The sequence below is a fragment of the Notamacropus eugenii genome, chromosome 1 (assembly GCF_028372415.1).
Source record: "Notamacropus eugenii isolate mMacEug1 chromosome 1, mMacEug1.pri_v2, whole genome shotgun sequence".
NCBI lineage: Eukaryota > Metazoa > Chordata > Mammalia > Diprotodontia > Macropodidae > Notamacropus > Notamacropus eugenii.
This window is the reverse complement of record NC_092872.1, coordinates 707,240,886-707,312,974: the sequence shown is the minus strand read 5'-3', so window position 1 is coordinate 707,312,974 and position 72,089 is coordinate 707,240,886. Positions and strand designations below refer to the sequence as shown.

Sequence of the window (72,089 nt, the reverse complement as noted above, 5' to 3'; positions counted from 1 at the left end):
AGGGTCACACAGCTAACAAGTGTCTGAGACCAGATTTGAACTCGGGAAGATTAATATTTCTATCTGCACCACCTAGTTGCCCTTAGGCAAATGTGACCTTAGACCAAACATTGAATCTCTCTGGGCCTCAGTTTCCTTATCTGTAAAATGAGGGAGTTGGGACTAGGTGGCCTCTGAAGTCTAAATTGATGATGCTATGACCCCTCTCAGAGCCCTCTTTGCAGGTTGGGTGTCTTCACCCTTGACCCATGACTGATGACCCCAGGATCCCACCTATACAGCACAACACAGGCTAGAAGGACCACTATCGTCCATCCCTTGGCCCAGCTCCCAAGGAAAGCTGGGGAGGGAACCCAGCCAGGAAGTTCTGCCCAAAGAGTCCTTGTTATTGCCAAGATCAGCAGACTCTTGAACATCACTGAGTGAGTGAGTAATGTGGGGGTGGCAGGGAGGGAGCTGGTGAAAGAAGCCCATCAGTCTGTGCCAATTTAGCTGGGATCTGCTGAGTGGGGGCCAGGCAGCAATTATGATCGGCTAAGAGTTCCCCAGACTGGCTCCTTTCTTCTCTAGATACTGTGACAAAGCGAGATTAGAGTCATTATTTTGCTATCCATTTCAGAAACAGCTGCTCCCTTTAAAGACTTTCTTCAAAGTCCAGCCCGAAAAGAGAGCAGCATTGTTCCCTCCTCAAAAGGAGGCTTAGGATGTGCCTGTGGAAGGGCTGTCTACACAATTGCCCACTGGGTGCTGGCGGTTCCTGGGGCGGCCCCGCTTCTTTCTGTCTGGGGTTCTTCATTTTTTCTCTTCTTGGGCTCTCAGAGTGTCCTTGGGATGAATGGAGCTTGCTGCCCGAGTGGCTGGGCTCAGAAGAGGCCAGGCCCGGGAAGGAGGTGACCATCCTAGGCTCAGGTTTAGAGCAGAAGAGTTTGGAGCCAGTATTGATAACCAGAAGAGATTTATGCGCTCCTAGCCCATTGGGATGAGCAAAGCAAGAAAAAAATGAATGTACAGTTGGAGATAGTCACCTGCCCCCCAAATGAGAGAGGAGGGCAGGGGTTGTCAGAGATGTAACTAGGGTAGGGCAACTTGTGCTTTGTCCTTGAGGGGCTGACTTTAGAGGGCACTGACAACACCCTGTCTTTTGGCACCCTGGGATAAATTCCTCCCTCATCATGCCTTACCCATCATCTGCCTCATCCCTACATCCTATTCTGCCAACAGGGTGCTATCCTGCCCTTCCTGCACTCACCCCTCACCAATATGTGTACATATACAATTAAGGGAGCCTTTCATGCTGCTTGCCTTGGGCATGGTTTGTGGTATATGCCCCAGGCGCACAAATCCCAATTTATAACTCTGAGGCTGGATAACCTCCTTCTAAGAGGAAGTCTTTATTAAAATAAAATTAATTCACATTTTTTATAGTGTTTGCCAAAGTGCTTTGCAAACATTATCTTTTTTGAATCTCACAAACACCCTGAGAGGTAAGTGTTATTATTTATTTCAATAGAAGGTAAGCTCCTTCAGGACAAGGATTGTTTTTCCTTCTTTCCTTCCTTTCTTCCTTCCTTCCTTCTTTCCTTTCTTTTTTCTTTCTTTGCTCGTCCTTTCTCTCTTCCTTCCTCCCTCTCTTCCTTTTCCCTGCTCTTAGCACAGGGCCTACCAGGTAGTACGCCCTTAATGAATGTGTGTCAATTGGTTGATCTGCATTCTTAGGTGAGGAACCTAAGACTCAGAGAAGTGAGGTTATCTTGCACAGGCTCATTCAGCCAAAAAGCATCAGAGGCGGTATTTGAACCCAAACCTTCCTAAGTCCAACACTTGAACCCTCTACCCCAGGCTGCTTCTTAATCAGGAAGGAGGTGGGGGACTGATAGGCACGCGACTGAGGGGACTCTTGTTCAGGGTGGGCCAGATGGTTTCCAAGGCCCCTCCCACATCTGACAGTGTGTGGACTGCAGCCCTGGTGCGGAAGGTGAATTACCTCCTAGCTGCGACTCCCTACAAGACCATCTCCTGTCTCTGGCTGGGAGGAGAGAGGCTTGACTTTCCAGAGGCCACAGCCAGAGGGAAGGACATCTGTGGAAGAACAACAGTGGGTGCATAAGCCCAAATTGCCTGGGAACATGTTAGCACACAGACCCAGCTTGATTTTATACCACCCACCTCCCCTACCTGTCAGTCACCATCCTCGGGCTTCTTCTCTCTTATCCACTCACCCAGGCTCATCATCCCAGCATCCTCCTCCACCCCTCACTCACACTCACCACACATATCCCATCTGCTATCACAGCTTGGGGTTTCTACCTTTAGAGGTTCTGTCCTGTACATGCCCCCTGTCCACACATGCAGATCCTATCCTCATTTGGGAGCCTGTCACCTTTCATGTGGACCATGGCAAAAACTCCTAGTGGGGCTTCCTGCCTCCAATCTATGCAACCAACCAATCAATAAATATTTATTCAGTGCCTACTAGGTGCCAGGCACCGTGCTAAGCACTGGGATATAAACAGAGGCAAAAGACAGCCCCTGCCCTCAAGGACCTTACAGTCTAAGAGAGGAAACAACATGCAAACAAATCTATACAAAGCAAACTAGATGCAGGATAAATAGAAATTGACAGAGAGAAGACAATGGAATTAAGAGGGGGTAGGGAAGGCTTCCTGGAGAAGGTGGGATTTTAATCAGGACTTAAAGGAAGCCAGGGAGATCAGTAGTCAGAGTGGAGGAGAGAGAGCATTTTAGGCATGGAGGACAGCCAGGGAGAATGCCCAAAGCCAAGAGATGGAGCGTCTGCTTTGTAGAACAGCCAGGAGGTCAGTGTGACTGGATGGAAGAGTACATGTGGGGGAGTAAGGTGGAAGAAGACTAGAAAGAGGGTGTGCGAAGGACTAGGTTACAAAGGGAGCCAATGGAGTTTACTGAGTGAAGGTGGAGGAAGGGTGATGTAATGGAATCTGCACTTTAGGAAAATCATTGAATTTGAGGCAAGACTTGGGGCAGGGAGATTCCCCAGTAGTTGTTGCAAAAGTCCAGGAGTGAGGTGATAGTAGCCTGCACTGGAGCAATGGCAGCGTCGGAGGAGAGAAGGGAGCGTATTCGAGAGATGTTGCAAAGATGAAATCCATCCTCTGCTCAGATGCCAAAGGGATCTTCCTAAATCCCAAGTCTAACTCAGTCACCCATTTGCTCCATATATTCTAATGGCTCCTTAGTACTTTCAGAATCAAATATGAATTCCTTTGTATGACTTCTGAAACCCTTCATAACTTATCCAGTCTTTACTCACTACTCCCTTCTATGCATTTCTGTAATCCCACTACATTTGCCTTTCTCTTCCTCACATATGATGCTCCATCTCCCAATTCTGAACCTTTTCACTGGCTCTCCCCCATGCCTAGAATTCCCTTTCTCTGTTTCCCAGCTTACTTGGCTTCCTTCAAGACAGCTCAATTCTCACTTTCTATAGTAGCCTTTTCCTGGTCCCTTCCTCCCCTACAGATAGTGGGCAGAAAGAACACCTTACATTTACCCCTCATTCTTCCCCTGGTTCCAAGAAGTCCCAGAGCCCATGCAGGACTGCTCAAGGTGGGAAGGGCCACCAGAACCAGGAGGTGCCCTCCCCTCTTGGTTTTCCCCTCCAGCCCAGCTACTTGACTGCTCATAGGATTTAGAAGCCATGGGAGTCAACAGTTCTATTTCTTCTGATGAGATGGAGGATCACCAGGCCTTACCATCTACCCTGCTTCTGTCTCTTGAATTAATCTAGGCCTTATCATTTAACATGCCTTTATGTCCTGCAGTGCTATGGCACTATCTTCTTATCTAGTCATGTAATTTAAGGGTCTCCAAGTGGTATCTTCTATACCCATGAAGCACCTTTCCACCATGAGGCACCGTTCCACTATGAGGCACCCTTCCAACTTGCAAGACTTTCCATCATTGTTACAACTCAACTTTTTTAATGTGTGGTCTCCTCCAGGTTGAGCTCCTTGAGATCAGAGACAATCCCACTTTTCCTATTTGTATCCCCAGCACTTAGCACATTGCTTAATAAATTTACTATACATAGCTATCTGCATGTTGTTTTCTCCATTAGAATGTGACCTCCTTGAGGGCAGAGACCATGTTTTTACCTTTCTTCATATTCCCAGAACATTAGCAGAACACCTACTACCTAATCAAATTTTTATAAATGCTTAATAATTCACTGACTGACTTCTTCACTCTGGCATCCCTCTCCTTCAAAATAGGGTTGGCAGAGGCTACAGCTCTACCCAATCTTAGTCTTCAGCTGTTGAGTTGTGTTTCCCAATGGCCCTTTGGGTACAGAGACAAGTACAGGACAGCAGCTAAGGGATTCTTCTTAGGCATAGAGCCTGGGGGCTTAATCCTAAAGGCAATAAGACAACACCAATGCTATCTTTGAGATGACAGCAGAAAGACATGAGAAGCATTTGTGCAAATAGAAAAAAATTCCATCATCACTTTTTGTGGTAGCAAAAAAAAATAGAAGCAAAACAGGTACCTATCCCTTGGGGAATGGTTGAAAAGAAATATTGGGCCTTAAGAAATGATGACTCTGAGGAATTAGAGAAATTTAGGAAGACTTTTATGAACTGATGCAAAAGGAAGGAAGCAACAATCTGGTACTGGCAAAGAAATGGTGGTCGATCGGTGGCATAAATTATATACACAATACATAGTAGTAAATGACCATAGTAATTTAGTGTTTGATAAACCCAAAGATCCAAGCTTTTGGGACAAGAACTCCTTATTTGACAAAAGCCATGGGAAAACTGGAAAAAAAAGTGACAAAAACTAGGCATAGACCAACATCTCTAGGTACATGATTTAGAAATGAAAGTTCATACCATAAGTAAATTAGGGGAGCATAAATGAGTTTGCCTGGCAGATCTATGGGTGAGAGAAGAGTTTATGACAAAACAAGAAACAGAGAGCATTACAAAATGCAAAACGGATAACTTTGATTTTATCAAATTTAAAAGGGTTTGCCCAAACAAAACCAGTGCAACCAAGATTAGAAGGAAAGCAGAAAGCTGGGGAAAATTTTTTAGAAGTATCTCTGATAAAGGCCTTATTTCTCAAATATATAGAGAACTGAGTCAAAATTTTAAAAATAAGACCCATTCCCTAACTGATAAATAGTCGAAGGATATGAATAGGCAGTTTTCAGACAAAGAAACCAAAGCTATCTCTAGTCATATGAAAAAATACTCCAAATCACTATTGATTAGAGAAATGCAAATTAAAACAAGTTTGAGATACCACATTACACCTATCAAACTGACTACTATGACATAGAAGGAAAATGATAAATGTGGGAAAATTGGGACATTAACGTGTTGTTGGTAGAGTTGTGAACTGATCCAACCATTCTGGAGAACAATTTGGAGCTATACCCAAAGGGCTCTTGAACTGTGTGTACCTTTTGACTCAGTAATATCCTTACTAGGTCTATATCCCAAAGAGTTTTTTTAAAGGATAAAAGACCTACTTATACAAAAATATTTACAGCAGCTCTTCTTGTGGTGGCAAAGAATTGGAAAGTGAGGGGATACCCATAAATTGGGGTATGGCTGAACTAGTTCTGGTATATGAATGCAGTGGAATACTATTGTCCCATAAAAAATGATGAGCAGGCAGATTTAAGAAAAATCTGGAAAGACTTACATGAACTGATGCTGAGTGAAGTGAGCAGAACCAGGAGAACATTGTACACAGTAACAGCAACATTGTAACAGTAACAGCAACATTGTAACAGTAACAGCAACACTATGACCAACTCTGATAGACTTAGCTCTTCTCAGCAATACAATAATGTAAGACAATTCCAAATTCAAGATAGAATATGCTATCCACATCCAGAGAAAGAACTATGGAGGCTGAAGGCTGATCGAAGCATATTACTTTCTTTTTTTTCTTTCTCTTGCTTTTTCCCTTTTATTCTGATTTTTCTTTCACAACATGACTAATGTGAAAATACATTTAATATGATTATACATGTATAGCCTATATCAGATTGCATGCCATCTTGGGGAAGAGGGAGGGGAGAGAGAGAAAAAAATTGGGGAAGTAAAATCTTACAAAAGTGAATATTAAAATCTAAGAAAAGAAAAATTAAAATTAAAAAATGATGAGCAGGATGATTTCAGAAAAATCTGGAAAGATTTATATGAACTGATACAAAGTGAAGTGAGTAGACTGAGGAGAACATTGTATACAGTGATATAAGGATGATCAGCTGTGAATGAGTATGACTTAGCTATTCTCAGCCATACAATAATCCAAGACAATTACAAAGGACTCATGACAAAAAAAATGCTTTTACTTCCAGAGAAGGAACTGATGGAGTCTGAATGCAGATTGAAGCATACTATTTTTCACTTTCTTCCTTTGGGGGGTGGGGAGAATTTGAGTTTTCTCCCACAAAATGGCTAATATGGAAATATGTCTTACAAGACTGCACATGCATAATCCTATATCAGATTGTATACTGTCTCAGAGAGGGGGAAGGGATAGAATTTGGAACTCAAGTTTCTAAAAAATGAATTTAAAAAATATTTTTACATGTAATTAGGGAGGAAATAAAATATTATTTACAAAGAAGGGAAAAAATACAATTAGAACATTTTACACAACGTACAAAATAACGTCAAGGAAAACAACACCTAAAAACATCAAGTCCATGCAATGATGAGTTCTGATTCCAAAAACTGAGGGTGAAACACACTTCCCTTTGTGTAGAAGTGGTGGACCACAGGCATATCTTTGCAGGCATGACCAATGAGCTGACTGGTTTTACTTAAATATACTTTGTTAGAAGAGAGGGATCTGTAGGTGGGTGGATTAAAGTTATTAGGAAGTGAGGATGCAAAAAAAAAAAATTGACGATAAAGCACTTTTTTAAAAAAAGATCACAGGAAGGAAGTTGTTGTATATATGAAAAATTCACAGAAGGCCCAGGGGATGGGAATGGGAAGAATGTTGTAAAATCTGTATTCTGGGTAGACACCAAAGAGCCCCAAACTCTAGCAGAACTGCAGAGAAGTCTGAATATTTGGAAAGGAAATAAGCAGTAGCTAGTTTTGTTCAGAGTTAAACTGCAAAGGAAAACATTTAACCAATAACTACAGACTGTGGTCCCAGTGCTATATAAAGGGACTCCAGCCTAGGTTCCCATAGTCAGTGACACTGTCCCCCTGGGGGCGCTGGAACAATGGGGTGGTGGTAATAGCTTTGAGTACAATTGAGGGGGGCATTAAATAAAAATAAAGGTTAACCACCTACCTCTAGGGGAGTACTGACTGGTTTTTTTTTTTTAAAGGGGGCAGTAAGCCAAATAAGTTTGGGAATTTATGGGTCACTAGAGGGTCTGTGGGGAGGAAGCCATTGGGCAAAACAGCTTGACATAACCACCAGGACATGGGATTGCCAAAGATCGTGGTTAGGGAAATGGTCTTTGAGATGACTGATTCTATTTAGTCTTCCTTGGAGGAAATAGCAGCAGTAGCCAAATATGTGATGCTTCCTCTCCTCTTCTTGGGATCCAAAATTTCCAAGGTTCAGGTCAAATGCTACAGTGTGGGGGCTAGGGGGCATCTCCAGTCATCCCGATCTATATCTGGCCACTGAACCCAGATGGCTCTGGAGGAGAAAGTGAGGCTGGTGAACTTTGTACAGCCCTGCCTCACTTAAATCCAATTCACTTCCATGTCATGGCATCATCTCCCTGTCCTCTTCAAGAACAAAAGACAAATAGCAACGAATGCCATCTTACCTGCAGGCTTCTCCTGATGGCCCCTACAGTTGTGAGTGCCCTTCCCCCTGCCCCACGAAAAACCTGTGTATTCAGTTGTATGTCTCATGCGTTGACCTTTCCATATACACTGTGCTTTCCCACAATGGAATATAAGCCCCTCAAGAATTGGTTTTGTTTTTAGGTTAGTTTTTGTTTCTGTAGCCCCACAGACCTGTCCAGCACCTGGCACATAAAAGATGCTTAATAAATGCTTTGGGTGGACAAATGAATGAATGAGACCCTTCTTAAACCTCCAAAAATCTGGATTCTTTCACTCATTGCAGTGATGCCTACAGCAAAAGGAAAAGGCTGGCCTTGGGAAAACCTGGAACAAAGGTAAAACTTACCTAGGTGCTCTCCCACTTCCATTCATTCCCCTTCTTACCATCCAGATTCCTGGGGTTCTGGTTTATATCCCCATCCTTTGCCCTCTGCTAGTACCTCTACTTACTATCTATCTATGTATATGTATATATGCACACATACATATATACACATGTGTGTATATATGCATATGTGTATAGGTATGTTTATAGAGGTGTGTGCACACATATATACACTTTCATATATGTACGTATACATACATATATATATACAGAGAGAGAGGAAGGGAAGGAGGGAGAGAGAGAGAGAGAGAGAGAGAGAGAGAGAGAGAGAGAGAGAGAGAGAGAGATGAATAGGGACAAGAACTGGACCTGTAATTTTATTTGTATTGGAAACTTCCAGATGAGAAAACTTCCTCTACAGATGCAGGTCCACACAACTGCAGCTTATAGTCTTAAAATGCCTAGAGTACTGAAAAGTTAAATCAGTTGGTCCATTTTATCAGTAAGCATTTATTAAACACCTATTATGTGCCCTCAAGGAACTCACAATATAAAGAGGGAGATAATAAGCAAATATATATATATATATTTTAAAACAAGTTTATGGGGGATAAATAGGAAATAATTTACAGAGGGAAGGCGCTGGGGTCATACAGCTAATTTCAAGGCTGGTTCTCCATTTATTATTCCATACACATACACACACATGTATACATGCATATGTACGTAGCTAATACATATAATGTATATATGTACATAATATAACATGTAAGCATACACATATTTGAAAGGAGGGCTTATCTCTCTTCTCAAATCATACAGTATGGTTAATATGGACTTTAGAATTATCCAACCTACAATAAAAGAAACTGAGGCAGAGCTCTGAGCCAGTGGCACTTTACTGGAAGGTCCATGGTTCCCCCTAATGAAGTAGACCTCAGATCTTCCTCCTGGTGCCCAGGACCTTGTTTTCATAGGGTTGGATACCCAATATGTGAAAGAGGTATAGTAAACTTCAGAATCTCATTGGGTCATAGACCTTGCTCTTGAGGTTGTTGTCAAAAATGACAGATTAGCCCAGGAGTCACAGGCATCCCTGCTGATGAAGTGGTCATAAAGATGCCAGCAAGATGGTCCCCTCCTCATGTTGCACAAGAGAGAATGGTTTGGAGATACAGAAATAAGTTAGGTGTCTTTTGTTGGTTTTCTTTTCCCCAAAGAATCAAGGCATCCCAGCCACACTAGGCTTGGACGTGGAATTTGAGCAGAACAGGATGGAGATATTTTTGTCAGTATTCTTGCGGTTGTGCAAGCGAGCTTCATAGCTGGTAAAAAACAAAAAAAGTAATGAACATTATATTAAAGTTTGAGGCCCACATAAGAACCTGTCTTACCTAATTATCCCTACATGATTTTTGTAAAATATTAAACTGATTAATACTGATTGGAATAGCTAGGGGTCCAAATGAATAATTTCTCACGTTAAAGATCTACTTCATCTGCCCATAGAAGATAACGAAAAACTTCCCATCCCCATGGATACATCAGAGCCCAAAAAGCACCACCACTGGCAGCCCAAAGGTGAGCTGCTCATTTCTTCCCAACTCCTCCTTCGCTCTGTTCTCCAACCTTTCCCATCTTGTAATCACAAGTCATCAGGCAGCATTCATGTGTAAAGCTGAATTTGGGAATGACTCATCTCCGGGGAGGTGTGTTTGCCGCATGGAGGAAGGAGGTCTGTGGGTGACTCCAGACTCGTGCCTGAGAACTAGAAGACCTGTTGCAGAATGCAACCTGGTCAGACTGTCCCAGACTTAGGAATCCTCCCAGCTCCCCTGGGGCCCTAATAAGTAGACTTTCCCCCTGGCTCAGCTCCAGAAGGATGGGTTGTTTCTCAGGGAGAGGAGTGATGAGTGAGGTCAGAGAATTCGCTTTCTTTGCTGTCTCTCCTTGCAGTACCAAGGACAGGGCCATGCAGCCAGAAGATTCTCAATATGGGATTGTAATGGGTTGACTACAGCCAGGTTTCCTGAAAGTTAAAAACATACTGACTGGCATTCACAGAACTCCCTCCAGTACCTCATCTCTTCCCCTGCTGCCTGGGCTGCCCCACATCAGCTCCAAGCCCCCTTTGCCCGTTTTTTCAAAGCCTGCCTGTGTTCCATTAAATCACTTTCCTTTACTGGGGCACAGAGCTTTAGCCTCCCATGGGGATGAAGCTGGATCCAGTGTCACCCAAGTAAATGAGGAAGATACTGAATGAGCAAGGGGAAAACTTTTTTTTCAGAGGGAGGGGCCAAGACAGGTGACCCTAGATCAAGGTTTCAGGTCCCTCTGGAGATCCTTGAGAAGAGAGGAGAGGTAGGCATTAGAGCAATTCATCCCACTACAGAGGGATTATCAAGGCTAATGTCCCAAGAGGTTGGCAGTTTCCACCACTCTCTGAGGTTCAGGAGCGCAGTCTGAAGCCATTTCTTCCTGGGACCAGACACCCTTCACCCTCATGGAAGGCAAATGGAGATATCTGGTGCCCTAAGACTTTCTCCTGCTCCCTTCCAAGTCCTTGGCAAGGGATGGGATAGAGACTCTTCAGTAGTTGAAGGGATTCTTGGGTATGGACCATTTCTGGGTACTAAAACAAATGCGGCTTCACAGGTCCAAGTGTTAATTTTTTTAAAGCAATCAGGGTTAAGTGACTTGCCTAGGGTCATACAGCTAGTAAGAGTCTGAAGCTGAATTTGAGCTCAGGTCTACCTGACTCCAGGGCTAGCGCTCTTTCCACTGTATCATCTAGTGGCTCTACAACCCAGCTGTTATGAGGATGAATGTGAGCATGATGGGGACCAGAAAAAACTGCATGAGTGGGTGGGGAAATAGGAGAGGAGAAAAAAGGGAAAGAAAAGCATGAACTATGCATTCCCATATCCCTTTCTGGAACAATCATTTTCATAAGTTTATAATAAATTTTAGAGCTGAAAGGGACCTTAGAAGCCTGTAGTCCAGTGATTATCAAACTCAAATAGAAATACTTCCCTGAGAAAACCACAAATTAACATTATTTATGTTATATTGTATCTTTAGTTAAACATTTCTCAATTTCATTTTAATCTAATTAACCTTGGAAGTGTGGCCCTTAGCCTGTGGACTGCCCCTGAATCCAATACTCTTTTTTCTGTGCCAACTGGAAGCCAGAGGTAGAATCTCCGCCCCATACTCACTCACCCAGCAAAGGTTATTTTACCATTCTAGGGAGAGTCCTACTGCATCAAGTCCTGCTCTGCTGAGGAGATGCCTATTCAGAGACAACGTTTCCTCCCCATACCCCGCCTCGCCTCGTGTCTCTGTTCGAAAGACTCACAGCAGCCCCACACACCCCCCATCCCCTGCCAGCTGCCTCCAGGCACCTCCACACTCCCAACTTCCTTTCTTTTTCTCCAAGGGCTCTTGGTCAAAGCCCCCAATCTCACATATTTCCCTCATTTTTCAGCCTCAAACAAAATAATAACCATAGCTGGCATTTATGTAGCTCTCCAAGGTTTACAAAGCAGTTTATAAACATTATCTCGAAAATCTCATTTGCTGAAGGCTGGGTCTGGACCTAGGGCTTGGTATTGTAGTCTAACAGAAAGGGAAATCACTGGAGACTGAGGACCTGGGTTCAAATCCAGACACCATCATTTACTGGGCAAGCCCTGGAAATTCACTTCCCCTCTCTGGTGTTGGCCTCTAAGGTCCCTTCCAGTTCTGAATCCTTCAAGTCCAAAATGGGGCAAATCAGTGGGAGAGGCACTGACTGGCCTCTCCAGTCTGCCATGCATGTGGATGTGAGCTCCTTTGTATCTGGTGGGAAATGTGAATTTCCTTTTCCGTTGGTACATTCATGTCCTGTTTACTTCCTATGCTCCTCTTTCTTCTTCCAGCTCTCCTACCTCTGCCAAAGGCACTGTCAGCTTCTTGGTAAACATGTTGTAGATGGAAGGGATGGGTTTGCCACCTGCTGCTGAGAATGGTTTTCTGGGACTCAGTTACAGCTGGTGCAACAGGACCAACCACCTCCCAGTAAGCTATCCCCTATAAGAGGCATAACTAGGGTGAGGCAATTAGGGCTTCTCCCCAGGTTCTGAAATCTAGAGGGCACTGACAGTGTTTGTACAGGTAGAAATAACTGAACCTTCTTTTAAAAAAAATAACTGAATTTAAGTACTCATCAGCAATAGTCATAATAGGAAGCTACCAGATGGTGTGCTTCTTTATCATGATTAACAAACCTCAGTCAGGCTGCCTCCCTCATTCCCACCCCACCCTGTTTCCCTATCAGCAGCTTCATTGAATTTTCTGCCTCACTGCCAGAGGGAGGCAGGCTTCTTAAGGTCTCTTTCATACTACTTGCCCTGGGACATGCATTTCAGTTCTCTCCCTGAAAGCCAGAATTGCTAGTTATTTTTCTGACCTCTGGGAATATTAGTTATCACCATAGGCTCCTACTCAGATGGGGAAACTGAGGCTTGGTGGTTCAGCCTGCCTCAAGTCTCTCCCCACTCCAATCCATCCTCCATCCAGCAGCCAAAGTGATTTTACTGACACTCAGCTCTAACTATGTCACTTTCCTACTCAATAAACTCCAGTGGCTCCCTATGACCTCCAGGATCAAATGCAAAATGCTCTGCTTGGCATTCAAAACCCTTCACAACCTAGCCCCTCCTACCTTTCCAGTCTCGTTGTGCCTCACTTCCCTTTGCATATTCTTCTATCCAGTGACTCTGGTCTCCTGGCTGCTGCACAAACCAGACACCATCTCAGTTCTGGAATTTTCTGGATTCCCATTCCTGGAATGCTCTCCCTCCTCCTCCAGTCCCTACTAACCTCCTTGGCTTCCTTTAAGTCCTAACTAAAATTCCATTTTCTTTCTTTTTAAAAAAAATACTTAAAATTTATTTCACTAAATATATCCCAATTACATGTAAAAATTATTAACATTCTTTTTAAGACAATCGGGATTAAGTGACTTGTCCAGGGTCACACATCTAGCAAGTATGTAACACTAGATTTGAACTCAAATTCTCCCAACTCCGGGACCAATCCTCTATCCACTGGTGCCACCTAGCTATTTTTTAAAATTTCTCTTCTTCCCTCCCCCTTTCCCCTTGAGAAGGCAAGTAATATGTCACACAATCCTATTTTCTACAGGAAGCCTTTATCACCCCCTTTTAATTCTAGTGCATTGCCTCTTTTGTTTCCTCTTTAATCTGTATAGAGTTTGTGTGTGTGCATGTGTGTGTATGTGTGTGTGTGTGTGTGCCTGTTGTCTCCCTCATTCTATTGTAAGCTCCTAGAAAGTGGAGACTGATTTTGCCTCATTTTATATCCCGAGAGTTTAGCCCAAAGTAGGTACTTAATAAATGTGTGTTGATTGACTGACTGATTGACTCTTAGCACTGAGCATTTAGGATCCACTGAGGACTCTGGCCCATGAGGATATAAGCACCACAGAATAAGGCTGGGTTGCAGTTCATTGAGGAGAGCAGGAATGGGAGACCTGGGATATACATCAGTGTAGCAGGTCCCTAGCTCTCAGGGAACTGAGACCCTCTCAGAGCCTTAATTATATTATCTGCAAGAAGTTAGCCCCCTGGGGAGAGTACCTGTGTATATGGGAGAAGGGAAGAAAGTCACTACTGTTCCTTTCTTTTTATTTAAAGCAGAAATTCTCAAAGTGGGGCCCTTGAACTTTTTTTTATTAATACTTTGAGGACTGTATTTAGAAAGAATTTATCTTCTTTATAATCCAATGTATTTTACATTATGCATTTAAAAACATTCTGAGGAGGGAACTCTGGCCTTTGCCAGAATTCCCAAGGGCTCTAATGCACACAAAAAGGTCCAGACCCCAAGTGTAACAGGGATGCAGAGACCTGGGGAAGCCTGGGATCATAGAAGGATAATGTGCCTGGGCCAACACCGCCCGCCCCGCCGACTTCCAGTTCCTTCTGGGAGAAGGCAAAGCAGAGAAAGAACATTCATTTGGCACTGAGGAGGTTTAGTCCCCAGTCTGCCAACATCACTTTGTCTCTTGAGGCCTAGGCATTGTTCTTAGAGCTGCTGAAACGGCACCAACTCATGCCTGTGTGCTGTCTCTGGATTCAGAAGACCTGGGTTCAAATTCTGCCTTCAGGTGCCTAGAACTGTTACATTTTACATAATGGCAACTTCTAATTGTGCACATGTGGCCACATATAACCCCTAGGAAGGGATTGATTATTTCTACTAATCATTTCCTTAGGTCTCAGTCATCTGGCAGCTAGGTAGTATGATGGAAAGAGCACTGGGCTTGGAGTCAAGAAGAGTTCAAATCCTCCCTCACCCACTTATTAGTTGTGTGACCTCAGGCAAACGACATAATCTCTTTCTGCCTCAGTTATCTCAACTGTAAAATGGGGATAATAATATCACCTTCCTCACAGAGTTATTGTGAAGATCAAATGAAACCTTTGTGAAGCACTTAGCATGGTGCCTGGCACGTAGTAGGTACTATCTACATGCTTATTCCTTTTCCTTCCATCTGATATGTCAAATGTGGACACTTTTGTCTAATTTACCCCTATCTTTCCCTGCACTGTTTAATTCAATTCAACTTGAAAAAAAGATTTGGGCTTTTTAGTGAACTATAAGCTCAATTAAGAGTCAACAGTATAATGTGGAAGTCAAAAACTAATGGTCTGGGAGATCTTACTCTACTCTGCCCTCATCTGGAGCCTTCAGTTCAAGTCTGAGCTCCATGGCTTAAGAAGGACATTGAGAAGTTGGAGTGTGTCCAAAGGAAGGCAACTTGGATGGATGAATGGGTGGATGATGGATGGATGGATGGATGAATGGATGGATAGATGGAGTATTTATTAAGCACCTTCTATGTGTCAGGCACTGTGCAAAGTGCTTTACAGATATGATCTCATTTGAGATGGTGAAGGGCCCTGATTCATGTCATATAAGGATCATGAAGGAAATAGGCTTGTTTGGCTTGGAGATGACTCGGGGGAGATGCAATAACTGTCCTTAAGCATTCGAAGGGCCAGTGATGTGGAGGAGAGATCAGCTTTGTTCTGAATGACTCCAAAGGACAGAACCAGGAACCACTGGTGAAAGTTACAAAGGGGCTTAGACTCAGTATCAGGAAAAGCCTCCCAGCAGAGCTGTCCAAAGATGGAAGGTGCCGCCTCCAGAGGCAGTGAGCTACAAGTCTTTCGAGGTCTTCAGGCAGAGGATGGATGATCACTTGCAGGGCATGGCATCCAGGGGATTTTTCTTGAGTATGGTTGGACCAGATGGCCACTGAGGTCCCCCGAGCTCTAGGCCTAGGATCCTCATAAACCCTTGTTTCTTAGATTGGATAATAAGAGTAATAGCATTAATGATGACATTAATTAGCATATGTTGTAAGACAAACACAATTGGAGGCAGCAGGAAGAGAAACCTTGGGATACCAAAGGCTGATCTTTGTATGGGGTCAAGGGGGTCCAAGGCAGGGGCAGGCTAGGAGCTCACTGAGGGTATAGCTGCAAGAGGGGAAGAAGCTTCCTGTTTTAACTAATTATTCTTGTTTACTTGGTGCTAAGTTTACTTATTCCTGGGCTGTTGAGTTTAAGGAACTACTGTCAGTGTCCTCTAAATCTCAGTGCCTTTGAACAAAGCCCTGATCACCCTGCCCTAGTTATAACTGGCCTTCTCAAGGCCCTCTCCTACCCAGTGCATGCATGAGCACACGAGCCCACACTCACACACACACACACACATACACATACACACACACACACACACACACACACACACAGTCCTCAGTGCCAGTGCCAGTCTATCTCCCTCTTTACAGGGCATGAAAAAGGAGTTAGTCTAGTCCAGACAGGTCATCTGACATAGGAGGCACTGAGGTTCCAAGAGGCTAAAACACGTTCCCAAGGTCACACAGAGAACAAATGGAGGATTCAAATGCAATTCTTCTAACTCTATATTCAGGGCTCATACCACTGTACTATGTCCTCCAGAAGTCTTTGCTTTGGAGCCCAGGCCAAACCCCAAAACTAGATGGGTCACTGACTTGGACCTAGGAAAAGGTTTGTTCCTCACTTGGTCCCTTTCTCAGGTTGGAGGCTGAAGGCTTACCTAATTAACATTGTGTCCTTTCAGACCTAGGCTCAGCCAGGAAGATCTTATAGTGATCCCATCTGGCCCATCCTGATAATTCCCACAGATGTAGATGTGAGATGAAATTTGAATGATCCCCAGAAATTTCTTCCTGTCCTGCCTCCCACAGGGCCTGACATCTCATTAGTGTCCTTCCTTCTATGTAAGGCACCTGGGTCATTCAAAGACCCTTGTTAAAACTTAAACACCTCAGAAGGATTCATATAACAATAGCTTCTTTTCCCTTTTTGAGGCAGTCAGGGATAAGTGACTTTCCTAAGGTCACACAGCTAGTAAGTATCTAAGGCCCGATTTGAACGAAGGTCTTCCTGACTCCAGGACTGGTGCTGTATCCACAGCACCACCTACTTGACCCTAATAACAGCCTCTTGAAGAATCTAGGTACCATAGTGGATAGAATGCTGGTTTTGGAATCAGGGAAACCCAAGTTCAAATCCTGCCACAGACAGTTATTATAGGACAAGTCAAGCCAATAAACTGCAGGCTTCCTGTTGCCTCTAGGAGCAAATACAAAGTGCTGTGTTTGGCATTCAAACCCCTTCTTACCTTTCCAGTCTTCTTATACTTTACTTTTCAACAAGTAGTTTAAAAAAATATTTATTGATAGCATTTTTTAAAATTTTGAGTTCCAAATTCTCTCCCTCCCTCCATTTCCTCCCCATCCAACAAGAAGGCAAGTAATATATCAATTATACATGTGAAACCATGGAAAACATATTCTCATATTAGCTGTGGGGGTTTTTTGAACCAAAGTAAAGCAAAGTTTATTAAAGATTCGCCATATTGGGTTGACTCTTAAGAAGCCTAAGCATTTGTGGCACCTGTATTGACAGAGTCAGAGCTGGACTGAATCTCAGCATAGATTAATTTTGGCTGTATTGTCATTTTTATTTGCATAGCCTAGCCAGGAGCACTGAAGATTCCTCCAGGTATTTAAACTGTTCATGTGGTTTTTTGGCCAGGAAATTGGGATTAAGTGACTTGCCCAGAGTCACACAACTAGTAAGTGTCAAACGTCTGAGACTGGATTTTTTTGAACTCAGGTAAGCCTTTCGCCAGGGCCAGTGCTCTTTCTATTGCACCACATAGCTGCCCTAGCTGTGTTTTTTAAAAAGCAAGAAAAATAAAGAAAATGAGAAAATTTACTTCAGTTTGTACACAGAGTTCTTCAGTTCTCTCTCTGGGGGTGCATAATATTTTTGATCATGAGTCCTTAGGAACTGTCTTGGGTAATTGTATTAATCTGAGTAACTAAGTCTTTCATAATTCATCATCAATACATTGAGTGAAGGAGGGCTGTGAAGGTCACCAGCCTCACTTCTCCTCCAGAGTCATCTGAATCCAGTGACCAGATATTCATCAGGATGACTGGAGATGACCCAGGATAAGGCAGTTGGGGTTAAGTGACTTGCCCAAGGTCACACAACTAGTGAGTGTCAAGTGTCTGAGGTGAGATTTGAACTCAGATCCTCCTGACTCCTGCACTGGTGCTCCATCCACTGCACCACCTAGCTGCCCAAGTACAAGTCATGTCATTATTTCTCTGATGACATGATCTTCTTTGGCAGTGAAGGACGAACACACACACATTCCCTCGCTCCATTCCCTATATATTTGAGAAATGAAATCTTTATCAGAGAAACTTCCAGTAAAAATTCTTTCCTAATTTCCTGCTTTCCTTCTCATTTTTGGTTGCACTGGCTTTGTGCAAAAACTTTTAAACTTATATGGTCAAAACTATCCATTATACTTTTTGTGATCCTCTCTATCTCTTATATGATCATAAACTCTTCCCTTATCCATAGATCTGACAGGTAGAATATTTCATACTCCCCTTATTTGCTTATAATATCACCCTTTATGTGTAAATCACGTACCCATTTTGACCTTATCTCGGTGTACAGTGTGAGATACTGGGAGCAGCTAGGTGGCACAGTGAAGGGAGCACTGGCCCTGGAGTCAGGAGGGCCTAAATTCAAATCTGACCTCAGACACTTAACAGTTACTAACTATATGACTTTGGGTGAGTCACTTAACCCCAATTGCCTCACCATTCCCCCTCCAAAAAAAAAAAATAGAGAGAGAGATATACTGCTCTAAGCTTAGTTTCTGCCAAACTGCTTTCTAGTTTTCCCAGTAATTTTTGTTCAAGAGTGTGCTTTTACCCACCCCTCCCCAAAAAATTTATCAAACACTAGATTACCAAAATAATTTACAACTACGAATCTACTGTGTATGCTATTCTGTTCCACTGACCCACCATTTCTTTCTTAGTCAGTACCAGATTCCTTTGAAGATCGCCACTCCCAACATGTATATACTCTTGATCCAATGACCTTGGCCTCCTAGCTATTCCATGCATGAACCATGAACTTCATCTCTCATCTTCATTGAATGCTGAAATGCTGAAATGAATGCTCTCCCTCCTTCACTCCAACTATGGACCTTTCTGCCTTCCAAAACCCCACCTCCCACAGGAAACCTTCCCCAACCCCTCTTAATTCCATTACCTTCCTTCTGTAAATAACTTCTTGTTTATCTGGTATATAGCTTGCTTTGTATATATTTGCTTGCATGTTGTCTCTCCCTTTAGATTATAATCTCCCTGAGGTCAAGGACTGTCATTTGCCTCTTTTTTAATTTCCAAAGTTTAACACAGTGCTTGGCACATAGTAGGTGCTTAATAAATGCTTATTGAACTGAAAATGTAACCTAGCCTCGCTCAGCCCCAGTCTCCTCATCTGTAAAAAGAAAATAATGAATAATAGCACCTACTTGATGGAGCTGTTGTAAGGATCCAGTGAAATACCATATGTAAAGTGTGTTGTAAACCTTAAAGCTCTATTATTATTTTAATGGAAATCTGTTTATCTCAATAGGGTAAAAAGAGGATGGATCATGGACTATAGAATATATTGTTTTGTAATCAGAAAGAGATCTTTGAATTCATCTATAGAAGAGAAAATGTTGTGTTGTGTGTGTCCTTCCGACATCAAGATGATGACCTGACTTGCGGTTGACTTTGATTTGAGTGAGGCAGGGTGATTAACACCCACCAAACACTGCTGCTTCTCGAGCACACCAAAGAGAAAGTTTGTCTGAGAAGGAAGGCAGAGAAATAGGTTAAGGGATGAGACAAGAGCAAACCTGGAAGGGGGGTGGGGAGAGAGAGGGGATTGAGGTGGGGGTCGAGGCACAGAAAGACGAAGCCAGGGCTGAGAACAACAAACTTCCCCTGATCTCCGTTCTACCCACCCCCACGTCTGACAGCCCTCCCGCCCCCACACCAATTACACACACTTAGTCACCATTTTCTCCCTGATTTGCCTCTCAGAAGCTAACAAAATGAAAGCATCAGGACTGGCTCCCACAAGCTCCCTTGCTCCAGACTTCGCACACGGCCCCTCAGAAGAGGCTCTCTGATGGATTCCATGATGGGCTGTGGGCAGAAGGGGAGGGTCCCTATGGAGGCTGAGGCAGCAGCCGATCCTCCCCAGAGACAGAATGGAAACACAAGCTTGTGCCCTTTAAACACCACCCCCAGCAGCCCACGTTCAAGGCCAGTGGTCTGTTACTGGGGACTTTCAGGTGAGACCCTAGCATCACAATGGGTCATCCCCAGCTGGACACTTTTCGAGGGGTGTTAGCCCAGAAGGAGGCAGGGAAAAGGAGAGTGGGCCCAGTTCTGCAAACAATTCAAATGCTAATTTGTTTAGCCAACTCTTTTTGCAAGAGTTGACATTTCTCTCTCTCTCCCTCTCCTCCTCCTCCCTCACCTCCTCTCTTTTCCTCCCTTCCTCCCTCTTTCTCTGTCTCTCTGTCTCTGTGTGTCTCTCCCTCTATCTGTCTCTTTCTCTGTCTCTTCCTCTCCTCCTTCCCTCTCTCTCTCACCTCCCTCTCTCTTTTTCTCCTTCCCTGTCTCTGTCTCTCTCTCCCCCTCTCTCTTTCTCTCGTTCTTCCTTTCCCTCCACCCCTCTTCCTCCCAGCCCCTCAGTTTCCCCCCTCCACAGAGAGGCAGGAAAGGGCAAGCAGAACCAATCCATCATTGACCCTTTGCTCAAAGCGGGCATTGACCGTTGCACCATGTAGGCTGCATTCACATCATGCCGCACAGTGTGTGCATGTTTTCTCTCCCATTAGACTGTGAGTTACTTGAGGGCAAGCACTGTCTTTTGCCTTTCTTTTCCACCCCAGCACATAGCACAGAGCTTGGTACCTAGTAGGTACTTAATAAATGCTTCTTGACTTAACTTGCCATCAGTCCACTTTCCGTGAACTTTGGGTCAGGAAGACCTGAGTTCAAATTCTTCCTCAAACACTAGCTGTATGACCCTGGGCAAGTCACAGTAACCTCAACCAGCCAACAAATCTCTCCTCCCACCCATTGTGTGTCCCATACTGCACTCACTAGGCTCTGGCACGGGCATGAGGGGAAAAGAGCCTTGGTTCCTGTCTTCAGGGAGCTCATTATCTAGTCCAAGTGACAAATAACCAGAGTAACAAAATGGAGTATAAACCAAGCATTAAGTTGTGTGTTATCCCTCTCCTTCCCATTCCCGCTATCCATCCACCTCAGGACCAGGATTTGCTGCCACTGAGGAAACTCAAAAGAATGTAGCACAAAAGCAATTACTAACACAACTGAGCAATTAGCAGAAGCATTCCTGGAATAAGTGTATAGCCTCCCAAGGGACTATTTTTATATCTACCTGGACATACAATTTGTTGTGCTTATTAAAAACTGTCTTGATATGTTACAGTCTCATCTCATAGTATTACACTGCACAGAGCTTTTTACTCTAGGGAAGGAGAGACAGAGACAGAGAGAGGAGAAAGAGAAATAAAAGAAAGAAATGAAAGAAGAGGAAAGAAAGAAAAAAGGAAAGAGAAAGATATGTTGAGGAAATAGAAGTTGTCATTGACTTTCTAGGTATTTCTAGTCTAGTCATGATGTCCCCCAGAATTTGTTACAGAGCCACCTATTAAAGGAAATATCTATCTGTTGAACTCAATTCAATAAATATTTATTAAGCACCTACTATGTGCCAAGCACTGTGCTAAGGACTGGGGATACACATTTTTAAAAAGACAGTCACTGTTCTTAAAGACCTTACAGTGTAACGGCATGAGATAATTCACAAAAGGAAACTGAGGGACACGAAGGGGTACCTGGGGTGGAGGCATCTTGTTCTATGGAGCTGAGACCAGGCAGAGCTTGTTATGGAGGGTCCTTGTGATAACAGGCAAAGATAGGATTCCTTTGCTGAACAAAGTCCTGTGCAGAAGTGTCACACACGACCAAAAGTCATGAGTTCTGTGCTAAAATTCTTCATCACCTGGGAGAGGAGGCTGTTCAGAAAAAGAGTGTGAACACTACTAAATTGTACATGAATGTAAAGTACTCTGGCTGTGGTTTAAGAAATGACAAATAGGGGCAGCTAGATGGGGCTCAGGGCATAGATCACCAACCCTGGATTCAAGAGGATCTGAGCATAAATCTGGCCTTAGACACTTACTAATTGTGTGACCCTGGCAAGTCACTTCACCCTGATTGCCTCCCCAGCCCAAAAACAAGACGATCTTCCTAAAGCACAAATCTGGCCAAGTCATGCCCCTATTCAATTAACTGGTCCTAGAGTCAGGAGGATTCATCTTCCTGAATTCAAATCTGAACTCAGACACTGACTATTACCCTGGGCAAGTCACTTCACCCTATTTGCCTCAAAAATAAAACAAAAAAAAAGAAATGACAAATAGATAGACATAGAGGATTCACAGAAGCTTAAGAAAACCTATGAACTGATATAAAGCAAAGTGAATGAAACCAGAAAAACAATCTATGAATTGACTAACACAATGTCAATAGAGAGAAAAATAAGAAAAATGAAACTGTGTAATTTCAGCAAGCAGTCGTGGCCCCGTAGATGAGAAAATGCAGCGTACACCTTCAGCTCTACTGGTGATATGTCAGTTTCTTTTGGTGAGCTAACTTTTCCTCCCTCTCTTATCTTCTTTGATAGAAGGGGTGGCTTTCTGGATAGATGACATCAGAACAGAAAATACCAATAAAGTGTGTGTGTGTGTGTGTGTGTGTGAAAGAACTAGTTATTCTCCATGTGCAGAATAAGGCACAGAATCAGAAAGCTGGAAGTAATCTCAGAGATCATCCAGCCCAACCTGTGACAGAAGAAGGAAGATGGCATTTTTTTTGGAGGCAATAGGGATTAAGTGACTTGCCCAGGGTCACACAGCTAGTAATTGTCTGAGGTCAGCTTTGATTTCAGATCCTCCTGACTCCATGACCAGTGCTCTAACCACTACCTTGGAAGTCTTGACAAATAATCACCCAACCCAGTCCTAGCAAGGAACCCACTCTCCTCGGAGCCAGTGAATTCTATTTTGAGATGGTTCTGATTGTTAGGAAGTGTTTCTTTATACTGAACCTAGAACATCTTTGCAACTCCTACTCACTGCTCCCATCCATCTTCCATGTAGAGTCCTTCAAATCCTTCAAGAAAGTATCAGAGAATGTGAGCCCCTCCCCTTGAGAGTGGGAACTCCTTGAGGGAAAAATATTTTTTTTGTCATTGTATTCTTAGTACCTAGCATAGTACATTTAGTAAGAACATGACAAATGCTTATTGAATATAATGAATTTCCACCCCTTCTTTCCCTTCCCCCACCCCAGCTCTTCTCTTGTCCAAATTTCCCATTCCTTCAATCATTTCTGATAGGGAATGGTCCTGAGGCCCCCTATGATTTCTGTTGCCTTTGTTCATACACCCACCAACTTGTCAAGGACACTGGCGCGTATCTGAGCCTGGTATGACGGTCCACTTCAATTCACCCACTTGTACTTGACAATTTCAGTGCTCCACAGTTGGACCAGCATCACAGAGACCTGAGAGTTGCATGGCCTTCCTACAAATTGCCTTCATGAAGCTGTATTTTGGAACTATGTGATAGTAGTGTTAGTGCCAGAAGGGACCTCAGGGGTCATTTAGTCACCCCCTTCATTTTGCAGATGAGGAAACTGAGGCCCAAGGAAGTAAAGGGTCTTGACCAGGCTGTCACAGCCAGGAGATGTCAGGAAGGATTTGAATACAGTTCTTCAGTCTCTAAAGCTCTTCTCATTTGTTTTTGCTTCTGGGAAGGGCCCAGTGATTGTCAGACACATTTCACATCTAGAACAAGAGGGGTCAAATGAACTTCTCCATGGTCATACAGCAAATTGCAAAGAGGTCAGGATTTGAATTGAGCTCTCTCCAACTCCTGGCCCCAGAAGCTCTGCCCCTTCTAGGCTCTGAGGCTTCCCAGAGGAAGTCCTAACCCCTGAGGGCAACCTTAGGAGAGGGGCTACTCCATCCCAAAAGAGAGGGAATACTTCCATCAGGAATTCACCCAACACCCATGTTACCATGGTGATGTCTATTATCTCTGCTTAAGGGGAGATGAATCAGACGCTATAAATAATCTCTGAAGTTGATTGATGGGAGAGGTCTGGAGGCTGAGGTGAGGCTATTTATTTTTCCCAGTCAGGGTAATTAGGGGGGATTTCAATCAGGAAGTCCCCAGCAGCTGCCCTGCTTGGGGCTGAGGTATGAACAGCTGTGCTTGAGGATGCTACTTTAGGCAACATCCAGACGTTAGCCCTTGTTCCCCTTCCCAACAGAGGGGAGGGGTACCTCTAAAAAGAAAGAGAGAGAAAGGGACAAAGCCCCAGGTCACAGGGTCAGAGATATAGAGCTGCAAGGGGACACTTAGAGATCATCTGGTCCAACCACATCATTTTACAGATAAGGAAACCCCGGTCTAGACCAGGGGTGAGGAACCTGCAGCTTCGAGGCCACATGTGGCTTTCTAGGTCCTCAAGTGTGACCCTTTGACTGAATCCAAACGTCACAGAACAAATCTCCTTAATAAAAGGATTTGCTTTGTAAAACTTGGACTCAGTCGAAAGGTCACACCTGAGGATCTAGAAGGCCAAATGTGGCCTCAAGGCTGCAGGTTCCCCACCCGTGGTCTAGAAAGATGAAATTACTTGTCCAAGGTCATACAGGCAGTGCATGATAGAGGTAGGCTTAAACTCAGGTGCTCTGAGTTTCTATTCAGTGTAATTCCAGCACATCATCCTGCTAGCTAGAGTGCTATCAGTGGCAGTGGAGGACACCACGCATTGTTGATTAAGTATCTATATATCAGGCACGATACTAAGTTTTTTATCACTATTATCTCATTTAATCCTCACTACAACCTTGTTGTTTGGTCAATTAACCCATTTGGGGTGTTTTTGGCAAAGATGCTGGAGTGATTTGCCCTTTCCTTCTCCAGCTCATTTTACAGATGAGGAAACTGAGGCAAACAGGGTAAAGTGACTTGCCCAGGGTCACATAGCTAATAAGTGTCTAAGGTTAGATTGCACCAGGTCCTCCTGACTCCAGAGCAGGCACTCTATCCACTGCAGCTGGGTAGCTGATATTACAATCCCCATTTTACAGATGAAGAAACTGAAGCAGGCAGAGGTTAAGTGCCTTGCCCAGGGTTACACAGCTAGTCTGAACGCAGAGCCTTCAGCTACCTCAAACCTGAGCTAATGTTTTTTTCATGGATCTCCCCATGATTACATGTCACTCTGACCAACCCTCCATTCCCATCCCTTCCCTCCACTGCCAGTGAACAGAGCTGCCTCTAAGGTTAAAAAAAATGAGGTGTAATCTTGTAAGTCCCTGCTATTGAGGCTGAGGCTGGTAGATCACTTGAACTCAGCTCTGAGGCTCCTATAGGCAGTAGGGCTAAAGCCCTCAGGCATCTACAGTAAATGTGGCACCAATATGGTGAGCCCCAGGGATGGGTGGGGGGAGGTGAGGAACAAAGTAGGTCAAAATCTCTCATGCCAATCCGAAACGGGTAGAATTGGCCAATGAATAGATACTGCTCTTCTAGCCTGGGCAAGATAGAGAGTAAAAAAAAAAAAGGAAAATGTACTCCACCAGCCTGGGAATCCCATCGTTTGGGACTTGTCTCCACGCCCAGCCTCTACTCCCAGTCACTTAGGGCTTTTTACCATTATGATCCCCTCCTTAAAACATCCCTGATGGAGTTTCTTGCACTGATCAACTCATAGTTCTAAATCCAACATAAAAACTGACCCAAAAAAAGAAATGCAGAAGTGTACCACCCTCCTGGCACTGGAGAGGTGGGGAACCATGGCTGCAACATGCTGAATAAACGTCTGGGTGTCTATTATTGTTTTATTACAAGGGACAGCATGGGAGGTACGGAGGAGAGATGATTTAAAAAAAGAAAAGGCAGCACAAAACTTGCCAAATAAAACATCCCTGGCCTATACCTTACTTCCCAGTGCACAGAACTGGGGAAGAAAGACGGCAGGCTTCTCTGACCATAATTCTGCCCTTATCACCGACAGCCCCAGGCCCCCCAAACAGAACAGAGTTCAGCAGAGAAAAGATGCAGAAGGAAAAGAACCAGGCTGCAGCAGGGAAAGAAAACTGTTTATTGGGTTACTCTCTGCCTCTGCATCCTCCCCATCCCCACCTCCTGCATTCCTGCAGAGGACACCACTGAGAACAGATACAACCAGATGCCACAGGGAAGGGGCAGGAGGCAGCTCATAAGAACACAGAGATTTACTAGACTGAGAAGTAAACAAACAACAAACCTGGGGGGATTTCACCGTTTCTAGGAGTTGGGGTTTTTTTATCATGCATATTTCTGAGAGAGGGATCCTGAACCTCACTCCCTATCCACTGGCCTAACAGCCCTAAGGGTTTGGGGAACTGGAGAGGGTGGGAAGGGGGTTCTGCATGAATGAGTCTGCATGATGGGGCTGCACCTCTAGGTCTGCCCTGTTACATTCCACCCCACTGGACAGGCCCTTGGGCCCAAGTCAGTAGTGACAAGGGTCCTGATCTTGGTGGCCCCAGTCAAGAGAGAATCAGGTACCTGGATGAGGAGGGAACTTTACTACCAGTAGGGAAAGTAATAAGGGAGTAAAGGCAGGCACTGGAGCCATTTGCCCCCACCTGACCATTTTCACCATAAGATCGTTGGGGTTTGGGGAGTAGCCACAGCTAGAGAAACAATCCCATGAGCAGAAAGCTGAACAAAGAGAGAAAGAGCAGAGAACACAGACATAATCAGGAAGGGGAAACCCCTAGGCTTTGCCACCAGAGAAGGAAATTTAGAAGGTACCAACTGTACCGTTGCAGAGTAAACTTTTCCCCACCCCTGGTGCTACCAGCACCAGAGTCTACTTCTGTCCTCCCTGCTCCGAGCAATCATGAGCTTTGCAAAGTGGAGGAGGGGATGAAGGGAGAGCTGGAAGAAATCCTCCCTTGACTGATCCATCCCTAGCAATGGCAGCCTCCTCCCAGGGTTACTTCCTCCTCCTTTGGCAGTAGAGAAAACTTGGGACATCCCAGAGACTCCCTGTCTCCCATGACCACAGTCCAGGTGAGCACGCTCATACTCCTCCCTATGCCCCTTGTCCCAGATGCAAAAAAAAAAAAAAATGCTAATTCCAGATCTGAGAGAGAGCGAGGCCATTTAGGCATCTGAGCGGCCTCTCTTCTTGGAATGGAGGGATGATAAATTCCAAAGTTTTTCCCCAGGCCCACCCTCACTTGGAAATTCTTTGGAGGTAGGTACAGGAAGGTAACTGTTGTTTCTGGACAGCAGGGAACAGAATGTAAGGTCATTGGCTTTACCTAACTTCTCCAGTCTAGAATCATCCACCAGGCCTGCAAATTAATTTCTTCCACTCCCCCTCCACTCCTGAGCTCAATGATGAGGGATGGGAAGAGACAGTCAGGTGAACTAAGCCTAGGGCGACCCAACAGGTCAGTCTGACCTCCCCAGATGCTGTGAGGAAGGAGTATCACATTGGGACTTGGTATCTACTCTCTCACCATTACCACAAAGGGAGGAGGTTCAAAATAGGAACCTGGGGCTAGGAGGTAGGAAAGGGAGGTTCCCTCAGACTATTCTCAAGGAAAAAGAGGCCCACGCTGTCTGCTCCAAAACCCCCCTCCTCCCCGCTCAGTGTTTACTCTCATACTCTATGCCTTTCTGGAGCAGAGGAGAGGAGATGCCAAGCATTTATTGCCTGGACCTTGGATCTCACTGGAGCCTGATCAGAAGGGGCCAGGAATCTCCCATTAAATTTTATCCTTTCGTCACACACAGGCCATGGTCCCTGGTCCAGACTTCTCTAGAACAAATCACCATGGAAACACAAGACATGAGGGGAGAGGAAGAGGAAGGGGGGAAGTCTGATATGAGCATTGGGGGAAGGGGCAGGCAATCTGAGAGACCCTGGGAAGTATTTAAAACAGAGACAGAGAAAACAAATACCTTCTCCCTCTCCCACCTCCCTGGCCCATTTTGTCCCCCTCCCTTTCTCCAGATTCAGCATTGGAAGGAAAAGTGAAGGGTGGTGACTGGCTGGAGGTTGATGGCACCCCTTCACTGTGGAGGGCCAGGGCTGGCATCAGGGGAATCCATGTTGGGGCAACGAGGAGGAAGTTCCTTGTGGCTGTAGTATTCAACCACCTGCTTGGGCACCTCAGCTAGGACGCACTTGGCCAGAGCTGCTGCAGAAGCCTGGGGAGGAAAAGGAAAAGAGAAGCATTCTGTGCCTGGGACAAATACACCCTCTTCAAGACTAACAGGACTGTGCCCTCATGCTTAGGATTGTGCATCATGAGTAGACACCTAATCCAGGGACCAAGATGTTTCTGCATGAAAATGAAAACCTGAAATCCTATGGATTTGTTACATACTTCACAAAAGAAAATGGGGCCATCTCAGAACAAGGTCCCTTTACTTCTCAGTGCCTCAATTTCCTTATCTGCAAAATGGGGACAACACTACTTGCACTTCTACCTACCTCAAGGTGCTGTCGTGAGGATCAAATGAGTTAATGTACATGAATATACTTTGGAAAGTATACAGTATCACATAAATGTAAGGTATACAATCCCGAGGACTAGAGATCTTTGAGGTCTGTGCAGTGATATTAACTTATGCTAACTTATAACAGTATGCTCTGTGCATTTTAGTATCTAAATGCTCTTGGATGGGATTTGAGATAGACCTTTGGATAACCAAATGACATATAGAAGTATCATGGTGTAGTTCCAGTACATCTATCTAGACCCCCTGCATGCCATTCCAATGCCACCTGCAGCATCCCTTCCCTATACATCACCAGTAGGATCCAGCACTCATTGTCCTTAAACAAGTTGATTCTTACCCTCAAGCATCCACATTTTTTTCTTTTAAATTAATTTTATTTTTACCTTACAACATTGAAGCACTCACATTCTTGAATTCTCGGAAGGGGACAAACTGTACAATGTCTCGGAGGACAGGTTCTCCTTTGGGTGAACGCAGGACCCCATCATCCCCATCCAGAATCTGCATGTCTGTGAAGTCAGCATTGCCCACACCTACTATGATGATGGACATGGGCAGGTAGGAGGCACGTACAATGGCCTCCCTTGTGTCTGCCATGTCAGTCACCACACCATCAGTCAGGATCAGGAGAATGTAGTATTGCTGTGTAGAGAGGAAAAAGACAGGACACTGGAGAGAAGCCTCATAGACTCCATACCACCACCCCTGGCATTAGAGGGTGGGTCTACTTCCTTTGGGAGGGAAAACACTTCAAATGGCTCCTTTCTCTTTTCATGACCTCTAATAAGAATCTCCAAGGCACAGACCTTTATTTCTGTTCCTTTCAAAGTTCTTCCCTTTCTCTTTTCCCCCCTCCTACCACCCAATGGTGCTCTCATATTCCCTTTTGAATGCAAAGTGAACTAATTCATTGGCTATTGGACACTACATGCCCCAAGGTACTCTTCCCCAAATGGAAACATTGACCAAACTAAGAATATCCCTTTGCCCAGGTGTCTCCAGCTTGACATTATTCTTCTGTCTCCAAAGGACCTAGAAAAGGAGAGCCTATGGTCCTTCTAGCCTGGCATTTGGGTTCTGACAGGGAGACTAAGGGGGACCTATAGGAAAGTAGCAAAGCAGGCATTATGCTGAGCACTTGGGCTGCAAAAAAAAGCAAAACCAGTCCCCGTCCTCAAAGTGGGGACAAAACACGCACCATGTAAAAACTTTTATTATTGGTTGGTTTCCAGGATGGAACCCAGCCCATCTGTCCTTGGTCTACACATGGATTATACTTTCATAGCCATGCATCATGACTATAAAACTTTTTTGAACCTGTATTTTCAACTTTGTATCATCTCTTGGTAAAAGTTCCATATGTTTATTTCTCTTCTTTAAAAAAGCAGTATAATAATCCTTTTGGGGGGTGGCATCTTAAGCTCATGTTTTCTAGCTTTGAGAGGACCCTCTTATCCTGTTTCCCCATCCAAACCTTTTCATGAGTTTAGAGACTTTGCTCACAGAGCTCATCTATTCTTAGGCTTTCCACCTTCTGTCCCAGGCTCAGGTGATATCTACAAAAGCCCAAAATATTAGCTTTTCCTGTCTCCCCTAAATCCCCTTGAGCATCTCATTTTTATGGTCAGAGTCATCATTACTCCAGAAGGTCTGGTTGGCAAGTGGTATAGCCCAGAATTCTCCCTTACTCATGACTGCCCTTTATCCAGGAGAGAGAATGGGGCTGGCCCTCATCTGCATGACGCAGTTATCTTCAACTCACACAAAGTTGATTTCAGAGACGAGAATCAACATATGGGCCTCAGTTCCATTTCCATTTATATATAGTTCATTATAGAGCTTATAATATTCCATAATCCTCTGCCTCTCTAGGAAACACACTTTACCCTAGGAGCTTTTTTTAGTGAATTTTAGTGCTACTTTTTTCCTATAAATAACAGTTGTTTCAACCCCTGCAGACTGAAATATGCCTCGTGACAAAAAAAACAAATAAACAGAAATATTCAAGAAAGTGACATCTGGCGATGTATACACTCTTCTCTCCTGGTCATCCCCCGCCTCTCTACTCTGAGAAAGGAAATTAGGCTTCCTTGCCTGTTCTCCCTGGTCAATTTGATTCATAATCTTTGCGTCACATCCTGAGTGGATAGTTTTCTCTGATCCTTCTTGGGTCACTAACTTGGAGAGAGTGGTAAGGACTTCTCTTTCTTCCCAGGAGAGACTTCGGGTTCTAATCTCCATAAGACTTGGGAAGTCTGATTATCCTTCCACAGTTCCATCATCTCTTAAAGAGAAACAGCAGATAAGCTCCAGATAAAGAGAAGAGGTAGGTCAGGATGATAATGCCTATAATACGCAACTTGGTCTACACTCATTCTCAACTTCAGTTACACAGGCTGCTTGCTCTGTATGAGCACAGCTGTTTGCTAAGGGCAGCTAGGTGGTACAGTGGATAGAGTGCAGGGCCTAGAGTCAGGAAGATTCAAATCTGGCCGCTGACTCCTACTGGCTATATGACCTTGGGCAAGTCACTTATCTTCTGTTTGCCTCAGTTTCCTCATCTGTAAAACGGAGACAATAGTTGTACCTACCTTGAAGGGTTATTATGAGGGTCAAATAAGATCATCATTATAAAGCACTTAGCACAGTGCTGTATAAATGGTGGCTGTTTTATTTACTGTTCCCCCCTCATTAGAAAGTGAGATCCTTGAGAGCTGGGACTCTGTATCTCCAGCTCTTAGCAAGTGCTTAATGAATCTGCTTTTCTGACTGACGCTTTTAACTAAGCCCTCTGTTGACAGCCTCGAATCCAGCAGAAGGTTGAGAAGAAAGCCTTTTAAACCAAAATGTCTACATGTCTCAACCTCCAAAGAAGGTATTAGTCAGAAAAATGGGAAGCTTAGGGAAAAGAAGAAAGGTCACCCTTTGCTGCTTTCCATCAGTCTGAGAGGTCCCTCCTCAGCATGAAATAGGAAATAGGGAGGGGGCAGGGGGAGACAACATGGCCAATTTTCCAATATTTTTTAAATCGGTTCTTCCCCTTGAAATTTCATTATTTTGTTCCTGACAAATCCTCAGAACATCAGGCTGATTCATTTTCAAGGAAAGGACAAAAAATGAAACCTGCAAATAGGTTTTGGATTCCCTGTTCCAAGGCTGGCCACCATCGGCCCAGACCTTCCAGATGAGACAGAATCTCTCTTGCTAAAGGAGGCTCTGCTGCTCTTCCCTGGGCAAGGGTGCCAATGAGGTTGCCAAGTCAATCCCCGATGCTGCACATGAATCACACAGATGCTTGCCAACCCCTGGGTAATTCCTGACCTTTCCCTGGACCCTCCCTTCACCCCACTGGTCACATCTCACCAGCTGCTGTCTGTTGACTTGCCAGGAGTGATGTATTAACAGAAGAGGTCTTGGTGGCAATTAGCAGCTGCTCAAATGTTGCTAAAGGGCAGCAGGGAGACTGGGGAGCAGGCAGCAGGAAGCCTCTTCGAAAAGCCAGTGGGGGGCAGGGGTTCTAAGTACCTGCCCAAGGCTCTGGCTTACCACCAGCCTGAGATCAGCCTTGGCCTTGACAGGCAAAGTTGGGCAAAGGAAGGATGCTCAGAGAACGAATGAAGACAAGCACACTTAGCCCAGGGCCTTAAGACCACATGTGGCCTGGTTCTGTAAAATTTGGATTTAGTCAAAGGGATACACTTGAGGACCTAGACATATGCCCTTGAGGCTGCAGGTTTCCTATCCCTGCCTTAGAAGCGAATAACTTTCCTTCTCCAGATTCCCCAGTTTAGATTCAAACATTTTGCATTTCTACGAGATAATATATCTAAAGTACTTTGCCACCTGATACTAATTCCAAAGTATAAAAGCTAAGTGTAAGCCCTGCAAAAAAAGCACTCTTGCCAAAGCTATTGCAGCAGCCTTCTAACTGGTCTCTGCCTCAAGTCTCTCCCCACTCCAATCCATTCTCCACTCAGCTACCAAGATGATTTCTAAAGCAAAGACCTGAGCATGTCACATCCCCACCAAGCCCAAGAGACTCCAAAAGCTCCCTATTAGTCCCAGGATCAAAGATCAAGACTGATATTCAAAGCCTTCACAACCTTGCTAGCCCCTTCTGACCTTTCCAGTCTTTTTTAATCAATCAATAAACATTTATTCTTACTCCCCTCCATACACTCGACACTCCAGAAACATGGGCTGATTTACTCTACCTTGAAAATGACATGCCAATTCGTTCTAATTCTTCTATACAATGTGACTAATGTGAAAATATGTTTAATAGGAATGTCTATGTAGAGCCTATATCAGATTGTACAACATCTTGGGGAAGGAGGGAAAGAAAATTTAAAACTTATGGAAGTGAATGTTGAAGACTAAAAATAAATTAATTAATTTTTTAAAAGTAAAAAAAAAAATTCTCCTCTCCGGCAGGATTACTTTAAAAAAAAGAAAATGACATGCCAACTCCCATGTCCCCACTTTTGCCTGATATGTTCTCCCTCCTCACTTCTGCACCCTAACGTCCCAGGCTGCCTTCAAGACTCAGCTCAGAATATCCCACCTTAGAGTATTTTGCACCATTGAACATGTATAATCTATAACAAATTGCCTTCTGTCTCAGGGAGGTTGGAGGTGAAGGGTGGAGAGAGAGAATTTGGAATTCAAAAAAAATTTTAAATAAAAGTTAAAAATAGTCTTTACATGTTAACTGGGGGAAAATACAATATTATTTTAAAACTATATCTCACTTCCTGGTCTCCCCAGCTTCTAGTGCCTTCCCTCCTAAGCTCACCTTTCATCTCCTCTGTACCCATCTTGTATATATCAAGTTATTTACATATGATCTCTCCCATGAGACTGTGAGCCCCTTGAGAGTAGGAGTCATGTTTTTGTCTTTTTTGTATTCCTAACTCTTAGCACATTACCTAGCACATAGGAACTATTAATGAGTGCTTAGGTGACTAACTGCTCACAACTAATCTCTGAGGGAGGTAAACCAAGTTTTAATTCCATTTTGCAAATGAGGAAACTGACACACTGAGAACTTACTCAAAGTCACACAACTAGTAAGTGGCAAAGCCAGTACAGTTTCCCCAGCAAGGGGAAACCCACTACCTCTCCAACACTATCCATTCCACATCTGGACAGTTCGTAGTGTCAGAAGTTTTTCCTTACATCAGTCCTGAATCTCTCCACGTGCTGCTTCCAACCATCACTCCTACTGAGACATCCCTGATCACTGGGGCTAAGCAAAACAAAATTAGTCTTTCTGGAGCAGGCAACAGAGAACTGTTCTTTCACAGTCATTCTGAATTAGAACAGCAAGCATTTATACTGTAAAGTTTGCAAAGAGCTTTGCAAATCTTATCTTATTTGACTCTCAAAACAACTCAAGGATGCTATTATTACCCCTGTTTTACAGATGAGCAAACTGAGGCAGACAGTAGGTGAAGACATTTCCAGAGTCACATAGTTAGTAAGTGTATGAGATCCAGTTTGAACTCAGGTCTCCCTGACTCCAGGTACAGGGCCCTGTGCACTGTACCACCTAGCTGCCTCTGGTTAGAAAGGGCAGCAGAGGTCTTTGAGTCCAATCCCTAACTAAAAGAGGCAGCAAGACATAGTAGATACCAACACTGGACTTGAAGTCAGGAAGACTCATGTTCAAATTCTGGCTCAGAAACCTGGAAAACATTGTATACGGTAACAGCAACATTGTGAAATGACCATCTTTGAAAGACTTAGATCCTCTCAGCAATACAATGATCTAAGAAAATTCCAAAAGACTCATGATGAAAAATGCTATCCATATCCAGAGAAAAAACCACGGAGTCTGAAAGCAGATCAAAGCATACTATTTTCTCTTTTTTTTCCTCTTTGGTTCTAATTCTTCTTTGCAACATGACTAATGTGGAAACATGTTTAATATGATTGTATTTAATATGATTTAATATGGTTGTAAATAGCCTATATCAAATTGCATGCTGTCTTGGGGAGGAGGGATGGAAAAGAAGAGGAAAAAATTTAAAACTTAAAATCTTATAGAAGTGAATGTTGCAAATGAAAATTAACTAAATAAATTTTTTTTTTAAATTCTGTCTCAGATACCTACTAGCTGTGTTACCCTGGGTAGATCCCTTAACCTCTCTGTGCCTCACTTTCTTCATCTGTAAAATGAGAAGGTTGAACTCACTGGTCTTCTAAGGTTCCTTCCATCTCTAAAGCAGCAACTCATCTCCTCCCTCTGAGCCTCATAGGGGAAATACCTCCCATAAAATAAGGAAAGCCACCATCGCCAGGTGCTATGGACTGACTTTATAGCCAAAAAGACCTGGGTTCCAATCCAATCTTTGGTACATGCTATGCAACCAGAGACAAGTCCCTTAACCTCTCTGAACCTCATCTGAAAAAGGAGGACACCTGTAGCATCTATTTCTTTAGACTGTTGTGAAGTTCAAGTAGAACAACACAGACAAAATCCTTCACAAACTTTAAAGCCCAGTTATCATTATTATGCCTCCAAGTAAATCAAGGCAGGAATTGTCAACAATGGGCAGAAGTGGCTAAGATTACAAGAATTCGCTGAGCCACAGGGGCAGAACTGCTCCTCCCCTCCAGCCTACCAGACAGCCTCAGGACTTGCCTTCTTATGTTCGTCCTTCGAAGAAGACCATGCCATCAGAGAAATGATGACATGACTTGCACTTGACTTTGTGTCATGTCATCATTTGTCTGATGACATGGTCTTCTTCAGCAACGAACGACGAACACAATCCTGTGAGTAGACACGGGTGGCTGAATGGGGACTTGCCTTCTAGGAACATTTCAGTCAACCATATTTTAATAGTATATAATAGGAAGATAATATAATTCAGATTCAGTTACATGATACTATCATTTTGATGTTTTAATCATAATTCACATGTCTCTGATGCTTTAGGGCTGATAAAGGGCTGGCTCGATGAGGAGCCTTCTGGGAAAGCCTTGGCCAGACATGGTTTGGAAAACGGTCAAATAAGCTACCTTAGATGAGTATAATAGTATTGTCATGGTGCAGTAAGAAATGATGGATAAGGGAAATGCAGAAAAACATGGGGAGATTTCTGTGAACTGATGCAGAATGCAATCAGCAAAATTAAAAAGTCAATATACATAGGGACTAGAACAATTTAAATGAAGATATCCAACTGTGCAATTGAACAATTGATCATTGATAATGATTGAACAAATGATAATGATTTCTGTGAACTGATGCAGAATGCAATCAACAAAATTAAAAAGTCAATATCCATAGGGACTAGAACAATTTAAATGAAGATATCCAACTGTGTAATTGAACAATTGATCATTGATAATGATTGAACAAATGATCATGATTTCTGTGAACTGATGCAGAATGCAATCAGCAAAATTAAAAAGACAATATACATAGTGACTACCATCATTTAAATGAAGACATCAAGCTGTGTAATTGAACAATTGATAATGGAACGGGGGAACATAATGAACCAAGCCTCCTTCCATTAAGCAGAGAAGCCTACGAGGTTAGAGGGCTGGATCCATTGTCAGATAAGGAGCATTTTGTTTAATTGTTTTTCTTTGTTACAGGAATGGGTTTAATTTGGAGGGAAAGAAGAGGGAAAGGAAGGGGGGAAGAAGGAAGAAAAGGGCAAATATTTTCAGAAATGACTATGATGTAGAAACCAAAGACATCCATAAAACTTTTTTGTAAAGACAGAAATGCCCCCGAGATCAGCCAGCTACTGCTCTAAAGTTGCACTTTTCTTGTAGTGCCAGGCATACTATGGGTACATACAGAAGCCTCCCCAGTCTTCTCCTCAGTTGCCGCCATCCTGGCCACCTTGGCGATGATGGGAGCCACATTGGTGGGGCCGTAGAGCTGGATCTTGGGTAGGCAGTTCTGGTACGATTCCACAACTCCCTGGATCCCTGTTTGGGCGGGGGGCGGAGCAGGGGGAGTAGAGGGGAAAAGCATCTTGTTTCTATGTGGCACTGACCATCCTCCTCCCCACCTCCTACTAACCATACCAAAATAACTTGTCATCTTCAGGGTGCATTCCTTCCTAACCTACACCCAAAGACTCAAATGCAACAAAAGGCAGGTCACAGCAATCACTGCAATTGATGGAACCAAGAATGGTTCCCCTGGTACCTTGGAGACTAAGAAGGGTAGCTTCTCTTAGGTCCTTGGAGACAGCTTAGCACAGTGGGAAAAGATCTACATTTGGAATCCAAGGACCAGACTCACAGTCAGTATGGCCTAGGGCAAATCACTTAACCCCTCTGGGCCTCAGTTTCCACATCTATAAAATGGGAGGATTGAACTAAATGACTTCTAAATTTATGATACATACAGAGCAGCAGAGGCATTGAGAACAGACAACCTCTGCTGGACCTGACCCTTCTGAGGTGAGAGAAAGAGCCCAGGCAACTCAAGGCCCTGTCACAGTCTGGTCCTCCTCTCCACCCCAAGGACCCTGCCTCTTACCTTCACACTCATCATCATCTGGGTTGAAATTGATGGCAAAGTCATGGGAGACCTGCAATGGAAAGCAAGAATAGGGGTGGCTTGTCCATGAAATCATCTTGCCAGTGCAGGGGCAGGGTGGGGGTTGAAGTTGGATTCCCTCAAATCCTAGCTTAGCCTGCCCAGCCATGCCACTCCTCAGTTCCCTGGGGGGAAAATACCCTTGCTCAAGAGGTTGGAAGATCCTAGAAGACCCCCAGTGAAGCCCCCTTAGAATTATAGGTATTTATGAATTTGCCAGATGGTTGTCCACCTCACTTTGGAATAATACTGAAACTACATTCTTGGCCTCTATAACATACACAATACTTGGCATGTGGTTTAGTCATTTTGGTCATATCTGACTCTCCATGACTCCACTGGGGGTTTTCTTCACAGAGATCCTGGAGTGGTTTGCCATTTCCTTCTCCAGCATATTTTACAGATAAGGAAACTGAGGCAAAGACTTGCTTAGGGTCACACAGACAGTAAATGTTTGCACACAGGAAGATCAGTCTTCCTGACTCTGGACCCAGCACTCTCCCCACTGTACCACTTAGTTGATCATAATAAATGCTGACTAAATGAAGAGAATGAAATGAATGAATATAGAAAGGATGATGAATGGATACTCTTTTAACCATTGGATCAAGGGTTCTTAACCTGAGGTCTGGGAACTTGATTTTTGCTTCTGTGGTTTTTTTTTAAGTTACTTTGATAACTAGATTCCAATATAATTGTTTTCTATTCTATGGTTTTATTTTATGCCTTTAAAAATGATATGCTGACAAGGGGTCCATAGGCTTCCCTGGACTGCCAAAAGACAGTCACAGAATACAAGGGGCTAAGAACTCTGCGTTAGAGAAATAAGTCCCAGGCCAGCGCTATAGAACAAAACTGAGGATCACAACTTAAAGAGATACGTTCAGAAGCTCTGACCTCATACTTAGGAGGAATCCGGGCACCAAATCCCAAAGCAGAAAATTTCTTGTCACTGGAAAAGAATAAATGTTAGGTCCAGCACTCTCATTCCCACCTTGCTGACTCCCATGCTCTCGTCATGGCTTTCTGACTCCCCCTCCCACAGAATCCCCAGGAGACAGGAACAGACAGTAAGGAGCCAAGGCAGAGAGACAAGAAGCAAACCAAGGTGGGGCTAGGGAAAGATTGATACAAAGTGAGTAGTGAAGGTGGAAATGTCACCTGTCATAGTCCTGGCAGATCTCTCCCACAGCAATGAGTGCCTTCAGGTACTCATTGGGCTGGTAGGGGTTGATATAATGGAGAGAGCAGCTGTTACGGGGGTCTCCATTGGAAGCTGTGAAGTCAATGGCCACCTGGGGAGCAGGAAAGGAACAATGAGTCGGGATATCCCTGAATGATCAAAAACTTCCTGACAAGCTCCCCATGAGCTTTCATCCCCATTATCTCCTCTTATCCTCACAACAGTCTTGACGGGCAGATATTAACCTATTATTTTCATTTGACAGATAAGAAAACTAAATTCAGAGATGTGAAACAAATTGTCCGAGATCACACAATGGGTCAAGTGAAGCAGACAAGGGTTGGACCAGGGAGCTCTTGGCAGGCAATGTTAGCACTGTGGCTCAATGGGCAGAGTCCGGATGATAGCTTTGCCTCTCCCAATTCAGAGCAGGTCAGACCATGTTATGGACCAGGGATTTAGAGCTGGGCACTGACTCAAAGGGCCCCTGAAATGAAGACTGGAAGGTGCTGACACCACTCCCTGGCAGGTAGAAAATAGCCTAAGGATGGGTAGAAGGAATTGGGAATGTTTAGAACAGAAGACTCAGAGGGAAAATGAAGGCTGTTTTCATATAAGTAAAGGGTGGTAGGCAAGGGGCGCAGTGTACAGAATGCTGAGCCTGGCTTCAGGAAATTGTTTTTCAGGATTACAAAGGAAATACATGCATACATCTATACATATATGTGTAGATGTATGTATATGTGTATAAATATACGTACATAGCTCTGTGTGTATGTACATATACATAATGTTGTTCACTTGTTTCAATTGTGTCCAACTCTTTGTCACCCTATTTGAAGTTTTCTCGGCAAAGATACTGGAGTGGTTTGCCATTTCCTTCTCCAGTTTATTTTACAGATGAGGAAACTGAGGCAAACAGAGTGAAATGACTTGCCCATGGTCACACAGCTAGTTAATCTGAATCAGGATTTGAACTCAGGAAGATGAGTCTTCCAAATTCAGCCCCAGTACTCTATTCACTGCACCATCTAGCTGCCAAACGAGTCGGGAAGACCTCAGTTCAAATTTAGCCTCCTACACTTCCAAGTTGCGTGACTCTGGGCAAGTCATTTAGCCTTGGTTTGCCTCAGTTTCCTTAACAGTAAAATGAAGATAATAATAAGAGTTATCTCATAAGATTGTCATGAGGACCAAGTGAGATAATATTTGTAAAGCACTTAGCGCAGTGCCTGGCAGATAGTAGGTATTTAACTATTGTTTATTTCCTTCCTTCATGTGAAAAAGAGATAGGATTTGCTTTCTTTATCCTTAGTGGAAGACTAAAAGCAAAGTTTCAGAGAGGCAGATTTAAGTTGGAAGTAATTCAAGATTTCCTGAGAATTAAAACTGCTGAGAAGTGGAATGGGTTCCCCTTCCTGAATATTTTCAAGCAAAGGCAGCATGGCTACTCTTAAGGAGATGCTGTAGATAGAGGGGATCCTACTCACATCCGGCTTGTGCTCTGTGACCTCTGAGGTCCTTTCTAAGACATGATTCTTTGATCCATCCCTGAGGCTCAGATACACTCAGCACAGAAATTCTGCTCTTCCCCCACCTTCCCCTACCATCAAACATGAGAAAGGTGAGAAAGCAATAGGCTGACAGGCCACATTGCAGTCATAAGAATACACATTACCCCTTGGGGACTGGTTTTTTTTCCATTCTAGGCCACCTTTAGTACATCTAGATAGCTTAGTAAATAAAGCACTGGATTTAGAGAGAGAAAGAAGACCTGAGTTCAAATCTTACTTCAGATGCTTAACAACTGTGGGAACAGTGGTTAAGTCATTTAATTTCTATCAGCCTCAGTTTTCTCATCGGCAAGATGGGGATAATAATTATCAAATGACATAAGAGTTGTAAAGCACTCAGAACAGTGCCTGGGACATGGGAAGGAGCTATTGTCAAAGTCAGGGTTTGAACTGTTGTCTCCCAGACTTGGAGCCCAGCACTCTATCCACTATATCATGCTGCCTCAAGAGGCCATGCCCCCAATGAACCAATACTAACAGTTGCCTCTGTTATTCTGGGCAATGATGTGAAACTAGCTGTGGATCATCCCAAAGTCTTTCATTTTTGGAACAACCCCAGCTCAGTAGATGACTTGCCTTTCATGGCACAATGATTTCCACATTATGTTTTGCTTGGGCTAATGTTAAAATTAGTTTACAGTCTCTGAGTACCCAGCCTCTGGGCAGAGGAGAGAAGAGGCCCAGAAATCTGCTGGATGATGACAGGAAATTATCATGGCCAGAGAGCACTGGCAAAAGAGTTCACTCCCCACATAGAGCACCATGCAATGGTTAACTTAGCTGGGCTCAGAGGTTCTCACGGCTCCAATGACCACCAAGGTCCTACCCAGGAAGTGCCTGCCTCCCCCAGTCCAGCCCCGAGATTCCCTTTCAAGCTGTGTTCAACACAGTAGAGTGGGCGGCTCTGCTCCTGGCAGTGTTCCCAGCATCACCAAGGAGGTGACAGAGAAAGTGTTACTTACAGTGAAGTGAATCTGGCATCCACCCATAATGTAATCCAGGAAGGAGTAGACCCTGTGGATCTTCCAAACAAACAGCATTAATGGGGCTCATTGATGGCTCCAACCACCAGGCCCAGAACCCCAGAGATTAGTGAGGAGACCTCTTGAGATACAGGGGTGAGGGGAACTAGGCTGAAGGGAAGGGAGAGCATAGGTCAGAAATAAAAAGCAAAATATTTTAGGCTGGCAAACAACTGGAGAAGGGGAAGGGGCAGAATGGCTCCTCTTCCATTTGTCCACACCTACCCATTCAAACACCTGTCCATCTTCAACCCTTACTCCCATATTCCTTACAAATCCACAGTCCTCCCTCCTCTCTCCCCCATGATGTCCAACATTGTTACTCGATGATTCATGAATAGGACTGGGAGAAGAGTCCAGAGGGTCAATGAGGATAAGACTGGGAAGACATTCTATCAACCCTAGCCTTTCTTAACAAAAACCAGAGAAAGTCTGAGATCTGAGAATGGAGTAGGACACACTTTCCTCCCTTAAAACTATCAAGACTCAAGGTTAAGGAAGGGGGAAACCTGAGGGTAATTATCAGTTTTTCCACCCTATAGGACATTGAGCAGTCAATCCATATGAAAGACAAGAGGGTCACATATAGGGTGCCTCAGTTCCTGACTTTAGAAAAGCACAATTTTTAAAATAACTCTGAGGTATTACTTCATACCCATCAGATTGACTAACATGACAGAAAAGGAAAATGACAAATGCTGGAGGGGATATGGAAAAATAAGGATACTAATACACTGTGGATGGATCTATGAACTGGTCCAAACATTCTGTAGAACAATTTGGAACTATAGGATTATAAAACTGTGCATCTGCCCTTTGATCTAACAATACCACTTCTAGGTCTGTATCCCAAAGAGATCAAAGAAAAGAAAAAAGACATATATACAAAAGACATTTATAGCAGCTTTTTTGTGTGTGGTGGCAAAGAACTGAAGATTGAGGGGATGCCCATCCACTAGGGAATGGCTGAACAAATTGTGGTATATGATTGTAATTGAATACTATTTTGCTATAAGAAATGACAAGCAGGATGGTTTCAGAAGAAAAAAAAAACCTAAGAAGATTATATGAACTCATACAAAGTGAAGTGAGCAGAACCAGGAGAAAACATTGTATGCAGTAACAACAATATTGTAATTGATTAACTATGAAAGACAGCTACTCAGATCAATACAACGATTTGCAACAAATCCAAACAATTCAAGACAAATTACTTCCCATCTTAGAATATGACTCATGATAAAAAAAAAATACTATCTACCTCCAGAAAGGGAATTGATAAACTCTGAAGGCAAATTGAAACATAATTTTATCACTTACTTCATTTTTCTTGGGTTTTTTTAGCAACATGGATAACATGGAAATATATCTTACATAACTTCATATATATAATTGATATTATATAGCTTGCCTTCTTGGTGGGTGGGGAAGGGAATGGAAGTAGAAAGAGGATTTGGAACTCAATTTTATTGTATAAATGAATATTTAAAATAAATAAATAATTTTTAAAAAGGAAAGCAGAATTGAGAATCCCTCCTAGTCTCACCTTCAAGTCTGATAGGATGACCACCCCTGAGTTCTTATAATTCCGTTTCTTAGTTTTGTACTTAGGATTCACACAGTCCCATTGAACCTAAAGATAGAAAACACAGGACAAAGGTCTGGTGTCTATAGAACAGATCACATAAACACTCACCTCTGTGATAGATCCTAGATTATTATGGGACAACACAATTATACACTTTCTAATTCACAGGATTAAGAATGCAGTATAGGCATTTCAGGTGGGAAACCTGTTCAGGTGGGTTTACTTTACTTTCCATCTTAGAATATAAGCTCCTTGAAGGTGGGGACTATTTCATTTTTGTCTTTGTCTCACCAGAGCCTGGCACATAGTAGGTGCTTAATAAGTGCCTACTGAATGAATGAAGGCCATAATAAGGATGCATCAGAGTTTCTGCCATATGCAAATATGTATGCGTCTCATATACATAATATGACCTGGAAAAGGTTGAAATGAAATTATTATAAAATAAATCACTCACATGTTCAGAGAAACAAGTAACATAAAGGACAATTCCCTTGTAAAAGTAATGGTAATCTTGTAAGGCAAATATGACCCCCTAATTTATCTTTTTGTGTAAATATGATTCTTCATCTATAGAATTTCTGTAAAGCAGAAATAAACCAGTATTTCACAATGCCCATGCAGAAAATCTGAGCTTTCACCAACAAATACACTATATCTCTTGCACACAGTGTATCTATCCCACGCATATGGCTTTCCTGGACTCTCTAAGATACACTTTCCCAGAGGGATGATGTCCATGCATCTTGGAATCTTTGCAACGGCAACCCACACACACACCAAGATCCCTCATTCTCCTGTAAACCTCCTCTAATGCAGTCTGGTACTGCATGGTTTTGGGTTTCTTATGACCCCATCATTACCAAGGCCTGTCCCCCCAGAGTCTCAGGACACCTTGTACCTTGGCCTTTGTACATGGTACCTTGTACTACTTTGTACCATGGCCCTCAAGGATTCTCTCTCAGGTAAAGGATTAGAAAAGACAGAGACATTGAAGCAACATGAGGAAACCTAAGTCTTACGACCCCAAGGGAGCTATATGGTGAACTGGGAATAAAATAGGTGTCCTTACTGCCCAGCCGAGCATCCCACCTACTCTACACACTATGCCATTATTTTTATAAACTCGTTTAGAATGGAAAACACCTGGAGATTGGGGGGAAAGTATGGAATGCTCTCCTTTTCCAGTTGCTCACATATTCCTTGTTTGGTTATTTCTTAGTCATGTCTGACCCTTCATGACCTCTTTGAGGGAACAATCCACTAATCCACCACCAGTTCAAACACACTCCCCAACTCCCAACCTCATTGCAAACCTTCACTCATAGTCTTCCTTTCTCTATGTTCACCATTATCTTCACTCTCTGAGTACAGATTGATCAAGGGGAGAAGTGAGGGACAATGAGACAAAACAAAACACTAATTGCTTCACTCTGCTCTCAAGTACTCCAGCTATATGGTCTGGGAGTGGGGGGAGAAGACATCACATCCTCCTTCTCCCTGGTGTTGACCATATGTGAAGATGAGTAAATGGGACAGGGGCCAGCCATGGTCCATCTGGTTCATCCTTGCTGCCAGTGGTCCCTTTCTCTGGCTACGGTCAGGTGGCAGCCCTTCCACTCCTAACCACGGACCTCTATGCCCTACGTCCACCCCATCCCATGTACCTTGTCTTCCTCAAGCGTCTTCTGCATTTCCTCGAAAGTGGTGGAGAACTCGCCAATAAAATCATGCTTGCCTCTAGAATCGTAGTCCCAAACCAGACACTGCCACAAAACAACAGCAAACTTTAGCCCAGGCTGCCCAAGGGCATTCTAGGAGAATGAGCTCAGTTCCTAGACCATGTGGCCTATCTATCCATTCCTCCCTTTTTCTTCCTCCTTCTCAACACCTATCTCTCCCTGGGCCCAACCTATCCCTTGACAAGAGTCAGAACCATTCATTCTGTGCTACCTTGCTCACAATGTTATCATTATGCTCTAGGTCCACCTAGTACTGGTCCACATCCCACTGAGTCCAACCCCAACCCCACTCTTGGACATAGCCTTGTTCCTAGACCAAGTTCTTCCTCCTTCTCCACCAATCAGGACTTTTCTTCAATCCCACCTGTGGCTAAAAGCTAAATTCTGATTCCCCAGTCCAAGCAGAGGCTGGGGCAAGAGGGGAGATGATTTCCCGTTCCCAGATCCCCTCTCAAGAAGGAAGATGGACTCCTTACCAGCCCCATTCCTCAGATCCCAGGTCCCACTACCTTAAGAGGTCTCTTCTCCTCACAGCTACAAAGGGAATTCAGGGAAACTTTGAACGTCTCCCACACAGGATTTAGGTTATTCTTCACAACCTATGGAAACCAGATAGAACCTATAGTCAGGACTCATAGGGCCAGGTCAGTGGTGCTGACACATTCACCTTCAGGTAAGACTAGTTATTGAATTATTTCCCCTTTTGACCTCATCAGGGTCCTTACCCCCAATCCTGGGATGTACTGTCTGTATCCAACCTAGTAGAGGATTCTCTCCTGAGAACACCTCTGGTCTTTCCCCTAGGAGCTGAGCCCTAAGGCCTCAGCCTCATCTTGTCAAAGGATTTTAAAACACTAATGGACTTAAGATATTAACCATTCTAGTCCTATTTGGCAGAGGAGACCCAGAAATGGAGAGACCCAAAGAGGGAAGTGACACATCTGAAGTCATATAGGTAGTAAGGGCCAGAAACAGGATTTGAATCCCAGGCTTGACATAAGGGAGGGAGAGTAGGGGGGTGTTAATCATATTTTTATTGATGTGTTTTGTTTTCATATCACCTTAATTTCCAAATATATCCCTACCTACACATCAGGCTGTCTCTTTTTTAAAGAGAGAGAAGAAAAAGCAAATCAGCAAAAAACAATCAACACATCAAGTGTCTCAGCATAAGCTATATTTCAAATCCAGAGTACTTACTCCTGGGCATACTTCTGCAAAAAGGAGGGAAGGAAATGAATTTTCTCAACAATAACAAAAATCTTCTTGATAATTACAGCTGTCACCTGATGCAATGAGCTGTAGTAGGTCCCACATTACCTCAGTGGGTGCACTTTTCAGAGCATTTTTCAGGTCTGGATTCTGAGGTCAAGAACCTGGTCTAAAATACTGGCTCTAATTCTTCCTCTGCTCTGAGCACTGTGCCCTCAGTACCTTGTACTGAACTCAGTTCCTCCCCACTTCTTGGCTCCCAAACCTTGACCTTGCTCCTAAATCTACCTTTTTCCCCTTCTCCACCCATCAGGACTCTTCTTCCATCCCACCTGTGGCTAAAGGCTAAATTCTGATCCCCAGCCGAAGCGGAGGCTGGGACAAGAAGGTGGGTCATTTCCTGTGAGTAATACTCTGTGTATTGCCCTGGAGAAGTCATTTTACCTCATTTGGCACTAAATCTATGATCTTATTAACTTAACTCTTAGAGTTCAGTAAATAGAATCAGGAGAAAATATACATACTGAAAGTAACATAAACCCAAACAGCATAAAACAGCAATTGTCTCCATACTCATTGTGATGACCAATCTTAATTCAAGAGAACAGATGATGAAATATATGTCCCTCCTCTCAGGAGAGGTGGGGGACCACAGATATGGAATATGGTATACACTATCAGACTGTGTCAGACACAGTGGCTGTGTTACTGTTGCTTAAGGGTTTTTTTCTTTGTCACAAAATCTGATTCAACAGGAAGAAGGTATGTGAAGGGAAATATTTTAAAAACAAAAACACCACGGAAACTGAAAAGGCCACAACTACCCATATGTTTTGTTTTTTTAAAAAAACATTGCTTCATTTTATGATCTGGTAGAGTGTACCATTGTTTCCTTTTGTATGTATGCATATAATCAATTTATAATAAAAAGGTGTGCTTACAATTCCATCTTATAAATAATTAACACTAGAACCTCTTCTTATATTATATCGTAGCATCCTGTGCCACAATTATTATAATCTGCAGGTTCAAATTGTGTATTTGTGCATGTCGAGTCCAGAAACATTTGTTAAATACCTACTATGTGCCAGGCCCTGTGCTAAGTACCATGTATATATACATATACATATGTATATGTATATATACATACACACACACATACGTATACATATGCACTTGTTTGTTCAGTCACATCTGACTCTTCATGACCCCATTTGGGGGTTTTTTAGCAAAGATCCTGGAATGGTTTGCCATTTCCTTCTCCAGCTCATTTGACAGATGAGGAAACCGAGGCAAAAAGGGTAAAGTGACTTGCTCAGGCTCACATAGCTAGTAAGTATCTGAGACTGGATTGGAACTCAGGAAAATGAATTTTGCTAACTTCAGGCCAGGCACTCTATCCACTCTGCCACCTAGCTGCCTGTGTACACGCATACATACTTATGTTCGTATAAATACCTGCTGTCCCAAAAGGCTTAGTTTCACTTTAGGCTATTAAAGTTTATGCTGCTTATTAGTTATTTTTAAGTTATTCAAGCTTAAAACTGCACTAAGAATTTTGGGATAGCATGTGTGCTTTTATGTGAGTGTGTGTGTATGTGTGTGTATACATACATACATAGACTATAAAGTTTTAATCAGTATGTATAAAACATTCCTAGTTCGACTTCTTTTGCTTTGCATTCCTCTGCATATGGTTTGTATTCACCATTCTTCCTGGTGAAATATAGTGTCATCTCTGAGCCCCAGTTTCTTCCTATGTAACAACAGGGAGTTGGATTGGTGGATGGTCTCTCTGGTGCCTTCCAGTCTTAAAATCCTCTGTCCTCATGGGATCCCACTGCATCTGGCTACCACACTTTTCTATTCCCCAACTTTCTAGGTTACTTCCTATTTTCTTCTACTATATATAGCACTATAGGACTAGGAATAGACCTGTGATTTCACTGATACAAGGAATTCCTAGGTCAGGAACCTCCTCTCACCTATACAGATGAACGCTTTCTTGGCAATGTATAGTCTTAAAGAGATACCCAGAACACTTCCAGGTTAAGTGATTTCCCAGGCTACCACATCCAATATGTGTCAGAAGGAGGATCTGCACCCAGGTCATCTACTACCTTATGGCTATCTCTCCAGTATAATTATAAACATTAGGTTTAAATTTGATGTAAGGAAAAAACTGTCCATCAATTAGAACTGTCCAGTGGGTTGTCTCATGATTAAATAAATTCCTCATTACTGGAAATCTCTCAACAGAAACAAGATGATCACTTTTAATGGGATAACTGTTTTTGAAGAAATTCCTATTTGGATTGGATGTTGGAATGGATGACCGCGGAGATTCCCTCTAACTCTGAGATTCTGGGTGACCAATCATGTAGTCCATAGGTGGGGAGGCCACACGTGGCCTCAAGGCCCAGGATTTGTTCTGTAAAATTTGGATTCAGTCAAAAGGCCACACTTAAAGACCTAGAAGGCCACGTGTGACCTTACGGCTGCAGGCTCCCCCCCACCCCTAGCTAGCTAGCCTCTGCAGCTCCTTTACAAATTAGAGAATACTACTATTTCCCTAGCCCTGCCCCAACAAGACTGCAGGAAGGAAGGAATGCCTTTGTAAACTTTTAAGCTCTGTAGATGCAACGAGAGATGTAATCATGAGCTGTTATTTCTTCTGGTAAGCTCAGGCCATCTTCTTCTCATAAAGAACTATTAACAGCTGCTCCAGCCCCCTTTATTCCTCATTCCCCTGAGAGGCAACGGGTGATCCAGCCCTGGGCCTAGAGTCAGGAAGACCTTAATTCTTTAAAGTCTCTACTCAGACACTAGCTGTGTGACCGTGAGCAAGTCACTTAACATGTGTTTGCCTGTTTCCTCAACTGTCAGGTGGGAATAAGAGCACCTACCTCACAAGGTAGTTGTGATTAAACGAGATAATGTGCTTAGCACAGACCCTGATACATAGGAGGCTCCATATGAATGCTTGTACCCCTCCGCCTTTACAAATTTCATTCCTGTTTGTATCCCTCATCCCTGAGTTGGCATGTTCAAGTTCCAGGGAAATCAAATTACATCTATGTGGTATCTATGGTCATTTATTTCCTCTACCCAAGTGTCCCCCAAATATTTCGTTACTACCGTTCTAGACAATGACTCCCTACAGCTCACCTCTGTCCTGTATACCAGTTGCTCACTCTGATCATCATTGATCCGGTAGATCTCCAGAAAAGGATCTGATTTGCTAAAGAGATCCTGGGAGTAGCAGAAGAGAAATATAGTTAATTCCCCAATTGTGGGAGGCGATGTTTGAGGAGGAAATATCCAGGAGGCAAGTCACTCAATCTTTATGGGTCTCAATTCATCCTATCTGGAGAATCAGAAAGGATAACACTAGATGTTCTGCTTTTAAAAGTAGTGGCTTAAAAGAAAATTAAATTAAATTAAAAGTAGCAACTTAGGAAAAAATGATAATTGCAATAACTTTTAATAGATACCTATCACTGAACTCCTAGTCCTCTAGAGGGTCTCTGGGGGTCAGCTCTGAAGGAATTTCTGCTCCTTGTCACTTACCTTGTCATCAAGCTTCTTGGCCCGGAAAGAGAGCTCCACGTAACCATTGTTCCCAGAGATCTCTTCTGCTATCACCTGGGAAGGATGAAAATGTTCTAGGATCATAAAACTGTGCTAGAAGGGGACTCCCAGGTCTTCCCTTATTTTATGACTGTGACCCTAGAGAATTGTGTGAAAAGGCTTCCAAGCCTTCCCAGCCAAGCCAACTGGGTCCCACAATCATAGAAAGACAAGTGAAGGATACAATGACTGGGAGGCCTCCAGACCTTGGCTAGGGTGAGGGAATACTCCTCAGTGGGAGTCAGGAGACCTCACCCCAGTTCTGCTGATAAATAAAAATCTTCACCTTCCTGACCCCAATTTTACTATCTACTAAATGGAGATCATGATGTCTGCTCCACTTAATTTGAAAAAATATTGTAAGAGTCAAATGAGAATGTTTGTTTAAAAGTGCATCACAGAGTGTAATTAGCTATGCAAACAAGCTTCAAGAACAAGTGGAGAGAGCCTGGATTTGGAGACTCCCCTTTAACACTTACTAGCTATGTGACCTTGGGCAAGTCAGTCAACTCTGAGCTCCTAAGATGAAAATAACCACAGCACCTAGCTTACACAGCTGTTGTGATGATCCAATGAGATAATGTATTTAAAGTGCTTTATAATCCTTAAAGCTTTATACAACTGTGATTATCATTAAAGCAACTGGTTGTCCTCATGATGGTTATTAATTATTAATGAGCCACATTCCAACAATGTTAGATCTTAGTCAGTCGCCTCTTTTGGAATGAAGATGTGCCCTCTCAAAGACTTTGGTAGAGCTTCCCAAGCTGGGTGTCCATCTATCACCAGGGGACTAGTCCAGCTAAATTCTAAGAAAAAGCATCTTCGCCATATGAGTCATGAGGGTTTTTGGCCACAGAAACTCACAAAGCCTGTCTGCAAACACTCAGAAGTGTTGTGAGGGCAGAAATAGAGGTAGACTGAATGATGGACTTGGAGTTAGGAAGCTAGCTTCATTTCCTGCCTCTCACAATTCCTATGTGGTACTATAACCTTCTCTGATCCTCAGTTTCCTCATTTGTAAAGTTCAAATGAGATCGTGGATAAAAAGCACTTTGAACAATGCAAAGTAATATAAAAATGTAGTTGGTATTGTGATTGTGACTGGTGGAGCAATCAATTGCCCATCTTAACACAACCATGGAGTCCTGAATGTTTGGTGGGGGGGAGGGAAAGGGGGAGTCAGGGATCTGTGATATCATCAGCTTAAGGAATTTTTAGTTCCATAACTATTAGGGAATTTAGAGCCTCAAAGAGTTGAGATGATTTGGGCTCTGGAAGGACAGAACCTATCCTCAGGAGGGCTCACAGCCTATTCAGGAAGATGACGCATGTATGTGTATGTATATGTATGTGTGTATATGTATGTATACACATATACATATGTGTGTAGGTATAAACATATATGTATGTGTGTGTTTATGTGTGTATATATGATACTTACAAACAAGCTACATATAGTTTAAATAGGTAATAATTAACAAAGGGAAGGCAATGGATTTAAGAAGGATTGGGAAAGGCTTCCAGTAAAAAATGAGATTAGAGTTGGGACTTAAAGAAAGTAAAGGGGGTCATTAGAGTAGAGAAGGGAGAACATTCCAGAAATGGGGGACAGCCAGAGAAAATACTCAAAGCCAAAAGATTTGATGTCTTGTTTATGGAATAGCCAGGAGGGCAGAGTCACTGGATGGAAGAATATATGGAGAGGTGTAAAGTGTGAGAAGACTGGAAAGGTAAATGAGGGTAATATTATGAAGGTCTTTGAACACCAAGCAGAGATTTTTGTATTTGATCCTGGAAGTGATTAGGGATCACTGGAGTTTGCTGAATAAGGGATGATATGACTGAACCTATACTTTAGAAAAATCACTTTGGTGACTGAATGGAGGATGGACTGGAATGAAGAGAGAGTTGAGGCAGCTAGATCCACCAAAAGTCTATTGCAGTAATCTAGGCATGAGGTCATAAGAGCCTGTACTGAGTGATGGAGAAGGGGGAGAGAAGAGGGCATGTTTGAGAGATGTTGCAAAGTCCTTGGCAACAAATTGGATGGGGTTTGGGGGCAAGGTGAGAACTAGTGAGGAATCAAAGATAATATCTAGGTTGTGAGCCTGAGGGACTGGGAAGATGGTGTTGCCTTCTACAGTAGGTAGGTAGGAGGAAGGGAAGATTTAGGGAGAAAGATAACAAATTTGGTTCTTAACAGGTTGAATTTAACATGTCTACAGGACATCCAGTTCAAGATGGAGAGGTGAAGTTGGAGATCAGCAGAGAGTTTGGAGCTGGATAGGTAGATTTGAGAATTGTCAGCATAGAGACAATAATTAAATCCATGGGAGCTGATATGAAATCACTAAGGGAAGTGATATAGAAAGAGAAGGGAAGAGAACAAGACAGAGCCCAGTGGGACACCCACCATTAGTGGATATGACCTGGATGAAGATCTAGCAAAGGAGAATGAGAAAGAGCATTCAAGAGTTTGAACACAAGGTTAGACTGGTGTCCTGAAAATCTAGACAAAAGGGATTATTAAAGAGGAGAAAATGATCAACAGTGTCAAAGGTTACAGGGAGGTTAAGGAGAATGAGGACTGAGAAAAGGTCACTGGGTTTGGCAACCAAAAGATGACTAGTTACTTTAGAGAGAGAAGTTTCAGTAGAATAGTAAGGAGGGTTAAGAGAGTGAGAGGAGAGAAAATGGAGTTACCTGGTATAGTCAGCCTTTTCAAGGAGTTTAGCCACAAAGAGCAGAAGAGATATGGAGTACTAATGAGTGAGGATAAAGGATCAAGTGAAGGTTTTTTCAGGATGAGCATGTTCATAGGCAGTAGGACATGAGCCAGTAGAGAGAGAGACTGAAAGGAAGTGATAGAGTGGGATGACAACAAGGGACAATTTGTTGGAGGAGATGGAATGGAAAGGATCGCTTGAACAAATGGAGGGGTTAGGCTTGGTAAGGAGTAAGGCCACCATCATGTAAGGCAGAGGTGAAGGAGAGAGTGACAGAAGGCATCTGAGTGCTGGGAGATGAGGAAGGGGAGAGAGTGGGAGCACATGGTGAATGGCTTCAATTTTTTCTGGAAAATATGGGGCAAAGTTCTCATTGAAGGGGTTGGGAAGAGGGAGCTTTGGGACACTATCCATTATTCCAGGCTGCATCTCCTGAAGTAGCATAGTTATTAATAATAATAATAATAAATAGGGGGAAAGGAGGGGCATGTTTCTATTGGGTACAATCCCCTAAGCCCCCAGACAAAGGTCCCAGGGAAAGATGGGGGATGGATAGAGTTGGCAGCTCCCACAGGGGATGCTTCAACCTCAGAACCTTTGTGGGGAAGCAGATGGGGAGGGAGGCAAGAAGGGCAGGAGAACATAGGGCACCCATACCGTGATGGTAGATTTGCCAGCATGCTTGCCATTTTTAAGGAGCAGGGCTCTTGTCATCTTCTTTTGGGCTACAATCTACAAAGAGAAGAGGAGGAGTCCCATTGGTGGAAGGAAACCAGTGTCTATCAAAGGTTACCCTGCTCTACCCTCTACTTCCCCTATCTATATAACTTAGAACTGCATAATATCAGGATTTCACAGAATCTCAGAGATGGATGGAACCTTCTGGGTCATCTCATCCAATCCACACCCAAACCCCTACAACATCCCCTCTTTCCCCCCGCAAGAAGCAATCAAGCACCCACCTCTGTCTAAGACTCTTGTGATAGGAAACCTTTCTCAGGTAGCTCATCTGCTTTTGGATAGCTCCAATTCTTAAAAAGCCAACCAATACAGTCGAAATCTTCCTCATGCAATTTCCACCCACCCATTGCTCCCCTCTGGGGTCAAACAGAACAAATCTAATCCTCCTTCCATGTGAAAGCCCTTTAAATTCTTGGAAATAGCAATCATGTGAATCTAATGCTGTTGGGTTCACTGTTGTACTCATCTCTCCAATTAGACTCTAAGTGCCTCTTGGGCAGAGACTTTGTCTAATACCAATTTCATCTGCCACCTCCAGAGCTGATCCATCGACAGTTCTTGCTTTACACTAAAGGATGGAAGTGGAGGGGTGATAAGCATCTTAATGAGTTATCTCTCCAAAACAGGTATTTTACATTTCCTAGCTTTAGGAGGAAATTTCATGCAGAGATTTCAGATGCTACCGAGGCATCACTCTTGGGAAAATAGCTGCCAAGCCAGGAAGGGGTAAGGACCACCTCAAATTCAGTGATGTAACCTACAACATCCTAGGCAGGACAAGATACAGCTTTTGTGTCTGGAGCAACACTAATGTGTCTTAGCTCTCCACAGGACCTCTCTTCTGTCTCTTGAGCTCGGCAGTGCCTGGTGCATGGTCTGGTGCATGTGCCTGGTGCATGGTCTGTCTCCCTGTCCTTTGGCTGGATCGAGGAATGTTCCCACCAATCCCTTTTATGACCCTCAGGTGGCTCCTTCTCTCCCTCTCTTCAGCACTTTGATCCACACCCCTTTTCCACTCACAGTCTGCACCCAGAGCCTAGGCACCAGAGTTAGCTACCTGCCCCAAAGTGCACTCCAGGCCTCCCAAGAAGTCATCATCCTGGGAGCCAATGCTGCAATGTCCATGGATGTCGTAGGCCTCAAAGCGAAGCTTCTGTACTTCCTCAAAGTAGTAGTCCAGAGTGAAGACCTTGGAAAACACCGGGTGTAGGCTGCTCTTGATAACCTCGGTCCTGTCCACCTAGAAACAGCAAGGCACATTGGAGCAGGGCCAGCCCCTGTCGTACAATTCCTAAGACCCTCCCCTCTCTGATGGCAGGCAGTATCCCAATTGGGCCTCTTCATGGCTGGACCAGGTTTTTCTCCTCTTTGACCCTCATTTCTTTCCTGTAGGACCATGAACAGATTCAGAGTCCCATGTCAGGATCTTCTAGGTGCGAGGGATAAGAAGTATTAATAGGAGCCACTTAGAAAGGTAAGAGAGAGGTTACTAGGCTTGGGTTCACAAGAATTATCGCTCATAGGATTTGGATTGGGAAGGGCCATTAGAGATTTTCCCCCATTTGACTGATGGGTAAACCAAGGCCTAAAAAAAAGGAAGAGACTCATTCAAGGTCACAGGGGCATAAAATCCAGATGAACCCAAGATATCCAACTCTGAATCAAAGACTTTTCCCCTCTTATAACCCTGCTTCTCATAGGCCTAGGTTCCAGCCCTAACTCTGATACTTAATTTACTAGCTGGACAGTGGGAAGAATGTTGAACTTTGGAGTCTGAAGGATCTGAGGTCAAATCCCGCCTTGAACACTTTCCAGGTGTATAAAAGCTCTCAGTCTGAGTTTCTTTATAGGTAAAATGGGAAAAATAATAGCACCTACCTCCCAGGGCTGTGAAGATCAAATGAGATAAAACGTGTAAAGTGCCTACAAACCTTAAATGTTATAGAAAAGCTGGCTGTTGCAGTTGTTAGCTGAGCTTGACTAACGTATTTAAAGACCAATGAGGTGATGAAGTGGATAGAGGGCCCAGCCTGGACTCAGGAAGACCAAGTTCAAATCTGGCCTCAGACACTGACTAGTTGTGTGACCCTGGACAAGTTACTTACCCCTGTCTGCCTTGGTGGATGGCCTGTCTTGCCATCTGTAAGGTGAGCTAAAAAAGAAATGGCAAAACATTCCAGTGTCTTAGAAAGGGAGAGAGAGGAGAGAGAGAGAGAGAGAGAGAGAGAGAGAGAGAGAGAGAGAGAGAGAGAGAGAGAGAGAGAGAGAGAGAGAGAGAGGAAGGAAGAGAGAAAGAAAGGAAAAGAAAGAAAGAAAGAAAGAAAAGAAAGAAAGAAAGAAAGAAAGAAAGAAAGAAAGAAAGAAAGAAAGAAAGAAAGAAAGAAAGAAAGAAAGAAAGAAGGAAAGAAAGGAAGGAAGGAAGGAAGGAAGGAAGGAAGGAAGGAAGGAAGGAAGGAAGGAAGGAAGGAAGGAAGGAAGGAAGGAAGCAAGCCCAAATGGGGTCATGAAGAATCAGACAGGACTGAGCAACAAAAACATCCTTAATCTCTCCAACTTGTCCCAATATCAAAATGCTTTTGGTCCCCTTCACAGAGATGTTAAGAGGATGACATGAGGTAATTATATCTGAAAATGCTTCCACAAGTGAGGAGTAAAGCAAAGCCCCCACGCTCCTCTCCTTCCTTCCTTCCCTCCCGCCCTCCCCCTCTGAGCTCCACAAGTCAGCACCCCCATGTCCCAGCCTCCAGGGCCACCAAAAGGCAGCACTGAGCTCCCCACCACACTCCCCACCTGCAGCCCCCAATTCGAGGCAAGTCTCTTTCTTTCTCCTGCTCTGTCTGACACGAAAGCCACCCTGGATCTGGACTGCCACAGTTCAGATACAGGCACTGGGAATCAAATTATCATATGGTGAATTGGAGATCTCTCATTTCTCCTCTCCCTGCCTCTCCTTTCCTGGGCAATGCCCTAGCAGTCCTTGGAATAAAGTGGAGACAGAATATAAACTCCTTGAAGGCAGGGACTGCTTCGAGCTTTTTGTTTCATTGGGGTTTTTTTGGGAAGGGGGGAAGGCTTGTTTGTTTTACTTTGTATCTTTAGATACTGTAAAGTATCATGACACTTTGGTTGTATCTAACACAATCAGTGCCTGGCATTGGGAGAGGGCTTAAGCAATGCTAATTGAATGAAATGAATGAAAGAATGCAGAATGGTGGGCACAAGAGGGACTTAGCAAGGACTCCCACACCATGTCATTGTGGGGATGACCCTCAAAGCTAATGCTTTTGAGAACCACAGCCTGAGCTCAACACAGCCTCTGCACTCTGGAAGGTGCCAACCTTGGCCTACGAGGGACCTTCCAGCTCCAGGGTCCTCCAGCTGCAACCACCTCTAACAGCAGCAACCCCCCAAGAGACATTGGCAGAGTAGTCACTAAAGCCTGGTCCTGGATATGGTCCCAAACCATTCATTTTCAGATGGCTGATTCAGGAAAACACAAGAAAGAAGGTGGCCTGATGCAAATCTCTCTAAAGTTTCATATTTTTCAGGAAGGAGGATCTACCTGAACCTCCACCTCTGGACAGGTTGCCTCCAAAGGAAGGCCATGGTGGGGAGGGTTCAATAGGCCTGCTGCTAAATGGAATCCAGGGTTTAAGAGATGAGAAAGGAAGGAAGGAGGAGAGGAGAGTCCACTCTGGGACCCTGGAGAGGAAAAAGGAGAGAATGCCTCTCTCAACTGAGCAGTCCACTCTAAGGAACCTAAATTGAGGGGGAAGGTGAGGGATGGGCACTGATTTAAAGATACCCAACTCATTCAAAGGAGGACTGTCCTCCCTGGGTACCATCCTGACTGAGACAGTCAGGGCCGGAACACCTCTCTCCTGAACAATTGGAATAGCCTCCCACAAGCCTCCTCTGCCTCTAATCACCCCTATGTTCAGTTCATTCTATTACAAAACTGACAAATATACCTCCTCATGTGAAGAGCTAATCATTTTGCTCCCTTGTTCAAAAGCCTTCACCAGCTCTCTGTTGCCTGTAGGATAAAATAGAAACTCTCTATCCTGGATTTCAAGAGAAAGCCAGTTCAGAAACCTGGCTCCATTCGTCTCTCCAGCCTTGTTTCACATTACTACATCCTGCATTTCTCTGATTCAGACAAGCAGATCATTAGCCATTCCTCATCTCCCAAACCAGGCGTAAGTCCAGCTGGTTCGCACTGCTGCCTCTCCTCTGCCCTTTGACTTCCTTCTGTTTCTTCAAGATCCAGCTCAGATCCTACCTAGGTCCTGGAACTGTGATTTCAAGAGTACAGGACACTCCGAATTAAGAAAGTCCCTGCACCAATGGAAATCAGTATCTCTAACCTAAGGCTCTGAAGAGTGACCTAGAGCACTGGGAAATTCTGTAACCTGACCAGGGTCACAAAACCTGTATGTGTCAGAGAAGGGACTTGAACTCAGGTCTTTCTGTCTATGAGGCAGACTTATCACTAAGCTGCTTGGTTCCTCCTCCACTGCCACCACCAAAAAGGATTCTCTACTTTCTCAGTTCTTCCGAAAGTGCTTTATCTAGATTTCTCCTATTCCCCTTGCCACATCTGATTTTAAATTATGCATATTTGTGTGTATATACTAATCAGCTAACTCACCCTGTACCCACACTTCCTGCCTCAGCATCTCGTGACCCAAGATACAACTTGAGGTAAAAGTCTCTAACATCAAAGTCATGGTAAGTCCCACTTGTCAGTTTAATCCTGCATATTAAACACTACTATGAACAGAATGGAATAAAGATTTATTAAGTTCCTCTGTGTGCCAGGCACTGCTAAGCACTTTACAAATTATCTCATGTGATCACTCTTTATCGAGGCACTTTATGCTTCAAAGATAAAAAGCAACAACTCTTGTCCTCAAGGAGTTAATAGTCTGTGTGTGTGTGTGTGTGTGTGTGTGTGTGTGTGTGTAGGTATGGGTGTGGGGGTGGGTGTGGGGGTGGGTGGGTGGGTTTAGGGGTGATGGAAGATATAGATATATTGATATGTATTACATATGCTCTCTCCTCTCTCTCTCTCTCTCTCCCTCTCTCTCTTTCTGTCTCTCTCTCCCTCTCTGTCTCTCTGTCTCTCTGTCTCTCTCTCTCTCTGTCTCTCTGTCTCTCTCTCTGTCTCTGTCTCTCTGTCTCTGTCTCTCTCTGTCTCTCTCTCTGTCTCTGCTTCTGTCTCTGTCTCTCTGTCTCTGTCTCTGTCTGTCTCTGTCTGTCTCACTGTCTCTCTGTCTCTCTGTCTGTCTGTCTGTCTGTCTGTCCCTCTCTCTCTCTCTCTCTCTCTCTCTCTCTGGTTGAAGACTCATCCTAGTGGATTCTTCTAGAATAAATGTTTTCATCCCAAACACTCCCAAGCACTTAAAATATAGAAAGCACCTTTAGTGCACCCTATTGTGCTACAGCTTGAAAAATAAGGGTGAAAAGGAGGCCACTCCTTGTCATTTCCCCAGAGTGTGGAAGCCAGCCTTCCTGCCCCATTTTCTGGCTGAACAGAAATAGAAAAGGAGAGACAGATAGGTGGCCAGCCATGTACTAAAGTAGACAGTTCAGAGTTAAGGACCATGGCAGATCTGAACTGCCTAGATGTGGGCAGGGACTTCATGGAGCTGAAGATGAGGCTGGGTTAATGTGCAATAGATTCTGGTAGATTTCTTTAGTCCCATTTTTAATTACTGCAATCTCATGTATATTACTTCTGAAATTAAATTTTTCTCCTTGAAGATCATTATCTTTGCTTAAACTCAGGATGGGTGGAATTGTGCAAGGGAAAGAGGGAAAGTGGGACTTGCATTTCATGTTGATGATATTCGGTGTGGGGGTTCCTGATCTCTAGGGAGTGAGATTGGAGGTTCAAGTACTACGGATCAGTCCCAGCAAAAAAAAAAAAAAAAAAAGAGTCTGGATACTTTAAAGGGAATTCAAATTCCTCTGATGCCGGTGTGAGATTAGTAATGTCATAATCACTGCAGGGGGATAGAGCTAGGAATTAAGCTAGGAATTAGGAAGACAAGTTCATGGGTTCCAATCCAGCTTTACACAGTTAGTATCTTTTGTCACCCTGGGCAAGTTACATAACACTGTTTACCTTAGTTTCCTCATCTGTCAAATGACTGGAGAAGAAAATGGCAAACCAGTCCAATGTGTGCTCATCCTTCTTTGCCAAAGAAGACCACGCCATCAGAGAAATAATGACATGATTTGCACTTGACTTTGTTTTGAGTGAGGGAGGGCTGTGCAGGTCACCAGCCTCACTTCCCCTCCAAAGTCATCTGAATCCAGTGACCAGATATTCATCAGGATGACTGGAGATGACCCAGGATGAGACAATTGGGGTTAAGTGACTTGCCCAAGGTCACACAGCTAGAGAGTATCAAGTGTCTGAGGTGAGATTTGAATTCAGGTCCTCCTGACTCCTGCCCTGGTGCTCTAGCCACTGTACCACCTAGCTGCCCCAAATCAGTCCAGTATCTCTGCCAAGAAAACCCCAAACTGGCTCACAAAGTGTCAGAAATAATTGAAACAACTGAACAACAACAATGTCTAAATCCTCCCCACCACACAGAATAGTAAAGATAGGAATAGGCATTGTTCTCCTCTGAGTAGTTAAAAGTTGCAGTGGGTAGGTAGGGAGACCTGGACAGGGGGTCTTCGGTCTTTCCCTTGTATACCAGGTAGAAGCCCCCTCTTCCTTTAAGCAGCGTGAAGCTATGGGAAGATTCCTGGCCTGGAAGTCAGGATACCCATATGCATCTCTAGATGCCACTAATTCCCTGGGGTGACCTTGGGTAAATTATAGGATCTAAAACCATCTAGAACCTTAGAGATGATTTAATCCTGGAGTTCATAATCTTCTGTGTCCCATAGAGTCTCCTCAAAATAAGTAAATATACACACATATATAATTTTTTAAATAATTGAAGGAAATGGTAAACATCAGTTCAAGATTAGTGAAAATAAAGATGTATTTTTCTTAACCACCTAAGTTCATGGACTCCCTGAAATCAATCTTATCCATTTCTCTCATTTTACAGATAAAAAGATCAGAAAGAAAGAATAATATGCCCACTGACATACAAAGCTAGGATTCTAACCCAGGTATCTTGCATCCAAATTCAGTACTCTTTCCCCCTTCCTTTCCCCTGATTCTGGACCCCAGTTTCCTCATCTGTAAGAATTGAACTTGATTATCTCTAGGGGCTGTTTCAGTTCTCTTTATCTATGGTCCTAAATAAATCACTCCAAGGAAAGACGCTGACTTCCAGGGGCAGGGAACCCAACTAGAACCTGGAGTGAAGGGCATTTGAAGGGACCGGAAGAACCCCAACTCTGGTTCCCTTTACTCTACCCTCAACAGTACGGTCATAGGCCTTAGCTCAGCAACAAGGGTTCTTTTTTGTATCACAGTTCTTCTAACATTCAGTGAAGCCTATTGACTCCTTCTTATAATAACAATTTTAAATGGATAAAATAAAACACATAGGATTACAAAGGAAATAATCATATTGAAATAAAGATGCTTTTTTCCCCCATCCAAGACCCCCTTAAAGCTATCCAATAGACTCAATGGTGTTCTGTGGACCCCTGGTTAAGAACCCCAAAGATGGCAGATACTAGATTCAAACCCAGGTCCTCTGACATCTGATGTATTGAGTGAGTGAGCAAGCAAACTTTCTGCTGTACCACAGAAACCTGTTTCTCCCACCATGGACTTCCAGCCAGCCAGGCAGAGTGAAGCAGCTGCCAAGCCCTCCCACCAAAGTTCATCGGAGCTGGGTCCCTTTGTTCCCATCTCTCCGCCCCACTCAGGACTGCAAGCTTTGCTGTTGCCAGCTTCCTTTGAGCCAAGAGATCTGATAAACTCCATCACCCTCAGCTCTTCTGGACAGAATGTGGCAACTTTCAGTAGGAGTTCACCTTTTTAAAGGGTAGAGTCATGTTTAACCCAAAGTGATGAATTATAGAAAACAGAGCTGGAAAGAGACTTATATATCATCTAGTTCAAAATCCCCATTTTACAGATGAGGAAAAATGAGGCCAAGAGTCTTACACTGATTTATCTCACACTGATTTACTAACTGGGGTCAGTTAATGGCAGGGCTGAGACTAGAAACTGGATGCAGCACTCAGTAGAGAAAACACTACTGGGTGGGAAACCTTCAGTCTCAAAGCCATATGTAGTTTTCTAGGTCCTCAAGTGTAACCATCTGACTGAGTCCAAACTTCATAGAACAAATCCCCTTAATAAACGGATTTGTTCTCTAAAACTTGGGAAGCAGGACCCTAGGCTGCAGGTTCCCCACCCCAGCCAACCCAAGCATCTTAATTAAGGAAAACAAGGCCTCCCGGAGGCCAGCCACACCCATATCAGGAGGTGACCTAGTACTCGGGGCTGGTTCTGCCTTGGGGCCTGAGGCTGGGCCTAGATTTACCAAGCTCCCAACTACACAGAAAGCTCTCACTTAAATAGAGGTGACAAATCAATTAATGAATAAAGACTTTCTTGATGAGGAGGCATAAGGTCACCAGAGCAGCCTCAGTCCTTGAGCCGGGAGTGACTCCAAACATCTGGAAACATCCCTGCCCTACTTTTCCCAAGGACCAGAGACTTCTCCAGCCTTGCCACCATCAGCTGGAATCGTCAGCCTTCGGAGGCCCCTCCCTTTTTCTGCTACCTGAGAGGTACGACCTCTCCCGGGAGTCTATGGCTAGTCCCTGGGAGTTCCCACCAGCCACCCAGGAAACGGGGTTCCCTTTTCCATTCCCCACATCCCCCCTTGCCTCAGAAAGTTCCTCCTGCTTTTCCTTTCTCTCCTTTCTCTACGCACGGAGAGCAGCTCCCAGGGCCTGTCAAAGCTATACCGAGTAAACACCTTTTGTCCTGGGTTCCAAGACGGTGGGCCGGGATAGACTTAGGCACCTTTCCTAGGGACAGCTGGGCCCAGGCCGCCCTTAGTCCTTCCGGGTTCATGCCCTCTCCTGCACCAACCTGGTGGGCTCTGAGTCCCTCCCGTTCCTCCCGAGCACCTCGCCTGCCCAAGCCTCCTTTCTCCTGCTTGGAGGCGGGTGCTTCTAATCAGTCCTTTCCTTCTCCCCTAGCTTCTTCCAACTCCGTCTCATCCCTCGCGATCCCGCCCCATCCAGTCAGAGGAGGGGATGAGGAAGGAGGCAGTGGATGGTTGGATGGATGGATGGATGGCTGGCTGGATGGCCGGCAGGATGGATGGATGGATGGATGAAGAGGAGCATATAGACAAACCGCAGCCCATTAGTGTGACCAAGCCATTAGAGGATCTGACTGGCGGCTCCTGGGCTTTTGGCCCAGGCACCCTGGCTGGGGGAAGATCCCCAAGGTCTACAAGGCCCGCAGTGCGGCCAATGACCCAGGGAGGGGCTCAGGAGAAAGAGTGAGACGCCCCTGGGGCACTCTTTTGCTTCTTGGGCTGTGGAAGGATCGCTGCTCAAGCCGAGAGTCAAGAAAATCGAGTCTGCCAAGGACCAGAATATCCGGGATTCCCAGAACAAACTGGGAAGTTTGGGTCATAGGATGTGGAGAAGAAAAAGGGCCCCAGCAGGTATATCCCACCATACTCTCCCTCGCCCCAGAGTGACTCTGCGTGTCTCTCCCCCACTTTGTCCCTTCATCATGCCGCCCCTCCCCCACCGCAACACCCTGGTCCTCTGATCAGGGAGGCAGGTTGGACCTTCTAGACAGCGCCGTTTAACTGGGCCAAAGCAGAGAGGACCAACCCAGAGAAAAGAGGGGAGCCTGAGTAATAATTAGACTTAGAATGTTAGAGCTGAAAGTTAATTTTAGAGGTAGTCAGGTCAAACTCTCTCCTTTTATTTACGAGGCAACCGGAGCCCAAAGAGGGAAAGCAACTTGCGACCTCCTCAAGGCTATTCAGAGACAAACTGCGAATCCAATCCAGGTCATGTGACTCCCAGACCAGTGGTCTTTCCGCAGGACCAAGGTGTCTTAAAACCACACAGCCTCCTGTTCTCCCCGACCCAGGAACGGGGAATAACTGTAGGGCTGCGGGTTAATTCTTCCGTAGCTCACTGGATTGGGGCAGTCAAGTCACGTAGTTGTCAGGCAGTGTAGGTTAATATTACTTGCTCTAAACTGCTCTGCTTCTAAGAGATCTTTGCCCACCTTCCCTAAATTCTTAGCCTCTACTTCCTCTACTTTCACTGAACCCAACATCCAGCGAAAAAGCCAACCTGTCCCCTCTCCTCTCTCGACCCTCCCCCCCAACTGAGAAGAAATGAGACTATAGATTCTTCTGTCCTGGCCTCTTGAACACAGGGTGGAGTGTTGACTAGAGTCGAAGGAACGTAAGAGTAAGTCTCGGGAGAGTGCTGATTTCCAGGTAGACTTCTGGCAATCCTACCAACAGTCTTACGATCACAAAGTCAGCCTGCCCAACACACATCACCCCTTGCCCCAGGCAGGTCTCTTCTTATAATATTCCCCAGAGCCTGGATTTCTAAAGCAATGGAATCGAAATTCTATTAAAAGAGCCTTCATCCCCACCCCATCCATCCTGGGCCCGACCCCGGTCTAGTCTTAAATATGGCTCCCCAGCCTCTGGGAGGTCAAGAGATTATACGCCTGAGGTGAGTGGGGCACAGAGACCTCGATTGCTGGCATCTGGCCGGAATCAGGTCTGTCCCAGGCATCCGACACTGAACCATCCTAACAGCTTTGAGCTCAGCTTCACTGGCCACAAAACCAACTGCTGGCGCCACGGCAGTGATTACACTCCTTAGAACCTGAGCGCGGAGCCTCCTTGGGCCGAGTGCACACGTGTGGACACGGACACCGAGAGAGTGACCGTGAGACTGGCCACACCCTGGATCGTTCCAAAGGACAGAAAGGACTCAAGGCTGTACTCATCCGCTCCAAATGCCCAGCCCAGATCCCTGCCCACTGGGGCTGGTGGAAAACCGGGACACTGGGAAATTGTAAAAGTCATCACAGCACTGAGGCTGGGGATGAAAGGAGGGAGGGGTCTATAGGCCCCTCTCCCCAATTGGGAAAAGCTGACCACCTTTCCCCATCCTGGGGCAGACACCCCTCCTCCCACCTCATCCCCAGACCACCAGGCCAGCCTCGTTAAGGCACGCGGACTCCTAGGCACCTTTCCTACCAGTCTGAGTGGCTTTCACCACCCCTACATCAATAATTAATTCTCTAATAGAGAGGGCCCAGGGTTCAGGGCCTCAAGCAGCAATCTGTCACCTTCCAGCGCCGTAAACAAGGATGGAGGTGTGTCCCTTCATTCTCTTTTACCCCAAAACACACACACACACACACACACACACACACACACATACACACACACAAATTTCAGTCCCTCCTCTAGCTTCTAAGGAACCAGCATCATTGGCAGGATGGGGAGGAGGGGCGCAGCATTCCCATCAGGGTACCTAGAGGGAACCAAACAGTCCCCTAGCAAGCAACCTGTTACTGCTCCAGAGAGAAGGGGCAGAGAAGCCTTCCCTGCCCCTGGGGGTGTGCAGAGAGATTCCTCTGCTCACTCTCCTCAGCTGGGGCTGGGGTGCACCTGAGCTCACCGAGGGAGGGCTTCTCAGTCCCTCCTAAGAGCCCTGTGGACCTCTGCATTCAAGGGGCCCTCTGAGTGACCCGCAATTCACCATCCCCGCCCCCTCCCAGCCCCAGATTCGTCCTGAGCTGGGCCACGTTCCCCACTCCCAGCTCTAGCCCATCCTGAATCCTCCGCCTGGAGCACCACTCCCTCCCTCTCTTCCCAAGCCGTCTCCTACCTCCACCCACTGGCCCTGGGACTGCATTAGCAACACGACGCTCGGGTCCGACTTGTTGAGCGGATCGCGGTCCAGCATATGCCGGCAGCTGAGTCGGAGCTCCACCTTGGAAACGCAGGTGGCGGTGACCACCCCCAGGGCGGCCGGGGCTCCCTGCTCGGAGCCGGGATTCATCTTCGCTCTGGCCAGCTCCTGGTGCTCCCCGGGAGTTCCCAAGTATAGCGGCTTAAAGGAAATGAGGGGGCACGGAATTGGGGGTGGAGGGTGGGGGATTCCAGCAAGGAGTGGTCGGAGAAAGTGGAGATTTCGACAGCCTTCCAGAGTCCTGCAGGTTCAAGCTGGGAATCCCTCCCTCTTAAAAGGTTTCCACTTCTTTGTGCTTTCGGTATATCCCCCCGCCTCCCCAGGACTCTTCCTCCACCAAGGTTGGGGGCTAGAATGGGGCCACTGTCTGAAGCCCCAGACAGTGAATGGGATTGTAGACACTAGACTCCCCCGAGGAAAAGAGAGGGTCTAGGGAGATGGTTCTTTAGGGAATGAAGCTAAGCCTTGGGTAGTCCAGAGCCAGCTTCGCTGGCTGGCTCTCCTGTGAGTCCTCTGTCCCCTCCCTAGGGGCGCGGAGCTGGCGCCCGAGCTGCTAGAGGCACAAGGCAGGGCTAGTATTCTCCGGCTAGGAGAAGGACCCCCTGAGCGCGGATCTTCAAAGTGGGAGAGAAAGCTGGAGGAGAAACCAAGCTGGCCCCGGTCGAGCGCGAAGTTGGCAGCGGGAGCAGCACCACGCAGTGCCCGGGCCAGCTCCGGGCAGACAGGATGGAGGGCAAGCCGCTAACCAGCCCGCAGCTCCCCCGGCGCGCCCTGAGGGAGGTTCCTGCTCCCGGGCAGAGGGGCGCAGCTGGACGGAGGGAGCCAGAAGGGGCCAGGGCTGGCAGAAGGCTAGGCTGGTAGTAGGGAGGTGGGAGCGAGGGGGAGGAAAATTCTGCTAAGGGACTGAGGGAGGGAAGAGGGACTCGGAGCCCCTAGTTCAGATGCTGCCCCTTCTCTCTGCCTCTGCGCCGGGGGAAATGGTGGCCAGTCCCTAGGCGCGGCCCCCGGCTTCCCATTCATACCCACCCGGGGCGGCGGGCACACGTGGCTCCACGGGCAGCAGCGCCCGGCGCATTGGCTGGCGGGCAGGGCCCCTCCTTCTCTCGCTCTTTCCCTCTCTCCGTCTCTCCCTCTCTGCCTTTTCCTCTTCTCCCTCCTCCTCCGCCTATACGGCCGCTGCCGCTGGGATTGCGGGAAAGAGGTCGCTGCAGCCACCGCCTGGTTGGTCAGCGTTGCTCCTCTCAGGGAGCGGCCTGCGCCCCCCATTCCGAAGCCATAAAAACAGCCCCACCCCACCTCCTCCCGACCACAGGTTAGGAGGCTAGGACTCTTTTGGCCCAGACAACAGACATCATTCCAGGCTGTGTTGCAGCAAGATGGACATTCCCACAGGTAGCTGTGTGCGCCTTCCTTGGTGCCTCCCCGGCCAGGTTAGACCTAGAAGCCTTACAGTACAAAGGGGAGGGGTGGGGGGCAGGGATAGAGGAAAAGGCAGCCTCCTTTCCCGCTGCCCCTGCTGGGAGCTCCTATTATCTGCATATTATCCTGTAACAGCACCTGTGTTCTTAACTAGGTCCACCAGGAACTAGTGCCAGCCCAGGAAAGGCCCATCTCCTTCCCCCAGGCATCAGTTCTTTAGCATGGACAGCTACGAAGTAAACCGTTGGCAGTGCCCTGTTCAGTGCTGCTAGGCATACCGAGGGGCTGGGAGATTCCAGAACTCCTTTCCCTCAATATCTCTGCTTGTTGGAAAGAGGCACCTCACTACCTGCCTCTGACACAGGCAAAAAGCAAAACAGCTTTGTGCTAACCTAGGCACCGCAAAACCAAGTGCTCTGGAAAGACTTCTAATAAGATGAAGGAGCATCCTCTGTCCATCCTTTGAATTCTATTTGTTCTGTGAAGTCTGGATTCAAAGGGCCATGCTTGGGGACCTAGAGGACCACATGGAGGTCACAGGTTCCCCACCCCTGGGATAGCCCGTTGGACCCCCATCCTAGAGAGATATATCTTGTTCCTGAAGTTCTTACAGGTTTGGGGTGTGGAGGTATGTGTAAAGAGGCTGAGGCTCCTTCCTCTGGTTCATCCCCCTGTCTCTTTATGGGTTCCAGGCACTTTCAGCTTGGCTCCTGGGTTCATTTCCAAAAAGAGAGAAGCACAGAGTGAGAACTCAGGAGCTCCAGAAGCAGCTGAGTTTGAGGACCACAGACTTCTGACTAAGGTCCAGTTCATACCCAGGGTCTTTAATGTCCATCACATCCCCTCCCATGCAGCCAGGAAAGGGCCAATCCTGATCATACAGGAGAGGTAGCATCCTTTCCCTAGGGAAGGTAACTCTCTGAGTATGGGGACTCCCCCTCACAAGAGGAGTAGTTTCACACCACCCCACACAGGCATCACAAAGAACAAGAGGGAAGAGGTGGGAAATCACCTCCCGTCCATTCTCCTTGACTATTTTAGATAAAACTAGAACATAGACCTGGGCAGGAGCCATGTCACCTCAGGAAGGGAGGAAAATAAGGGAAAACCTGAAGCAGGAACCTGAGGCAAACTAGGATGGGTTTGTAGATTGAAGCAAAGAGGAGAGAAGGGAGAGAGAGAAAGAGAAGGACAGCTTACAGGCTCAGCAATGGTTTATTGAGCCCTTGGAAAAAGAGTCTGTGGCCAAAGTGGATCTGGGAGAACAAGATGATTCCTACCTCTGTCCCAGAGAAGTAAAGGACATAGTAGTCAAAGGCTTGCAGGGCCATCATGTCTAGTGTCCATCTCTCCTGAGAGGAGATATGCTTCCAACAGAGAACTCCAACTCTTAATTTTTGTATCCTAGCTTTTGATACTCCCCAAACCCGACCCAAAGGATGCTAGTCCGAAATTGTGGAAAGTGAGAAGGGCAAGAGCCCTCAAGTGGTCACATGGTTCCATTGCAGGGGCTTGACACCTAAAATAGAATCTGGGAATTTATATTTTTTAACTGGATCTGGAGGTGGGAGAAAGAGGCAAGATACCTAGAACCAGAAACCTAGAAACCAAATGAAGAGAGGAGTGGAAATGATCAACATCCAAAGCTGGTCTCTATATTTTCCCTTCTGTATTCCCATTTCCTATTCCTGCCTGGATTAGGTGCAAAAAAAAAAAAAAAGCAACATCCTAGCCTAAGGCAGAGCTGGATTCATTTCCAGGGACAGTGTGATCTTTAGCTTCCTGTTCAAACTGCCCCTCTGGACCCAGACTGTGCTGTTCATTTGTTTTATCATCACCTTGGCCCTCTGGGATCCTTCATTGGTGCATGAACCCCTGAGGGAGGAAGGCATTTTTCTCCCAAAGGTGCCTTCTTCTAGGTTCTAGACCAGTGGTTCTCAAACTTCTTGGTGTCGGACTCCTTTTACATTATTAAAAATTATTGAAGACTCCAAAGAACTTCTATTTATATGATTTATATTTTTAATATTTACCATATTAGAAGTTAAACCAGAAATTTTCATAAATATTAATCCATTTAAAATTTCATTAGAAATCAGGGTTATTTCTAATAACATATTTTTGTGGAAAATAGTTATATTTTCCTGAAGCAAAAAAAAAATTTTGGTGACCAGAGGGGCATTGTTTTACATGTTTTTACAAATCTCTTCAATATTCTATTGAATAGAAGAAAACTGGATTCTCCTTTCTGCTCAATCTGTTACGATATCTTGTCTTGGTTGAAGTATAGGAAAAGATTCCAGCCTGACACAGATACATAGATTGGAAAAAGGAGAACTATTTCAATAGGCAAATAACATCTCAGTATTATTATGAAAACAGTTTTGACCTCCTGGACTCCCTGAAAAGGTCTCAGGGATCCTCTGATCACACTTTGAGAACTAGGCTGTAGACCATGCTGGGTCTACATCCTAGAGGTCCCTTAAAGGGTCCCTGTCAGTTACCCTGACCCCATTCAGTGTAGCTCATTAGGCTGCTCTGAAGAATGCCTTTTTTAACCTTAGAGCACCCTAGAAATAGGAGCTGGTTCCATCTTCTAGAGAAGCCATGACTCCCTTAACTTCTGTTCTAATGGGTCAGTGGTGTGGCACAGAAGGAGAGGGGCTGCATCTGACTCTGGGCTCTGTCCTCTGCTACTGTGAGAGACCTTGCACAAGTCACTTCCTCCTATCTGGGCCTTGGTTTCTCAATCTATAACACTATGGGATTGGACTTCCAACCTGGGGGCCATGAACTGACTGACTGATTCTCTCCCTCTCCCTCTGTTCTCTCTCTCTCTCTCCTCTCTCTCTCTCTCCCTCCCTACCTCTTCTCTGTCTCTGTCTCTCTGTATATATACACATATATGCATAAAGTTATCCAAATATATTGATATATTGATAACTATATTTTAATATAACTTGTTTTCTTTGTGACTTTAGGTATTTTTTATGCATTTAAAAATATTATTCTGACAAGCAGTCTTTGGACTTTACCAAACTGCCAAAAGGGTCCATGATTTCCAACTTATCCCGTTTAAACATATTTATTACATTCATACAAAGTTGTTTACATGCTGTCTCTGCCATTAGACTGTAAGATCCTTGAGAGCAGGGATTGTCTTTTGCCTTTTTGTGTGTGTTTCTGGAATTTAGCGAACTGCCTGGCACATAGTAGGTGCTTAATGAATTCCTGTTGACTTGACTCAAGAACCTCTGAACTAGATTATTTCTTTCTTTACAATTCTAACATCTTGTGATTCTAAATTCCCACCTAGACCTCATCTGATTGGAAGCCATGGAGCTTTGGTGGTGGACCCCATCTCTCTGTTTTAAAATTGCATGAAATCAGCTCCTATCTACAGTCAAAAGCAGAAAAACCCACATGTCTTTTTCTCTTCTCTTCTGCTCACAAAGTGTGGGCATCCTCCAAGGCTCCATCTTGGGACCATACCCTTTCTTTCCCCACATCCTCTCACTTGGTGACCCCAGCAGCTCCAATGGGTTCAGTTACCATTTCTGTGCAGACGACACCCAAATCTGCATTTCCCACCTTCTCATCTGAACTTCCTCTCTTGCTGGACAGTTTTGCCTGCATAGGCCATTGACATCTCAAACTCAGCATTTTAAAAATGGAATTCTTCTTATTCTTCTTTCATTCAGTTTAGACTTCTTTCAAACTTTCTAATTCTTCTTATTGGCACCACCATGTTTGCAGTTACCCAAATTCAGAACCTCAGAGTTGCCCTGGATTCTTCTTTCTCCCTCACACCTCCCCCAATCCATCAGTTGTCAAGTCTTGTCTAGCTTGTCTCCACAATATCCTTTGAAAATGCCCTCTCCTCTCACACAGCTTCTATTCTCATTGCCTATCACATGAACTATTACAATAACGTCCTAATAACTGGTCTCCCTATCTTGAGTCTCTCCACATGGCTATCAAATTGATCTTCCTAAAGCCCATATTATATTATCGTCCTACTCAAAAGTCTTCACTGGTTCCCTATTATCTCTGGGAGAAAATATGAACTTCTCAGTCTGGCATTGATTAAAAACCCCTGCTATCTGGTCCTCACCTACTATTCCAGTCTCATTTCCTATTATTCCCCATCATAAATTCTCTGTTCGTTGTGCTGTCACTCATACAAGACCAGAATTGTGGATAAAGTCCTGCGTTTGGAGTCAGGAAAACCTGAATTAAAATCCAGCCTCAGACACTTCCTTGCTGTGTGACTTTGGGTAAGTCATTTAACCTCCCTTTGCCTCAGTTTCCTCATCTGTCAAAATGAGATAATAATCGCAGCTACCTCCCAGGGTTGTTATGAGGATCAAAGGAGATAGTATTGTAAAGTGCTTGGCACAGTGCTTGGCACATAGGAGCTTAACAAATGTTTGTTTCCCTCTATCTTAGCCTTTGTACAGTTTTCCCTCCCTTTCCTCCCCCCCCCCCCCCCCATATCTACTTCCTTCTCACCTCTGCCTAGTTTCCTTCAAGGTCTAATTCAGGTGTCACATCTTACACAAGCTTTCTCCTGAGCTTCCCAATGCACATCACTTTCTCCACCTTGTAATGGCTGTGAAACTTTGAGTTTGCAGCACTTTTTGTCTACTTACTTGGGTACATGTTGTATCCTCCCAGTGGAACATAAACTCTTGGAAAGAAGGGACTATTTTTATTTGTCTTTGTTTCTCTAGTCTGTATAGCACCACAGGCCCTTAACACCTGCTTGTAGAATTGAATCAGGTCACTCACCAAGTTCCTGTTTCCTGTCTGAGGGTATTATTTTAATTCTCTGATCACTGGCACTAAAGAGAGACTGAGGGCCAGGTGCTGCAACAGAGTCAGAAGACCTGAGTTCAAACCCAACCTCAGACTTTTAATAGCTATGGGACCTTGGACAAGTCACTCAACCTCAGTTTCCTCATCTGTAAAATGAGAATAATAACATCACCTACCTCCCAGAGTTGTTGTGAGAACTAAATGAGGTAATATTTATAAAGTATTTTGCAGACCTTAAAGTGTTTTTAAATGCTGCTGCCACCATTATTGTTAGACTCTAAGTACAATGAAGGTGAGTTCAGGCCAGGTCCACCTGCACCGCCAACCCGCTCCAAGTTGGCTTTTTTTTTCAACAATGGAGAGGCAGAATGGGATACTGGAAAGAACACTGGACAAATAACCTTGATTCAAGTCCTGGACTAGCTGTGTGATCTTGGACTTCAGCTTAAGTCACTTAAGCTCTGTAGGTTTCCATTTCCTTACCTGCAAAAATGACATTAAACTACATCAAACATCACTTTAACACTTTTTGTGTCCTAGGCTCTTCAGACAGTGCAGGGAAGCCCAGGGACCCCTTTTGAGAATCACATTGTTATGGGCATCAAATAAAATATGTAATATTATAGAGGAAACTAGAGTTACCAAATTTTTTTAGAGACTCAACAAATCTTACAGATCCCAGGTTAAGAACCCCTGATCTAGACAGTCCATCCCTCTGGTCCTTTCCAGTTCTCTATCTCTGATCTCTTGCTCTTATTTTTTAATATTTCTTTTCAATATTTTAATTTTAAAATTTTAATATTTCATTTTTCCTCAGTTACATGTAAGGATAATTTTTAAAATTCATTTTTTTAATTTTGAGTGCCAGAGTCTCCTTCCTTCACCTTCCCCTTCCCTGAGACGGTAAGCAATTTGATATGGTATATATATATATGTGTGTGTGTGTGTGTGTGTGTATGTGTGTGTGTGTGTGTGTGTGTGTGTGTGTATGTGTGTGTGTATCTATATGTATTCAATCATGCAAAACATAGGACCATATTAATCATGTTATAAAAGAAGACATGGACTCAAAGAAAAAAACATACAGAACGTGAAAAATAGTATGCTTCAATCTGCATTCAGATGCCATCAGTTCTTTCTCTGGAGGTGAATAGCATTTTTCATCAATCTCCCACTCTTATGAGGAAGCACGTGGGGGCTACCTTTTTTTTTTTTTTGTAAGATTTCAGCATCAGGAGATAGCATCTGAGGCATGCAGAATTTTTTTTTTTTAAATCCCATTTTCACCCAGGAATCAGGGGAAAGGGAAGAAAATCTCAAAATGAAGGTAGCCACCCTTTCTTCCTCAGTTTCTGTTTTAGAAGTAGATACTGCTAATAATCCATCAAACATTTCCTGAGCCCCAACACTATGCAAGGCCATTTAGGCAGCACACAAAGAAGGGACAGCTGTGGGCTCCTCCCTCAAGGACCCCACAAGGTCCAGCAGAGGAGGCAGGCAAGGCATGCACATGAAAAGAGATTCCCCATTACAAGTAGTGTATGGTATGTGCCCCAAAAAGGGGACAGTCAGTCCTCCAGGACTTTGAATATCTCCAGCTATTCAGATCACACAGAGGTCATTTACTAGCTGGGATGGCCATGGAAGGCTTCAGGGAGGAGG

General features: G+C 44.5%; 1 protein-coding gene across 1 annotated transcript; it reads right to left on the bottom strand.

The window, feature by feature from the left end:
* Nucleotides 1–25,835: 25,835 nt before the first annotated feature.
* Nucleotides 25,836–64,425, bottom strand: CPNE7 (copine 7). Its single transcript, XM_072636364.1, has 15 exons — nucleotides 64,107–64,425; nucleotides 53,332–53,514; nucleotides 52,191–52,265; nucleotides 48,745–48,819; nucleotides 48,343–48,426; nucleotides 44,472–44,561; nucleotides 43,888–43,986; nucleotides 42,179–42,265; nucleotides 40,573–40,632; nucleotides 38,015–38,148; nucleotides 37,751–37,805; nucleotides 36,794–36,845; nucleotides 36,101–36,234; nucleotides 28,687–28,923; nucleotides 25,836–27,966 (listed from the first exon to the last, which is right to left on the bottom strand). The coding sequence occupies exons 1-15, from the start codon at nucleotides 64,278–64,280 to the stop codon at nucleotides 27,829–27,831; spliced, it is 1,677 nt and encodes a 558-aa protein (XP_072492465.1). The 5' UTR covers nucleotides 64,281–64,425; the 3' UTR covers nucleotides 25,836–27,828.
* Nucleotides 64,426–72,089: the final 7,664 nt, after the last annotated feature.

Bases quoted from the DNA above. Each gene is read 5' to 3' on its own strand.
- CPNE7 (XM_072636364.1), bottom strand. From the start codon at position 64,280: ATGAATCCCGGCTCCGAGCAGGGAGCCCCGGCCGCCCTGGGGGTGGTC. The intron at 53,515-64,106 runs GTAGGAGACGGC...TGCTGTTTCTAG, and splicing joins CCCAGGGCCAGTGGGTGGAG to GTGGACAGGACCGAGGTTAT. The intron at 28,924-36,100 runs GTATGTACCCAT...CTCTCTACACAG, and splicing joins AGAAGACTGGGGAGGCTTCT to CAATACTACATTCTCCTGAT.